The sequence below is a fragment of the Episyrphus balteatus genome, chromosome 1 (genome assembly GCF_945859705.1).
Source record: "Episyrphus balteatus chromosome 1, idEpiBalt1.1, whole genome shotgun sequence".
NCBI lineage: Eukaryota > Metazoa > Arthropoda > Insecta > Diptera > Syrphidae > Episyrphus > Episyrphus balteatus.
The window spans coordinates 61624629-61696717 of NC_079134.1; the positions used below are offsets into that span (position 1 = coordinate 61624629).

At 32.8% G+C, this 72089-nt stretch overlaps 4 protein-coding genes across 10 annotated transcripts; 3 read left to right on the top strand and 1 right to left on the bottom strand.

Moving 5' to 3' along the window:
- Positions 1 to 8447: 8447 nt before the first annotated feature.
- Positions 8448 to 11841, top strand: LOC129907131 (uncharacterized). Of its 2 annotated transcripts, none has more exons than XM_055983202.1 (2): positions 8448 to 9142; positions 9194 to 11841. In XM_055983202.1, the coding sequence occupies exon 2, from the start codon at positions 10090 to 10092 to the stop codon at positions 11821 to 11823; it is 1734 nt and encodes a 577-aa protein (XP_055839177.1). In that variant the 5' UTR covers positions 8448 to 9142; positions 9194 to 10089; the 3' UTR covers positions 11824 to 11841. Both variants share the same exon structure in this region, with proteins under 2 accessions (XP_055839177.1, XP_055839178.1).
- A 2575-nt stretch (positions 11842 to 14416) lies between these two features.
- LOC129905201 (putative uncharacterized protein DDB_G0271606) lies at positions 14417 to 15722 on the top strand. The gene is made up of 4 exons (XM_055980632.1): positions 14417 to 14627; positions 14750 to 15042; positions 15100 to 15294; positions 15459 to 15722. The coding sequence occupies exons 1-4, from the start codon at positions 14417 to 14419 to the stop codon at positions 15720 to 15722; spliced, it is 963 nt and encodes a 320-aa protein (XP_055836607.1).
- A 12130-nt stretch (positions 15723 to 27852) lies between these two features.
- LOC129907142 (histone-lysine N-methyltransferase 2B-like) lies at positions 27853 to 29209 on the top strand. Its single transcript, XM_055983216.1, has 2 exons — positions 27853 to 28783; positions 28845 to 29209. Exons 1-2 carry the CDS (start codon positions 28368 to 28370, stop codon positions 29041 to 29043), a joined length of 615 nt encoding a protein of 204 aa, XP_055839191.1. The 5' UTR covers positions 27853 to 28367; the 3' UTR covers positions 29044 to 29209.
- A 289-nt stretch (positions 29210 to 29498) lies between these two features.
- Positions 29499 to 41432, bottom strand: LOC129907140 (putative nuclease HARBI1). 6 transcript variants are annotated; one of them, XR_008770975.1, is made up of 6 exons: positions 39555 to 39649; positions 39470 to 39485; positions 30817 to 30935; positions 30512 to 30751; positions 29906 to 30293; positions 29502 to 29839 (listed from the first exon to the last, which is right to left on the bottom strand). XR_008770975.1 is itself a non-coding variant. In XM_055983214.1 (5 exons), exons 3-5 carry the CDS (start codon positions 30730 to 30732, stop codon positions 29610 to 29612), a joined length of 738 nt encoding a protein of 245 aa, XP_055839189.1. In that variant the 5' UTR covers positions 30733 to 30751; positions 30817 to 30935; positions 39555 to 39677; the 3' UTR covers positions 29499 to 29609. The 6 variants fall into 6 exon arrangements, 1 of the variants encoding a protein (XP_055839189.1); XM_055983214.1 differs by lacking the exon at positions 39470 to 39485 and having other exon boundaries at positions 29499 to 29839; positions 30613 to 30751; positions 39555 to 39677; XR_008770976.1 differs by lacking the exons at positions 39470 to 39485; positions 39555 to 39649 and adding an exon at positions 39810 to 41430 and having other exon boundaries at positions 30681 to 30751.
- Positions 41433 to 72089: the final 30657 nt, after the last annotated feature.

Below are 72089 nucleotides of genomic sequence, written 5' to 3' on the forward strand. Positions count from 1 at the left end.
GTTTTTGATTTTAATATTAAGAAAATGTACCTAGATAGATAATATGTACATACATTTCGCATGCGCTTGATGTTCTTAATTTTGTAAAGCTTAAAGTTTTGAAAAGCTCCTTTGTTTTGGTTTGTTACTTATTTGAATATAAGAGAAATTATGTGCGTTGTTTTGTGCACCAGTGTTAGAAACACACAGTTCACTTTCATCGTTCCTTAATGAAGAAATAAGTTGAAGAATGTAACTATAGCAACATAGTTCCTAAATGAATGTTCAGCTGGCATAATTTTAAATTTCTCTATTCATTTTCTAGATTCTAGAACATTGTTTTATGGCAGGTACCTACCGTTAATAAGGCTTTGTGTGCATTGGGTTAAACATTTCGCCGTGGATAGATTTTTGACATTTAAATGTGTGTTGAATATAAAATTTATCTTTGGTGAAATTTAACCGTGCTAATTGACTGACAGAGGTGCACTTTGAGCTGCCGGGTACCCTGAGCAAGATTGAAGTTGGGTGTTGGGGGGCCCTTGTTAGATTTGTTCATCTGCATTTTTAGTTTAGATTCTTTAGAGTTTAGAGTATATACAATATGGAGTGCTTGTTCCTATATCTAATACATTGTAACGCCATATGCATTGATAGGAGGTGCTGCCAACACTAATTTATCTTTCATTTCTTTCTTTCTTCATCTTTCAATTAGAAGTCCGGTTCAGCAGCTGTCAAGTGTCAGTCGTGATTCGTGGTTTTTTTCTATATTTTTTTTTAATTTGCTTCTTTAATTATTTTAAATATTCAATTTTGTGAAATTATAATAATAGTTAGGCGGCTTAGCCTTTTGAATAGAATTTGCGTTTTGGAATAAGAGCTACTATTTTCAGTCGTAGTTCTTTCCCAACTACACCGAAGCCTCCGGAGTTCGACGAACACAAAAAAAGAGTGTGTACACATGGTACACGCGACTGAAGTTATACTTCTGAAATATAGGAATTTTGTGGTGACCTCTTCAAATAGTGTATATATGAAAATTTTTAATGCAGGCTCCATGACCTGGAGCCTGCATTAAAGTTGTTATATGTTATACTTCTCACTCAGTATATTAAATGATATTCATTTGATATTTTTATTGTTTCTGTTTTATATTATTATTAAAATAATCAAACAGCGTAATTTTTTAACAATCTCAGCTTATGGTATTCTTAGGAAATTTGTTGATGCTATCCCCGTACCTTAACCCAAGACAATCTGACTTCCCTGAATAAAGTTATGTATGAAAAAATCTTTATAATTGGAAATTAAGAATCTTCATACCCATTTCCGAGGCTAAATTTTTGATGGCCTTTATAACAATACAAGTTTAGTTTTATTCTATGTTGTTTTCTTACTAAATGCCACATGCCTCGTGCTACTTGCCACTTGCCACATGCATTTGCACTGTTAAGTAAACATTTTAAGTAACATTTTAAGAAACCATATGACCAATAGTATTATCACATTGCATTGTTGCTGACACGATGGGAAATGATTTCTTACCAGTTCCCACTGAGTGTTCTTTTTAAGTATAATTATGTATACCTACTTATTTTTTTGTATTCTATCACCCATTTTTACCTTCCTACCATATCATATTCCACCCAACTCCTACTTCTGCGTGAGACCAGATGAAATAAGATCATTTAATAAAAGTTCAATGTTTGGTCTCACGCGCTGAGTGTTCATTATGCTGACTTGTCATTTTTGGCAAAGTACCTTTGAATGATCGGCATAATGGGCACTCGCTGTCCAACCACATTCAAGTACACATCTTATTCAAATAAAATTATAATTAATTTCAATAAGAAAATATAAGTGTTTGTATTTCATTAACATAAAAGGTTCTAAAGTTTAAGGAACATGCACCATGACTACGGTGACCATCCGTCTCGGTTTACTCGGGACTGTCCCGTATTTCTACAGCTTGTCCCGGGTTTATATTTAGGGAACCCGGGATGTATAAATGTCCCGTATTTTGTTATTTGTCCCGTGATTGTCCCGTATTTGCAAATTTTCTGATTTTTATATTCAAAATCTTAAATACTTTGTACGGAAATCAAGAAAACAGTGGTTGAAAATTAAAAGTTTTTCTAATTTTTCGGATAAAAGCATAAAGCCTAGTACGCTGTTAAAGCAAAACGAAAATTTTTCTAAGTCTCCAAAGTCAAAAAACTCTGTAAGAGCATGAAAAATTACCAGGACAATTAAATGTGAGTGACAAACGATTGAAAACTCTCCAAATATTCTAGTAGGTATGGGTAAGAATTTCCATGGTTAAGCTGCGTTATGTGCGACGAAAAGCAAAATTTTTGTTAGGTTGGTTTTGTATGAACATTTTCCTTTCGCCTCTAGACTAGGCTTTATTATTTTTTAAAATTGTCCGCAAATTATTTAGTTCCAGCTTGTGTTTGTCAGGTTAAAAAGCTACAACTGGAAATTTTTTTTTAAAAAATAAGCAACATATGGAAGGGTAAAAAACCCAGCTAAATTTCAAAACTTTTAACATAAGTGGAATTGAAGATTATACAATTTCAAATCATTTAAAATAAATGTAAGAAAATGGCTCTCACGATTTTGATTAAAATATATTTTTTTAGAAGTTATTAACAATACCTATTATTAAACCGCTTTCTTTATTTCTGAGAAAAATTATGAAAAATCATTTTTAAAAAATTATTTTTTTTTTAATTTTTAAAAATCATTATTTTTAAAACGATCAAACGAATTTTTTATCTTTCCCGGGTTTCTCTTCTAAAAATATGGTCACCGTAACCATGACTCATGTCACATGGTACTTGCCACATGCAACTTCCGACATGAAACTTGCCACGTATTGTGTGTTTTTTTACCGTACTGCGGCGTACTGCAATTTTTAATACTAAAGTACTAAGAACTCTAAAGATGAAACGACAGCCCTGCTGCCCAATTGTCTCAGAGATGGCTATCGCGTCATAATCCTTTTGACATTCTTGTCAAAAAAACAAATTTTCATACCCACCGTCCCATAAGAAGTATAACTTCAAAAAGGAAGTAAAGGGAAAAGTCGAACAAAGTAAAGGTGGAAAAGAAAAAAGTTAAAACATGGAGAAGTGAGATAAGCAACACTGGACCGAAAGACAGATATGGTTACTGCGGCAGCCCTGCAACTAATTTTACCTCAAGAGAAACCAACATCTGCGTAACCACAAGCTAGTGATTTAACTGCTGGTTCTTCTATTTTGATAAAGAAGGACCGACCTAAACTTACGGAATATGCTAGTCCAAGCACTAGAAAACTAGTGCCCTCATATGCGTCTGATTCAGATGATTACGAAGATCATTTGCATCATAATCAAAAGTAACAAGCGCAACCACCAGATGGAAAGTGAAAAGCATTATTTTGATTTCCCGAAGCACACTTGTACCCGTATAAACTTAGCATGACAACTTTTGAAAAGTTAATTTTTTTTGGCTCAGTAATTGCCGCATAATTGCCGTGTTTATGTCGTGAAGTCAAAAAAATTGCCGCGCGCTTAGTTTGGTCAGAATCGGTCCACAAAGGCTTGTCATGCTAACTTTATATAAAGTTAGCATGACAACTTTTAATTTTTGATCAATTTCAATTTTTTTTTCGCCAATTATTTAAAGTTTTATTGCCGTAATTATGCCGTGAAATCGCAAATAATATATCTCTTTTGGTTTTCTCAAAAAAAAAAAATAAAATCTATTTTTTGTTAACCCTATTCCACATAAAGTTAGCATGACACACCCTGTATTTCTTAAATTCTTGGTCAATTTTAAAATTTTTTTGGCCAATTAATTGCCGTATTGGGTTAATATAAAAACTGCAAGCTCAAAAAAATTGCCGCGCTTTTGGTTTTTTCAAAAAAAAATTAAAACTTTTTTTGACCTCATATCGTATAAAGTTAGCATGACAAACCATCTATTTCTTATGTCGTTTTCTATTGACGAATCTCAGAATGAGATTTGTGAATTTGACAACTGAAAGGGGGGTGAAGAGGGGAAATAGTGGACAAATCTAAGATTTCATGATCTATTTGTGTCCTGAGATTCAAAAAAATGACAAAAAAATGAATCTGAGATTCAAGAATCTGATTCTGAATTTTTAAAAAGGTTTACGCATACAAACACACGCACTTTCACACACACTCCTCTGTTTGACATTTGTCTGAACATTTGTTGTTGTTTTATTTTTTTTTATACGCACAGATTTCGGTAACAGTTACAAAACTAGATTTCATATTCTATTTGCAGTGGAAAATCTGAGAATTTTACACAAAAATCTCAAAAGTCAATAGAAAACGACATTAAATCCTTGGTCAATTTTAAATTTTTTTTGGCCAATTAATTGCCGAATTCTGTTAATATAAAAAATGCAAACTCAAAAAAATTGCCACGCTTTTGGTTTTTTCAAAAAAAAATTAAAAACTGTTTTTGACCTCATATAGTATAAAGTTAGCATGACAAACCATCTATTTCTTAAATCCTTGGTCAATTTTAAAAAATTTTTTGACCAATTAATTGCCGCATTGGGTTAATATAAAAACTGCAAGCTCAAAAAAATTGCCGCGCTTTTGGTTTTTTCAAAAAAAAAAAAATTAAACTGTTTTTGGCCTCATATCGTATAAAGTTAGCATGATAAACCATCTATTTCTTAAATCCTTGGTCAATTTTAAAATTTTTTTGGCCAATTAATTGCCGCATTGGGTTAATATAAAAACTGCAAGCTCAAAAAAATTGCCGCGCTTTTGGTTTTTTTCAAAAAAAAAATTAAAACTGTTTTTGGCCTCATATCGTATAAAGTTAGCATGACAAACCATCTATTTTTTAAATCCTTGGTCAATTTTAAAAAATTTTTTGGCCAATTAATTGCCGCATTGGGTTAATATAAAAACTGCAAGCTCAAAAAAATTGCAGCGCTTTTGGTTTTTTTCAAAAAAAAAATTAAAACTGTTTTTGACCTCATATCGTATAAAGTTAGCATGACAAACCATCTATTTCTTATGTCGTTTTCTATTGACGAATCTCAGAATGAGATTTGTGAATTTGACAACTGAATAGGGGGGGTGAAGAGGGGAAATAGTGGACAAATCTAAGATTTCATGATCTATTTGTGTCCTGAGATTCAAAAAAATGACAAAAAAATGAATCTGAGATTCAAGAATCTGATTCTGGATTTTTATCAAGATTCACGCATACAAACACACGCACTTTCACACACACTCCTCTGTTTGACATTTGTCTGAACATTTGTTGTTGTTTTATTTTTTTTTATACGCACAGATTTCGGGAACAGTTACAAAACTAGATTTCATATTCTATTTGCAGTGGAAAATCTGAGAATTTTACACAAAAATCTCAAAAGTCAATAGAAAACGACATTAAATCCTTGGTCAATTTTAAATTTTTTTTGGCCAATTAATTGCCGAATTCTGTTAATATAAAAACTGCAAACTCAAAAAAATTGCCACGCTTTTGGTTTTTTCAAAAAAAAATTAAAAACTGTTTTTGACCTCATATAGTATAAAGTTAGCATGACAAACCATCTATTTCTTAAATCCTTGGTCAATTTTAAAATTTTTTTGGCCAATTAATTGCCGCATTCTGTTAATATAAAAATTGCAAGCTCAAAAAAATTGCCGCGCTTTTGGTTTTTTCAAAAAAAAAACTAAAACTGTTTTTGACCTCATATCAGTAGTATAGACTAGAGGGTTCTGGGCCACCGGTATCACCGGTATCACCGGTATCAGCGGTATCACCGGTATGGGTTTTGACATATGCTATACCGCTATACCGGTATGGATTCTAATCTATGCTATACCGGTATGGGTTTTGATCTGTGCTATACCGGTATGGATTTTGATATATGCTATACCGGTATGGATTCTGATGTGTGCTATACCGGTATGAGTTCTGATTTATGCTATACCGATATTATTTTGGGTTCTAGACCATGCTTAGCAAACGGTAGAACGCAAAAAAAAACGTAAAATTCACGTTGACGTTAAAACGCAAAAACGTAAAATTCACGTTAAAACGTAAAATTCGCGTTCACATTAAAACGCAAAAAACGTAAAATTCACGTTAAAACGTAAAATTCACGTTCACGTTAAAAACGCAAAAACGTGAAATTCACGTTTGGATTTCTAACACCATATCTATTTTTTTTTCATTTCAACATTAGTTGTGGGATTGGATTTTCAGTGATAAATTGGTTGTGGGATATACTTTCATAGTTGGATTTTTTGAATAGCACAACATTAGCACCTGCACGGCATGCAATATAAAATTGATGTGTGCATTGGATAAACATATTCTCAATAGGATGTCCATATGCTTAAGATCAAATAAGAACTAGCATTCCAAAATACTTACCTCTGTTGGTTGTGCTGCTTAGAATTATATACAATGCAAGAGAATTTCAGAAGAGTTTGATTAAAAGACATATTTTTTTTTTTTTTTTTTTTGTTTTTAATATTTATTTTTATTTAGATCAGTTTTATATGTCATTTTCAAGTTCTATTCGAAAATGACCCCAAGCTAGTGTATTTACATTATTGCTACATATAAATCTTTTGTTATCAGAAGAACTTAAACTTAATTTGTTTATACATTCAGTGTATATAGTATGATGTTTAGATCTAAAGTTCAACATTTTACTATAGAAGTTTTGTTTGTGTAGCAAACAGTCTCTGTAATTTTGTAAAGACATTTTTTTTACAGCTGATGATTTAACACCCTTAGCCTTTTTTATTAGAGCTGCATCTTCTATGTCTATACTATACATTTTAGCTCTTAATCCTATAAATTCCTTCATTATTAGACCATTATTTTCATCCTTCATAAATCCTAACTTTTTAACATTGAGCTGGGCAATACCATAGCGGTTTTGGTGTGGATAGTCTGAAGTATCAAATTTATCTATTATATCATTTCTTATATCATTATAGAAATCATCTGTTCTTATTTTATAAATAAATGAATCGGTATCCATGTAGGCCAGATTTAGGTTGTCATTAAATTTAGGTTTCATGTATGCATAATGAAAGTCGTACATTTTATACTTTGAAATCTCCAAAACACAAAAACCTAAGTATATAGGCTTATTATATACACTGTGAATTCGTTTTAACTGAATAGCAGCCATGGTTTCCGAAAATTCTAATATGCTATGAAAATTAGGTTTAGCTATAAGAGCGCGACTACCGAGATGGGTACCTTTGCTTTCTATAGAATCGACAATTCGAACATCTTTTCGTTTGTCTACATTTTCCATAGTTTTTCCGAATACAGCATTATTGCAAAGTTTACGTTGATCCTTTTCAAACTTTGTGGTGGCTTTTTTTCTTAGTTCATTGTTTAAATCAATATATTTTTTAAGCCATTGAGATTGTTTGAATTGCATCACTCTATGAATTTTCTTAAGCACCAAACCATTATCAAGGCATTGAATTAATGTTTTGTAATGAATTATATAATTAACTTTATTATTCAAATCAGCAATTAATTTTTTATCGGATTTACCAGACAATGAAATGTTTGAAGGACAGAATGGAAGATCATTATGATTATCATGTATTTCTAGGGGGTACTCGAGATCCACTTCTAAAACATAACCAATGTTTATATTTGAAATTAACCAGCCTTTAATATCATCTAAATTAGTTGGAGGTTCAACCCATTTAAAGTTTGAATGTGGGAGGTAATCAGACATGGCCCAACCGTATAGGTTATTAGCATCTAAGTACATTAAGTAATCAGATGGTTTACTTGAATCATAATCAACCATATATTTATTATTTGCTTTACAATGTCGCAAGCTACATTGTGTTAAACCTCCTCTTATACCCTTAGCGAAAAAGTTATACATGTTGATGTCTGTCAAAAGTTCAAGCTTAACACCTGTTTCTTTCAACATAGCATCCCACGAAAAACCTGGCAATGTATAATAGTGACAGGGATCTAGACCATAAATTGTTCTAGAATCAATTCTAAATTTTTCAAAAATGTCTGCTAAAATTAAGACGTCTGTAATTAAATAGTGTTCAAGATATTCTCTTAAATTACTACATTTAAAATGTGACCAAACTTTCTCAGCATGATTATAATCATCTTGGTTACAATCCTCTTCAACCAAAGAATTTCTAAATGATTCTATTGGAGGAAGCTCCGTCTCACTTAATTTTTCTATAGAATCTAAATAATCATAGCATAAAACACCCTTACGAGTCATAAGTTGAATAGATTCATCATCTTTGAAAAATGTTGATAAAATTTTAAAATCTTTTTTTTCATTAAGAGTTTTTGCTATCTTATCTATACTTGAAGGTAAAAATCAGTTGTAAGACTGATATTATACAACTAATTGGAAAATCGTTTGAAACAAAAGGAAGTGTAAAGTTCAGCATTGAGCTGTTTGCAGAGTTTATAAAATATATAACAGTGCATGAAGAATCAGAAAAAACTGAGATAAGTATTAAATCTTTTAAATGTCCAATGCAGATAGCTCTTCAAAATGATAACTTGGAAGATATACTTGAAAATATGTGTAAGATCATTGAGACTAAAAGTATAGAGTTTGAGGATAGAGATTCTGGATGGACGCTATTTTGTATAAAACATATTGAAGTCAATATTAACGAATATAAACCCTTAAGGGGTTCAAGTTACTTAAAACTACCGAAAAGTATTGAGTTGAAAAAAGCCTGTGTTAATGTGCAAAATAATGATAAATTCTGTTTCAAATGGGCAGTTATATCAGCTCTTTCCCCCATAGATAACCATTCGCATAGAGCTAGTAAATATCGGATTGAAAACATTCAAAACGAAGTGATAAGTTTAATGAATGGAACTATAGTTAACTTTACAAATTTAGTTTTCCCTTTGAAACTTAAAGACATTTTGATTTTTGAAACTCTAAACCCTGCAATAAGTGTAAATGTGTTCGGAGTAGAAAAAAATGGAACTGGAGAAAACTATAGAGTTGTAGGTCCATATTATAATTCCAACCATAAGAGAGACCTACACATAAACTTGTTACTTATACAAGAAGGCGAATACAATCACTATGTGTGGATACAAAATATGTCCAGATTAATAGGAGCTCAAATAAATCATGGTAAACGATCAATTAGAATGTGTAATTCATGCCTGCTAATATTCAACACAGATAAAGGATTTGAGAAGCATGAAACTGAATGTAACAAAATTGTGACAGCCCTACCAAATGAGACAAATAATATACTACAGTTTGAGCATCAATCGAGGTCACTCGAAGTACCATTTGCCATCTATGCAGATTTTGAATGTATGCTGGTGAATATTGATAGCTGCCAACCTGATCCCTCAAAATCATCGACTACATCGATTAAAAAACATGTGCCGATTGCTGTTTCATACTTTATCAAATGCTCATTTGATCCATCTCTAAATAAATTGTTTAAATACACCGGTAAGTAAATTTGTTTTAAAGGATTTATCTCTTATGCTATATGAAAATTATGATCGCTCTCTCTAGGTGAAGACTGTGCACGAGTTTTTGTTACGAACTTAATTGAAGACTCCAAACATATTCATCGACATCATTTGAGTAAGAAGATTAAAATTAATATAACACCCCAGGATGAAATCAAATTTCAGCAGACAACAAGATGTCATATTTGTAAGAAGTCAGTATGGGGCGATGTAAAGGTACGAGATCATGATCACTTGACTGGTAAATTCAGAGGAGCAGCGCATTCAAAATGTAACTTAAACTATAAGATACCTAAATTCATTCCAATTTTTTTCCATAATTTAACCGGTTATGATTCTCATTTATTTATAAAAGAGCTGGGTAATATCAAAGGGTTTATCAATATTATTCCTCTCAATAAAGAGAAATATATATCCATATCAGCAAAACTATTAATAAATAGTGAGCAGAGCGAGTTTCTAGAATTACGGTTCTTAGACTCATTTAGATTTTTACCTTCAAGTATAGATAAGATAGCAAAATCTCTTAATGAAAAAAAAGATTTTAAAATTTTATCAACATTTTTCAAAGATGATGAATCTATTCAACTTATGACTCGTAAGGGTGTTTTATGCTATGATTATTTAGATTCTATAGAAAAATTAAGTGAGACGGAGCTTCCTCCAATAGAATCATTTAGAAATTCTTTGGTTGAAGAGGATTGTAACCAAGATGATTATAATCATGCTGAGAAAGTTTGGTCACATTTTAAATGTAGTAATTTAAGAGAATATCTTGAACACTATTTAATTACAGACGTCTTAATTTTAGCAGACATTTTTGAAAAATTTAGAATTGATTCTAGAACAATTTATGGTCTAGATCCCTGTCACTATTATACATTGCCAGGTTTTTCGTGGGATGCTATGTTGAAAGAAACAGGTGTTAAGCTTGAACTTTTGACAGACATCAACATGTATAACTTTTTCGCTAAGGGTATAAGAGGAGGTTTAACACAATGTAGCTTGCGACATTGTAAAGCAAATAATAAATATATGGTTGATTATGATTCAAGTAAACCATCTGATTACTTAATGTACTTGGATGCTAATAACCTATACGGTTGGGCCATGTCTGATTACCTCCCACATTCAAACTTTAAATGGGTTGAACCTCCAACTAATTTAGATGATATTAAAGGCTGGTTAATTTCAAATATAAACATTGGTTATGTTTTAGAAGTGGATCTCGAGTACCCCCTAGAAATACATGATAATCATAATGATCTTCCATTCTGTCCTTCAAACATTTCATTGTCTGGTAAATCCGATAAAAAATTAATTGCTGATTTGAATAATAAAGTTAATTATATAATTCATTACAAAACATTAATTCAATGCCTTGATAATGGTTTGGTGCTTAAGAAAATTCATAGAGTGATGCAATTCAAACAATCTCAATGGCTTAAAAAATATATTGATTTAAACAATGAACTAAGAAAAAAAGCCACCACAAAGTTTGAAAAGGATCAACGTAAACTTTGCAATAATGCTGTATTCGGAAAAACTATGGAAAATGTAGACAAACGAAAAGATGTTCGAATTGTCGATTCTATAGAAAGCAAAGGTACCCATCTCGGTAGTCGCGCTCTTATAGCTAAACCTAATTTTCATAGCATATTAGAATTTTCGGAAACCATGGCTGCTATTCAGTTAAAACGAATTCACAGTGTATATAATAAGCCTATATACTTAGGTTTTTGTGTTTTGGAGATTTCAAAGTATAAAATGTACGACTTTCATTATGCATACATGAAACCTAAATTTAATGACAACCTAAATCTGGCCTACATGGATACCGATTCATTTATTTATAAAATAAGAACAGATGATTTCTATAATGATATAAGAAATGATATAATAGATAAATTTGATACTTCAGACTATCCACACCAAAACCGCTATGGTATTGCCCAGCTCAATGTTAAAAAGTTAGGATTTATGAAGGATGAAAATAATGGTCTAATAATGAAGGAATTTATAGGATTAAGAGCTAAAATGTATAGTATAGACATAGAAGATGCAGCTCTAATAAAAAAGGCTAAGGGTGTTAAATCATCAGCTGTAAAAAAAATGTCTTTACAAAATTACAGAGACTGTTTGCTACACAAACAAAACTTCTATAGTAAAATGTTGAACTTTAGATCTAAACATCATACTATATACACTGAATGTATAAACAAATTAAGTTTAAGTTCTTCTGATAACAAAAGATTTATATGTAGCAATAATGTAAATACACTAGCTTGGGGTCATTTTCGAATAGAACTTGAAAATGACATATAAAACTGATCTAAATAAAAATAAATATTAAAAAAAAAAAAAAAAAAAAAAAAAAATATGTCTTTTAATCAAACTCTTCTGAAATTCTCTTGCATTGTATATAATTCTAAGCAGCACAACCAACAGAGGTAAGTATTTTGGAATGCTAGTTCTTATTTGATCTTAAGCATATGGACATCCTATTGAGAATATGTTTATCCAATGCACACATCAATTTTATATTGCATGCCGTGCAGGTGCTAATGTTGTGCTATTCAAAAAATCCAACTATGAAAGTATATCCCACAACCAATTTATCACTGAAAATCCAATCCCACAACTAATGTTGAAATGAAAAAAAAAATAGATATGGTGTAAGAAATCCAAACGTGAATTTTACGTTTTTGCGTTTTTAACGTGAACGTGAATTTTACGTTTTAACGTGAATTTTACGTTTTTTGCGTTTTAACGTGAACGCGAATTTTACGTTTTAACGTGAATTTTACGTTTTTGCGTTTTAACGTCAACGTGAATTTTACGTTTTTTTTTGCGTTCTACCGTTTGCTAAGCATGGTCTAGAACCCAAAATAATATCGGTATAGCATAAATCAGAACTCATACCGGTATAGCACACATCAGAATCCATACCGGTATAGCATATATCAAAATCCATACCGGTATAGCACAGATCAAAACCCATACTGGTATAGCATAGATTAGAATCCATACCGGTATAGCGGTATAGCATATGTCAAAACCCATACCGGTGATACCGCTGATACCGGTGGCCCAGAACCCTCTAGTGTATACTACTCATATCGTATAAAGTTAGCATGACAAACCATCTATTTCTTAAATCCTTGGTCAATTTAAAAAATTTTTTGGCAAATTAATTGCCAATTAATTTCCGCATTGGGCTAATATAAAAACTGCAAACTCAAAAAAATTGCCGCGCTCTTGGTTTTTTGCAAAAAAGTTAAAGAACTTTTTGACCCAATATCGTATAAAGTTAGTATGACAAACCATCTATTTCTTAAATCCTTTGTCAATTTTAAAATTTTTTTGGCCAATTAATTGCCGCATTTGGTTAATTTAAAAACTGCAAGCTCAAAAAAATTGCCGCGCTTTTGGTTTTTTTTAAAAAGAAATTAAAACTGTTTTTGGCTTCATATCGTATAAAGTTAGCATGACAAACCATTTATTTCTTAAATCCTTGGTCAATTTTAAATTTTTTTTGGCCAATTAATTGCCGCATTGGGTTAAAATAAAAACTGCAAACTCAAAAAAATTGCCGCGCTCTTGGTTTTTTGCAAAAAAATTAAAGAACTTATTTTTTGAGACACTTTCCATATAAAGTTATCAGAACATACCCTCTGTTTGTTAAATCGCTGATTAAAATTAAATTTTGCGAAACAATTGCCATACTTGGTTTTTTTGTAAAATGCAAACTTGAAATTATTTTTGGCCAGTTTTTTTCAAAGTAAAGGAAAAAAAATACTATATTATTTATGTAACTACATAAAGTCATAAAAAAACATTTTAGTTGGCAAGGTAAGATGTTCTTGAATTTTGTAGGTCAATCGCATGTACCATTTATTTTTGTACTATTTTACATTCTAGGACTTAGATTTTATAAGTGAGTGATAGTATGATAGACAGGATGTCGGCCTCTGACATGATGTAGGTACATGAGTTCGAGTACGGTGATGGGAACGATTTTTTTTTTTTTTTTTTTTAACTAATTTTTTTATTTTTTTTTTATTTTAATTTAACATAATTTGTATTCCGATAACTATTTTTATTGTTAGGGCGATATTCCAATGACTTGAGTTCAATAACAAGTATTGGAAGGATGGGTTTTTTTAAGTGGCAACAACAACGTACTGCTCATAAAGCAAAGTATCTAAGTATTAATATTTTAAGCATTTCTAAAATTGATTTGAATTGAATTAAATAATCAAAATATGTTCCGTCATCAGTCGATCGTGTACTGTGAAAGAGTGTGGACGTAATCGACTTTCATAGTGAATCTTAAATCGGTATCGGATCTAATAAGTATTTAGCTAGCCAGTAAGGCTTTCAAGTGATCGGTAGCTCAGTGGTAGTAACGTCGTTGTAAGTTTTTAAAATAAGAAAAAAAAAAATGATAAGATTCCAAGTTTTTTTAAAATTATTTCTTGGTGAAAAATAAAAACCATTGAAATATTAGTATAAAAATAGTTATAAGGCCGAAAGGCATTAGTATTAAGAAAATTGAATTATAACTTAGAGTGCCCGTATAGGGCCAGTAAGTTAGTTGTAAGTAATTGATAAGTAGACTAGTTTTTATAAATTTTTGTCTAGCTTTAAGATAGTTTTAAGTTGATGAAAAATAAAAATGAATTGAATTGAAAAAAAAAAAAAAACGTCGGACCGGAGAGCTGAAGGAACGGCGTTCGATTCCCAGCTGGGCCAAAATTTATTTGGAGGTTTTTTTAAAAACCAATAAATTGCAAATTAAATTTGCTTGACTTAAAGCGTATGCAATCGGATGACATAGCGGGGACATCGAAAGGTGCCTCCAGCTACAACGGCAATCAAGCCAACGAAGAGCGAGCCAACGGCAATAACAGCCGATATGGGAGGAGTAAAGAAGAGGAGGAGACGGATCTTCGCGCCGAATCTGCCGCCGAACGCGTCGAAGCGTCGTTCCAAAGACCCGTCAGCTGAGCTGCCAGCTGAAGGGGAGGAGACGGCGCGAACATCTACAGCAAGTCTAGCAGCTATACGTGAACAACAACAAAATGCCCTGCCAACAGACGAGGAATTTGGTTATGAATCTGAAGGAGGTGAGGGGCACTATACTGGCGGCAGTAACTCATTTGCGGATCTTGCATCAGAGCCGCCACAAGAAAACGAAGATTTTGAGGAGGAGATTATTCTCCAAAAGAAAATCTCAGAGTTTGAGGAGCAAATGGAGCGCCTGAAAGCACAAGTAGCACCCATTGTTCAGATGCTGAAGGCAAAGCAGGAGACGCGCCGAGCGATAAAGAAGCTGCTAATGCAGCCAAAACAGCGGAGCAACAACAACAATTGGCTAAAAAATTAGAGTTGCAAAACCAGCAACAACAAAAGCAACAGCCAAAACAGCAAACCAAACAACAGCGGCAACGACAACAACAATTGCCAGCACAAGATGCACAACAACAACAACAGCTGCCTGTCCAAGTGCCAGGGCAGCAAATTCAAAAATCGCCAGCACAGGCGCAGCAAAAACAAAATGCACAGCCACAGCAGCAACAGCAACAGCAAAAAACACAGCAGCAACAACAACAACAAGCACCAGATGCTACCAAGCCCAGTGGAAGTAAGCGGCAGGAGCGGACTGATCAGCAGCAGGCCCAGGAGCAGCAGCAGCAGATAGGACACCAGCAGCAGCCACAGACAAACAACCCAAAAAAAGAGAATGTGCCACCCATCAATGTTTACAAAATGGAGCTAGAGGACACCATTAATGTAAGTCGGCCATTGGCGAAAAATTTTATATTAAAAGATTAAATATTAACAAACATGCGATCCACTGCAGTACAGTGTACGATCATAAAAAAATTATAATGAAGCCACCACTGAGTACTTCAGTTATGCCCCTAAGTTGGAGAAAATCCAAACGGTCTCTAAAGGGCATAGATTCCTGCACGGAACCCCAGATGCTCTATGATGAGCTTTGCCGCAAAGCGAGTGGTGATATCGAGATCATCAGCGTCAAGCCATTCCAAATGGCTTTGTCCAGACGGGAGAAGAGGAAACTGCCGATATTTTTAGTGCAGCTCTCGCCCAACAGCAAACTGGATAGTTTGAGGAATATTACCATCCTCAACTACCAGGTTGTCACTTGGAATAAATTAAAAAGGCGCGGTGACATGCTTCAATGCGTGCGATGCTAAAGGTTCGGCCATGCCGCAGCCAACTGCGAAATGCAGTCGCGCTGTGTAAAATGTGGAGAGAACCACAATAAGGGGGAGTGCAAACTCGGGGAGGAACGGGTCGAAAATAAGGCCCAGCTTAAATGCGCAGTCTGCGGAAGCGTCGGGCACCCTGCTAATTATCGGGGCTGTCCGAGGTTTCAGCAAATGAAGCAGCAAAAAACGGCGAAGCAGGCTGTCGTAGAAAAACGTCCAGAAGGGCGTGCTCCTATCGTCAACCCAAGCATCTCTTTCGCCCAAATGGCGCAAAGAGCAATGCCAAAGGCGACTCAAAACCCACCAAAGGTTGCCCAACAGGCCTCCGTGCCTAAAGCACTGGCGGCAGAATCAGAGGTTTTGACCTTGTTACTGAGCATTCAAGCACAGTTAACAGGGCTTCAAAGCCAGATAAGGGAGCAGACAGTGAGGGTAGATCATATCTACACTCAACTGCCTAGCTTAACGCAACCTAGATCGTAATGGGCGCGCTGTCAGACAGGCCCCTTAGGATCCTAGCTGTGAATGTAAATTCACTGATTAGGGTCGAACGTAGAGCTAACCTTTTCCAATTGTTGAAAGATCTAAGTCCCGATGTGTTTATGGCTAGCGAAACTAAGCTAAACCAGAAACATAAACTGACTAATATTAATTACAATATCGTAAGAAGAGACCGGCCCGACTCCACTCAAGGGGGCGGTGTTGCAGTCTTCATACGTTAAGGCATTAGTTATAAGGTAATATACAATAGTGAAGTGCGAAAATTTCGATCGCTTGAGGTGTGCATAGTATGCATCCCTCTCCAACATGGAAAGCGGGTGTATGCAGTCGCAGCTTATGCGCCAGAAGCACCTCAACCAACTGACTTTACGGCAGAACTCGAAAAACTTTTTCAAGTCCTACGACTGAATTTGGAGGAAAACTATATCCTCATGGCCGGTGATCTGAACGCCAAACACCAAGATTGGGGAAATCAAATACAGAATCAGCGAGGTAATCATCTGTATAATTGGATGAGTCTGAACAATATTGAATATAGGGTTGATCTGCTGGCTACTGAAAGGCCATCGTTTCCAAGAAGCGGCTCTTTTCTGGATTTATTGCTTCTAGACTCAAGACTGACAATAACAGACTCTGTGGGCCAACACCCAAGAAACTGCCCTCGTACAATTGAGTACGACAGCGACCACTGCGGACTCGCCGCCGCAATACAGCTTCCGAACGAACTTGTGGAATTGGAGGAGTATGTACCGGAGCATTCTTATAACTACGGTAAGATGCGCTGGCCACGCTTCACCAATGCCTTAGCAAGTGAACTGCGTTCGAATAACATAGCCCCTCCAAACGACAGAAATCTGTCGAACAGTGAGATTGATGGTTATCTCCAACAAATGGACGATACCAGCCTACAAACGTTGAACAGAACGATATCTAAATACAAACAACGTGACCAAAATAACGTTTACCGAAACGCGACTATTGAAGCACTCCACACACAAAAAAGCGGACTATTGACAAGACTTAAACGTTTATAAAGGCGATTTACCGACCCACACGATCTGGAGATTAGAACACTGAAGTCATCGATCACAAACATCAACCAGTTGATAAAAGAAAATTATAGGTTGTCTATTAATCTGTATTGGGACAAAAAAATTCAGACTTAATTCTAGCGACCCGAGTATGTTTCCGCAGATTAATAACATTTTTAGACGGAATGATCAAAACGAGCTTCCGTGTCTTAAACTCCAGAGAACTGTGGAAAACAGAGACGTACTTCTGACCGCAGGCATAAATCCAGGGGAAGCCATCTTGGACGACGACCTCTTTATAATCGAAGATCCGCAAGAGAAAGTGGAGGCGGTGAGTGCTGCCTTCCAGCAAGTGTACAAGGTAAATGCTAGCATTAACCCGAACCATGACCTGAAAACAGGGCCCTCCTTCATCACTTCTATCTACGTAATGATATTACGCAATGGCGATCTGAGAATCGCGGTTTTACCGGGTTTAATGAAGAGAACTTGGCAAACGCCATCATCGCCGAGCATGCTGGGGCTAACACCCTGTTAGTTACGAAGGTAGAGCTCTTTGTCATGGTCCAATTCAATTTAACTGATTGGGCAGATCTTCTTAATACAGAAATAATTTTTGGTGATCTTTTTGTACAATAGTACTTATGTTTTTTTCGATTTGCCTAAACACAAAAGTCCGTAATAAATAACAAAAGTTTACTAAAATACTTTTTTTTCTTTATTACTTACGTTTTCCTCCAGGTCGCCTACTTACTGGCCTTCCGATACTAACAAAACACCAGACATTATTGACTTTTTTGTAGCTAAAGGAATCAAACGAAATCACATTAGTGTCGTAGGTAATTATGACTTGTCATCAGATCATACTCCAGTGATTCTATCACTAAGTGAATCGGAAGTAATAGAAAAAAGTAATCCAAAGCTTGTAAATAAGAAAACAAACTGGAGTGATTTTAGAGAAAGGCTTTTAAGTTTTATAAATTTAAGATCTCCCATGGATACAATCGAGCAAATTGACCATGAAGTGGAACAATTTATTGCTGATATGCAACAGGCCGCTGAAGAAAGTACTCCAACATTTTCTAATAGAAGACAAAATGAAATAAAATATCCTTTAGAGATAAGAGAGTTGATAATAGAGAAAAGAAGAGCTCGAAGAAAATGGCAAAATACTAAAATTCCAGACGATAAAACAACGTTTAACCATATAAGCAACAATCTTAAAAAACAAATTTATAAATTCAAAAATGATTCACTCAGTACATTCCTAAAGAATTTAACGACTGATGCTTCAACCGATTTTTCACTATGGAAAGCAGCCAAGCACCTGAAAAGACCGCAGTTACTAAACTCTCCCTTAAAATCTCAAGATGGGAAATGGATCGGTAACCCAAAAGAAAAAGCTTACCTTTTCGCGGAGCATCTTGCGAATGTTTTTAAGCCATACCCAACAAACGCGGCTGAAAATAGCTTACAGTTTGTTGATAAGATAGATGAAAGTGAAATACCAATTGTAAGATTAAAAGAAATAAAAAGTATATGTTTACATCAACTATCAAATAAAAAATCACCAGGTTACGATCTTATTACTGCTCAGATTATGAAAGAAATGCCTTTGAAAGCCTTCATAAAACTCCAATATATAATAAATGCATGCCTTAAGCAACGGTATGTCCCACACCATTGGAAAATTGCTGAAGTTATTGTCATACCCAAGCAAGGTAAGCCACCTACAGAATTATACCAATTATGGCAAAAGTTTTTGAAAAACTGCTTCTGAAGAGACTTAGCAAAATTATAGAAGAAAGAAGGTTAATCCCAAATCATCAGTTTGGCTTTAGAAATAAACATTCCACGATAGAGTAAGTTCATAGAATAACGGATGTAATAGAAAAAGCATTAGAAGAAAAACAAGTATGTTCAGCTATTTTCTTAGATGTTGCTCAAGCCTTTGACAAGTTTTGGCATGAGGGACTTGAGTACAAACTGCAAAGGGATCTTCCCAGACAGTACTATGAAATATTAAAATCGTACATCTCAGACCGATTGTTTAGAGTAAGGTACGATCAAGAATATTCGGAATTGAAGAAAATAGAAGCCGGTGTACCACAAGGAAGTGTCCTAGGTCCTACCCTGTATTTACTATGCACAAGGGATATCCCAGTTGGGAATCACACCATAATGGCTACTTTTGCAGATGATATTTTGGTACCCGACAAATGTGTCTCTAGGGGAGCAGTTAAGCTGCAATATGCCGTCGATACAGTCAGAGATTGGAACGAAAAATGGCGTATCAAACTCAATGAAACAAAATCTTCACATATAAACTTTACAAATAAAAAGATAAACAATATTCCAATATTCATTAATAATCAAGCTGTACCTTACGCCAATACGGCCAAATACCTTGGAATGACTTTGAATGCAAAGCTAAAGTGGAAAGAGCACATCAAAAAGAAAAGAGAAGAACTAAACTTGAAATATCGAAAAATGTACTGGTTACTTGGTAACAACTCCTCTTGCGGGGCTGTACACCTTGTCGCGGTGCGGAGGCTTAGTAGAGGTCAATGACTCTTGGGACTAAAACATTCCCTATGAGGAGATTCGAAGCTAAGATGCAGCCATCCCCTCCCCTCCTCTCCCCCTCCCCCCTTCTTTCCTATTTCCCTACTCAACTTACCTTCCCTTACCCTCCTACAAACAAAAATTCCCAAGTCAAGGTAGTTGGAATACGTGCCGAGGACTGAATGGTGCAGGGAACAAAACATGTGCATCGCGAACGTACTGTCCCTATGCGACACCGGGCGACCTCGCATAGTAACTAGCCTTACGTCTACATGGGAGCTCTGTAGATAGTTGACCTTATATTTCTCGCCATACTCGTGAGATTCAAATGGAAAAAAAAAAAACAAAAAACACAAACAAAAACAAAACCAATAACAAAAATCATTTACTGATTGACAACATAATAACTTAGTCAGATGAAGAAGCTCTACTCCGCTCACCAGGGACTGATATGGACGTGGATTTCGTCGAACCACCCCCATATACAGGAGCCGTGCCCGTTCCCAATGTAAAGGGCAATCTAGATGCTCAGGCACCACAAGGTCCAAGCTCTATGATTGAGGGTAACGAACACGTCAACAAGCCCCAGCAGAAAGATTATTTCACTGGGGCTCAGAAGCGACGTATAGCTGCGCAGATCAGAGACGGCATTGAGCCCGAAGAAGCCAGGCGCAGAGAAAAGGCTAGATACGCTAAAATACTAGCAGACAAGAAGGCAGGCGCATCAGTGCAGCCAACAAACAAGGGCAAAAGGGAACGGTCAGCTGAAAACTCCCCTGCAGGAGCAGCCTCGAAGAAGCATCGTGCTCACGAGAAGACCAGATTCAGCCCAAATACCAGCAAAGACAAGCCCAGCAGTGCCGCCAAAACTGGATCCAACCATGGAAAAGAAGGTAATCAATCACGACCAAGCACATCAGGGGGCTCCTATCGGGATGCCACAGCCCAATGTAAGGTCGCGATTATGCACTTTCTCCATCCATTACAAACACTTACGGAGCGCGAAACCAAACTGGTCAGAAAAAGTGTTCTGGAAGAAATGGACAAAGCAGACAAAAACTGTCCAGCAATTAAGTTTGTAACCGTCTCGGACAGAGACGGATGGCTCTCGTTTACCTGTCACGACACAGAGACCAAAAAATGGCTCATGTCTACGGCAGAAAAAATAAAGCCATGGAAGGACGCAAAACTACGTGTCACTCAGGGCAACGATATACCCAAGCAACACGTTTGCGTTACTTATGTCCCGGAAGATGAAAATCTCACCAAAGACATTTTTCTAAATCGGCTTGGAAAACAAAACACCGATTTAAATACCAAAGGATGGAGAGTCCTCAGGATCATCAAAGAAAAAAGTGGCGGTTATCACGTCACTTTCTCTGTCGATGAGAAATCCAAGGACTCCATTCTGAAGTCAAAGTGTAAACTGTTCTTGAACTTCTCTCAGATCCAAATTAGGATCAAGGCAAACTCAAGACAGGAAGGCACTGGCACGCAAGGAAACAACAAGGGCGATAGCTCTAAGGACCTTGCAACAACAGAGGAAGCAAACACAGATGCTCCTACAATCAGTGGGTCAACGGTAGAAGTTGCCAACCCCAGGAAGTCTAAGACGTCTGAAGACTTGTCTCGGACCGATGAGACCCCTGGGGATAACTCTATCGCGGCACCTGGAACTGATACTGGCGCTCCTGCCAGTAAACCCGCTCAACAATAACCATGGGATTGAGGTGTATCCAAATTAATCTGCAGCATGCGAAGGCTGCCTCGGCAGTACTAAGCCACAGATTCAATAAGGAACACCTTGATATAGCCTTTATCCAGGAACCTTACATAGTGAAAGACCAGATAAAAGGCCTATCAGGTGAGCTAATTTATGATTCTAGTAGTGAAGGTAGACCTAGAGCTTGCATTATGATAAATAAATCTATAATAACCATTCCTATTCCACAGTACACCAACAAGGACATGGTAGCAGCTATCATCCAGCTGCACACCTCGGAGGGTAGGTCAGAAGCTGTCATCTGCTCAGCCTACCTGGCAGGGGATTCTGCCGACCTAAGTTTCACACCACTGCAGGATCTTATAGACTACTGTGGCAGAACAGGCCGGCAAATCATCATTAGTTGTGATGCTAACGCCCACCACACTGTATGGGGCAGCTCCAACACAAACAAAAGGGGTGAGTACCTTCTAGAATTTATTTTCAAAAATAATCTTGAAATCTTAAACTATGGGAATAGCCCCACTTTCATGAACAGAATCAGGGAAGAAGTCCTTGATCTCACTCTATCCACTTCATTCATAGGTAATGCTATACAAAACTGGCATGTTTCGACTAAAACATCAATGTCAGATCACCGGCAAATTTGTTTTGATATATGTACAGAATCAAAACTCCCCTTAACGTACAGACAACCGAGAGCGACGAACTGGGACGACTACTGCCTAGAAATCTCGCAAACGATCAGAAACTGTCCAAACAGCATCAGAGACATTGACAGCCTCGAAATAAGCTGCAACAGTCTTAATGCAACAATCACCACTGCCTACCATAACGCATGCCCAGAGAAAACGAAATCAGGCACACGAAAAACACCATGGTGGAATGCCAAGCTCTCAAAGCTAAGAACGCTGACCAGAAAACTATTCAACAAAGCCAAGCGCAATGGAGACTGGACCTCATACCGCACTTCTCTAACCAACTGCAATACTGAGATTAGAAGAGCCAAAAGAGAATCATGGAAAAAGTTCTGCAATGATCTATCTGATATACAAAGCAGCGCTCGCATCCACAGAATTCTCGCTAAAGAGCACACTAATCATATTGGTCTCTTAAAAAAACACGGATGGCACGCGTGCGGAAAATGGTCCAGATACGTTACAAATCCTTACGGACACTCACTTTCCAAACTCTGTAGTCATACCCTCAGATCTATCTAGTCCTTCTCCTCAGTTCAGGCTTACCAGACCAAACAGAGAGGACTGGAAAAGAGCAAGGGATATGCTCTATGAGGGAAATATAAAATGGGCAATAAATTCCTTCGACCCATATAAATCTCCCGGAGAAGATGGAATCTTCCAGCACTCCTTCAGAAAGGAAATGAGTTAATTACACCTATGCTAATAAACATATTTAGAACAAGCTACGCATGGGGTTACTTACCAACAAGCTGGAAAGTAGTAACGGTCACATTCATTCCTAAATCAGGACGAAGACCAACTGACCAAGCTAAATCCTTCAGACCAATTAGTCTTACCTCATTCTTCCTGAAAACAATGGAAAAGATACTAGACGGGACGGGCCATTGAAAACAACACCTCTTCACAACAACCAATATGCCTACCAGCCAGGAAAATCAACCACGCTTCCTCTTCAGGAATTAACAATGCGGATTGATAAATCCCTTAACGACAAAGGGACTGCAATAGGTTGCTTCTTAGACATTGAGGGTGCTTTCGATAACACTGATTATGCTCAAATACAACGCTGCATCCTCAGCACAGGGGTAGATCCTACCACATGCAGATGGATTCAACATATGCTTAGTCACAGGAAAATTAATGCCACACTGGGCAATGACAAAATCAGAATCACAGCTGCAAAAGGATGCCCTCAAGGCGGGGTTCTCTCCCCACTTCTGTGGTCCATTGTAGTTAATGAACTGATTGTCATACTTAGCAATGCTGGATTTTATGTTCAGGGCTATGCTGACGACATTGTGATCCTCATTAAAGGTAAATTCGAAGACACGATCTCGAATCTTCTACAAAGAGCACTCAATCTAGTCGCAAACTGGTGCCTTAAAGTTGGACTTACCGTCAACCCTAAAAAAAGTACCATAGTCGCCTTCACCAGAAAAAGAAATAAACACAAACTTATAAAGCCTACTCTATTCGGTGAAGCGATAGAATTCTCAAAGGAAGTTGAATATCTAGGGGTTACCCTAGACGAAAAACTCAACTGGAACTCTCATATACAGAAAACCATTGACAAAGCCAGGACTGCCTTATGGACCAGCAAATGTCTAACTGGTAAAAACTGGGGTGCCAACCCCAAAATCTCTCGCTGGCTCTATACAGCCATTGCCAGACCAATTATAACATACGCTGCACCGGTCTGGTGGCATAAAACAAAACAAAAAACAGTACCAAGCTCAATAAACTACAAAGACTAGCTTGTATAAATATTACAGGAGCAATGAGAACAGCCCCCACAGCAGCGTTAGAAGTTATCACAGATCTACCACCACTCCATCTCCTACTAAAGAAAGAAGCCATGGTCAACGGCTACAGGCTCATCGCAGAAGATAACTCTAATTCCAAGATAATTCACTCTGATATTCTCACTGAATTAAATAGGGAAGAATTACTTAAAATATCTCTAGTAGACAATTGTCTCCCAAGATATAACTTCACCCAAAACTATAAGGTCACATTCCCCTCACGACATGAGTGGGAACAGAACAGACCCATCTTCAATAGCGAGTCTCATGTATGGTACACAGATGGCTCCAAAACAAATGAAGGTGTTGGGGCCGGAGTATTCGGAATGAACACCAAAACTTATCTGCACCAGAGCATGGACAGCTTCAATTCCGTATTCCAAGCAGAGATATTCGCAATTGAACTCTGCCTCAGAGAAAACTTAAACAGAGCTGTAATAAACAAAAAAATTTATATTCTCTCTGACAGCAAGTCGCACTCCAAGCTCTTAGGAGCAATGAAGTCACCTCAAAGCTGGTATGGGACTGTATACAACTTCTACACCAGCTTGCCAGTACAAACAGAGTTCAACTCATTTGGATACCTGGTCATAGCGGTCACGTTGGGAATGAAATAGCAGACACACTAGCCAGAAAAGGTTCCGCATCTACATTCATGATGACAAGACCATTCTGTGGCATACCCACAAGCACTGCAAAACATTACATTAATAAATGGCTAAGAGATATGGCTAATCATTACTGGACGCATACGAAAGGTAACAGACAAGCCAAAAAAATTATATCAAACATCTCCCACGCCAGAACGAAACAACTCCTCACACTCCCCAGGAGTCAGATTCGCATAACCACAGGCTTTCTTACTGGATACTGCTCAGTAAAAAAAACACCTCAAGACCATGGGCATTACACAAGACGATACCTGCAGAATGTGTAACGAAGACGAAGAAACAGCAGAACACATATTGTGTCACTGTAATTGCTTAATCAATACACGTCGACGTCACCTCGGAGGGTATTATCTCGAAGCGGAAAACATTGCCGCTAGTTCACCCAAAAACATACTAAGTTTTCTAAACTCAGGATTTCTACGTGAACTCTAAAAAGAGGACATCACAATAGGCCCATCAGAGGCCGCAGTGATAAGGCGAATTATTCCCACCTCTCACCCTAATCTTAATCTGGTAACAACTCTGATTTATCAACCCAAAACAAAATAATGCTGTATAATCAAGTACTAAAGCCTGTTTGGACCTATGGTATCCAATTATGGGGCTGTACAAAGAAAACAAATACCGAAATCATCCAAAAATTCCAAAACAAAGTCCTTCGTGGAATAGTTAATGCACCTTGGTACATAAGAAATAGCGATCTACATCGTGACTTACAAATAGAAACGGTTACAGAAGTTGTTAAAAAATACTCTGTATCCCATAATCAGAGACTGCAATGTCATACCAATTCTGAAATGGTGTCCGTCTTGAATACCAGAAACCATGTTCGGAGATTAAGAAGAACCAAGCCTCATGAGCTTATGGTCTAAAAAAACATGGGAAAGTGTTTAAAGTTTAAACTTCCCCCAAAGTGATTTTACAAAGTTAAGAAAGAAAAATCTGATGTCGATCTCTCAAGATAGGTCCTGATAAAGAGGTGGTTTTAGTGGTTAAGAGTCCCACACTACTTGGTGTCGTGCCAAGTGTCTTTTGAAGATTTCCTCCCGTCAAAAAAAAAAATTACTTACGTTTTAATTATACATTCCGCATCAAAAACTTGTAGGAGGGCTTCGCACAAAAAATGATTTGTATCTGTCAAGAATACAACCATTAGAAGTACTGAGGAAACCAAACTTCAACTAGAGCGGACGTGTTACTTAAAGTGTCGTGGGGTGCACCCTTTTTTGTAATTTCTCCAAAGTTAAACAGTATTTTAATAAATTTTACTTCCTATCATCAATCATTGTTTAATTTGCGAAAAGAAAATTGATTGGAATGAAATTCATAAAATAACTTGTGTTGATTGCGAGTGCATATTTCATTGTGCGTGCATTAATGTTAACCCTAATGACATTGAATATATGAACACGAATAATATCAAATATAGATGCGACAAATGTAATCATCTTCGCCGAAAAACATTATATTCTGTAGCACCAGTGTCATCACATTCAACAACAGCAACCGATGTAAATCCAGATAAACAACAACAACAATCTTCTGGATATCAAAAACAATCAAAAAATGGAACAGCTATGAATGCATTGCATGATCAGCAACAAGTAACAACAACTCCAACACAGCGATTGTCAACTGAGGATAACAAAGTACAAACAGGTAGCAATGAAATCACACTTCAACGGCTATATGAGGAAATATTAAGTCTGAAACAAATAAACAGTAACTTGGATTTACAGATCAGAAATTTGGATTTACTCCTTCTAAGCACCGTGCAGCAATTGAGTGAAGAAAATGTCTATCTGAAATCAAAGGTCAACGAACTAGAATGCAAATTGAATTGGTGGGAGCAGAAACAATTTGATAACTTCGTCGAAATTGTTGGTGTACCAAATGTAAGCAATGATAATGCAGAAAAGTGCGCTCAAAAGATTTTTTGCGATGCTTTACATGTCTCTGTACCTCCGATAGACATTAAGAAATGCTATGTGAAAAGTTTCGCTAAGAATAATGGAGCGACAAAAATTCTTTGCATTCAACTTGCATCAACTGATGTGAAGCGTAAAATTATGAAGAGCAAAAGAAATGGAAGAAAAAACCTAAACACTACCTTATTTGGTGACTCAAGCAAAGACAGTTCCAGCATTAATATCAACGATTGCTTTACGAAATATACTCGTTCTCTATTTATGGCAGCTAAAAAATTGAAAGTAGATAACAATTATAGGCATTTATGGTATAGTTATTCTCAAATTTTATTAAGAAAAGTGGAAAACGGAAAGGTTGTTGTTGTAAGATCTTTTGATGATCTAGCTTTGCTTCAAAATTGTAAAAAAAAAAAAATATAAATCTAAAATATGAACCAAGAAGATCTCCTAAACAACAACCTTACCTTAAGTACCATAAGTAATTGTAACTTTAAAGTTTTTCATGACAGTTTTAAATATAATAAAACTTTGTTTGTAATACATTAAAATGTAAGAAGTCTTCGGCAAAATTTCGATTTATTAGTTAGCTGGAAGCCTTTGAAAATTTACCGGAAATTATTTCTGTATCCGAAATTTGGATTTACTCTTTCGAAGTTAATGATTATAGTATTTCTGGATATAATTTTTATTCACATACAAACGATTCGTATTCAGCTGGAGGGGTAGGTGTTTTTGTAAGGGATATATATATGATGTATGTGATTTAAAATACTATAGTTTGACGAGTGCAGATGTAATAAAAATTTCTTGTTGGCTATGCAATGAGCTATTTACTTTTGTTTGTGTATATAGATTTAATGCATACTCGGTTAATGTATTTTTGGATGAATTTTCTGTTCTTTGCGGAATTTGAGAGTTGGTAATCTTGTTATTTTGGGTGACTTTAACTTAGACTTGCTAAAATCTAGCCCTTCTTTAGATTCCTACTTTGCGCTTATTTCTGAGCATGGTTTAACTAAATTTGTTAATGAAATAACAAGACCGATATCGGGTACCTATCTTGACCACGTTTTAGGACGATTCATTAATATTCAGCCCATACAATGTTATGGTATTAATTGTGATATTCAAATTTCAGACCACTGTATGACCGGTATTTTGTTTTCCAGCCTGAAAAGTAAAAATAAAAGTAAACATAATTCTCTACCTTACCAGGCGAGAATTAACTTTACTCAGCTGAATAATACGTTGCGTTTCTTCAATTGGGAGGTTATTTAAGAAGAAGTTAATGTCTCTAATACTACGTTTCCACCTACCCTAAATCCGAGATTTAGCTATGTAAGTAGATTTAGCATAAATCTCGAGTCTTAGGGCCTTACCAATAATCAAATTTAAAGCTCAGTTAAATATTTAACTGAGCGTTAAATATTTCCCCATACCAATAACCAATTTAATAGTCAGGTTAAGTGTTAACGCCACGTTAAATTTATAGTTGGGAAACTGAACTATAAACGCACCATTAAATATAAACGCACGGTTTGCACTGTCATTTTGACAGCAAAAAAAAAAAAACATTTGTCAAGTCAACAAGTTGTTGTAAAGTTATAATATTGGCGGCAAATTATTCAAAGTAAGTGGACAAATTTATTTGTTTAAATATTCATTTGTGTTTATCTTTTTATTTATAAATATTCATTTATTTTCAGATATGGCTGAAAAGGAAAACCAAAAACGAAAACGGTCAGCAAATTGGACCACTTCAATGAAGGAGCTGCTTATCGAAGCGGTGAGACCAGTGGCCGATATCATTGATTCAAAAATGAATGATGGAAAAAATTTGAAACTTAAAACAGAAGCCTGGGAAGGCATTGCAGCTTCTTTTCGGGCCAGTGGATTTTATTTACAACCGAAGCAAATAAGGGACAGGTGGAGCCGCTACAAGCAAGAAGCCAGAACCAATATTAGCCATTATAAAAGATCTCAGAAGGAGACTGGTGGTGGAAAGCCTCCTGAGGAGCCGGCGGAGGCGGACTACGAAATTGCTGAGATATCAGCTATAGATTTTGTAGAAGACATTGCAGAATTTGACAGCGACGCAATATACGCCGCTGAATACAATGAAAGGTAAAATATTTTCTTGGTTAAATTATTTGTAATTAATTTTCAAAAAAATTTTGTATTCCAGAGAAATACCGATGTCTTCACCACCACCACCACCATCACCACCAGCATCACCATCACCACCAATATCACCACCATCACCACCACCATTACCACACCAACCCGAAAAAAGCCCCACTCCTCCGCCCAAAATAACTAGCGGCAAAAATAAAAAAAAAGAGCCCGGAAATGCCCTTCCTTGCCTACCTCGGAGGAGCTTCTAAATAAAAGAATAAAGCAGGTAGACACGGAAAGCAAAAAAAGAGAAAAAATTCTTGCTCTTGAAGAAGCCGTTTTAAAAAAAAATTAGAAGTGCAAGAAAGAAAACTTTTTTTGACAAATTTAAAAATTAAGAATCAAGAAGAAAAAGATCATTAGAAGTTTTAATAGTTTTCGGTATGAACCAGCTAGATTTTCTCGACAGTTAATCTACTAACGGACGAGGAATCACTCGAAGTGATTCTTCGTCTGTTAGTAGATTAACTGTCGGAAAAATCTAACTGGTTCATACCGAAAACTATTAAAACTACAAAAACTAAAAGCAATAATTGACCATCAAGTCAATTTTTTTTTTAACAGACTGAACTGTTTTTTTTATTTTGTGATTTAACATACGTGTACAACGACGATACGATGTTGACCTTAGTTTGTAAGCGTTATTTTTTTTTACCAAATTGAATTATTATACTTTTTTGTTACTTTAGCATTTTTATTAGGATAAGAGTTAAGTTCTTTTTTATTTCTTTTTCTTATTTATCCTTTATATGTTAATTGTTGTTCCTAATATTAGCTATTGAAAAAAATAAAAAAAAAAATGATGAAATTCGTATAAAATATGGTGTTTCGTTTTATTATCAAGCAAAATATTTTTGGATAAACTGGTTTCTGTAATAACCCCAGTTAGTCTTCGCCCTGGTAATACAACCAAGGGGTCATCGTCACCGTCATCATCATTCTGATCATCGTCATTCTGATCATCATCATCAGGCATATTTATATCAGAATCATCTAAGAAGCCCACTGTTGAGAAAAAAGTCATATTATAAAACTATTTTTTTTTATATTTCCTCGTACTACATTACATACCATTCAAAGAATCCTTTGAAATGTTATGAAGAATGCAGATAGCAACTATCGAAGCCTTTGCAGTTCCATAGTTCAGTTGTATCCCGTTAAAATAACATCGAAATTTATTTTTTATCTGTCCAAACAAACGTTCTATGTGATTCCTAGTACGTATATGGCTTCTATTATAACGCCGTTCTGGCTCCGAGAGGGTGGCAGAAATTCTAAATGGTGTCAATAATATTTTAGATCCCGGGTAACCACCATCACCAAGAATAACACCTCCTTGCAAATCCATACTTTGCAAACGACGATATATGGACGATTCTCGCCATATTCTGGAATCGTGTGATGAACCTCTCCAACGAGCAACAACATCAGTAACGCGCTGATTTGCATCACATACAACCTAGGGGAAAAAGGAATATTATTTTAAAAAAATGTAAAACTCAATTTACTTCTTTTAAACATAAGTTCTGTTAAATTTTTAATTAAAAAATCAACATTCTATCAACACATTTCTACTTTTTTCAAAAAAAAAAAAAAAAAAAACATGTCAAAAGAATGAAATTTGGAGATATGAACAGCTTGCAATCCAGAAGCAATTATTTCATTAAAATAATTTACACTCTTCTCAATTGCAAATTCCAAACTAAGAAAAAGCTTTTAGCTTAAGGAGCTATTTAAGATTTCCGACCGAAGAAAGTGTTTTTAGTACAAAACTGAACTTCCGATTTCATGCGAATCGTGCTTCGAGGTGCTTCGAACAGGTATACAATACAGCTATACAGCATACTTTGCCAACAATCATCACATCGGTGATCGGTGCCACACTTCATAGGTACCATACGAATTGTCCAATTTGCTCTAAAATTATAATTGAAATCTAATCAATAGAAATCATAATAATAATAGATGTCTTATGAATTTACCTTTTTACTGAATCATTCACATTTTTATGACAGGCACATCCAAACGACCTTCTTCGAACATTTTCTACAGGTTGTCATGGATTTGTTGTCTTTTGCACATTATTTTTTGTTCAATACATCTGAAAATTGAAATAAAAAAATTATGACTGTTTTTTCTCGGTTTGAAGTTTTTGTTTTTTTTTTTTAATTTTCATACGAGTACCTACTAGAAATGAATTCATAAATAATTTATGTACCTACTAGCATAAATCTCGAGTTTTATTCTAAATCTCGGATTGAAAGTATGATAAAATCTTAGATTTAGGGTAGCTGAACCCAAATCTTAGATTTAGCGAAGTAGATTTAAAATAAATCTTGAGATTTATTCTAAATCTACTTAGCTAAGGGTTATGATTTATTTTTCGAAATTTTGAAAAATGTCATTGCTGCTTCGAGTTACCTAGTTGTGGTGAGAAAGTCTGAACAAAGACATAAACCTTGGATGAACAACGTACTTCTGAAGAAAATAAAACAAAAACATAGATTACGCGTTAAATGCAATAAGCACCCAAATAATATTTGTTTAAAAAACCGTCAAAATCGTATGAGTCGTAAAATTAATGAGGAAATCAAAATATGTAGGGATAATTATTATCACAATCAAATAAGAATGTCACGAGGGAACCTTAAAAAGGAATGGAAGATTGTTAATAGCATTATTAATAGAAATATGAGTGATAATATCAATTCGATAATATTAAATAACAGTGGCGAACTTATCTCAGATCCTTCAGCTGTAGCTAATGCATTTAATAAATTCTTTGTTTCAGTTGGGCAGGATTCATTTCCGAGAGACTCTTCAAATCAGTGCCATTGTTGCGTTAGCCCATATTCTGGGATAAATGTTTTTCACAGAGATAGTTTTTATTTCCAATCAATTTCTGGTTTCGAGTTATTAAAAACCATAAGTTTATACTGTTTCTGTTGCAAAACATACTTTTTGCGAAAAACTTTTGTCAAACGCATTTTTAAAAGAAATTTCGGTATTTTCTATAAAATTATTCGGAGTTTACACTGTAACTCTTGCAAAACATACTTTTTGCAAAAAATCATGGGTCAAACACAACTTTGAAAGAAATTTCGGTATTTTCTATAAAATTAATCGGAGCTTACACTGTAACTCTTGCAAAACATACTTTTTGCAAAAAATCATGTGTCAAACACAACTTTGAAAGAAATTTCGGTATTTTCTATAAAATTTATCGGAGTTTACACTGTATCTCTTGCAAAACATACTTTTTGCAAAAATTCATGTGTCAAACACAACTTTGAAAGAAATTTCGGTATTTTCTATAAAATTAATCGGATTTTACACTGTGTCTGTTGCAAAACATACTTTTTGCAAAAAACATTTGTCAAAGTGCCTGGCTACACGATGATTTTTCAATCGCTTAAGCAGTGAGTTTGTAGGCAAGAGGGATGAGGAGTGAAGGGGAAAGATGCTCACGAAGGGAACTGAATTTTCTGAGGGAAGTACAGTTCCATTGCTAAATTTTTCCTCTTTTTGACGTTTGTTCCCAGAAAATGTAAAAGTGGAACGTGATTGGGCACAACAGCGTGTAGCCACCGCATGTGATTTTTCAATCGAGTGAAAAATCACTGTGTATGTGTAGCCAGGCACAAACGCATTTTTTAAAGAAATTTCGGTATTTTCTATAAAATTAATCGGAGCTTACACTGTTTCTGTTGCAAAACATACTTTTTGCAAAAAACATTTGTCAAACACATTTTTTAAAGAAATTTCGGTATTTTCTATAAAATAAACCGGAGTTTACACTGTAACTCTCGCAAAACATACTTTTAGCAAAAAATCATGTGTCAAACACAACTTTGAATGAAATTTCGGAATTTTCTATAAAATTAATCGGAGTTTACACTGTTTCTGTTGCAAAACATACTTTTTGCAAAAAACATTTGTCAAACGCATTTTTTAAAGAAACGGTATTTTCTATAAAATTATTCGGAGTTTACACTGTAACTCTTGCAAAACATACTTTTTGCAAAAAATCATGGGTCAAACACAACTTTGAAAGAAATTTCGGTATTTTCTATAAAATTAATCGGAGCTTACACTGTAACTCTTGCAAAACATACTTTTTGCAAAAAATCATGTGTCAAACACAACTTTGAAAGAAATTTCGGTATTTTCTATAAAATTTATCGGAGTTTATACTGTTTCTGTTGCAAAACATACTTTTTGCTAAAAACTTTTGTCAAACGCATTTTTAAAAGAAACTTCGGTATTTTCTATTAAATTAATCGGAGTTTACACTGTAACTCTTGCAAAACATACTTTTTGCAAAAAAATCATGTGTCAAACACAACTTTGAAAGAAATTTCGGTATTTTCTATAAAATTAATCGGAGTTTACACTGTAACTCTTGCAAAACATACTTTTTGCAAAAAATCATGTGTCAAACACAACTTTGAATGAAATTTCGGTATTTTCTATAAAATTAATCGGAGCTTACACTGTTTCTGTTGCAAAATATACTTTTTGCAAAAAATCATGTGTCAAACACAACTTTGAAAGAAATTTCGGTATTTTCTATAAAATTTATCGGAGTTTATACTGTTTCTGTTGCAAAACATACTTTTTGCTAAAAACTTTTGTCAAACGCATTTTTAAAAGAAACTTCGGTATTTTCTATTAAATTAATCGGAGTTTACACTGTAACTCTTGCAAAACATACTTTTTGCAAAAAAATCATGTGTCAAACACAACTTTGAAAGAAATTTCGGTATTTTCTATAAAATTAATCGGAGTTTACACTGTAACTCTTGCAAAACATACTTTTTGCAAAAAATCATGTGTCAAACACAACTTTGAATGAAATTTCGGTATTTTCTATAAAATTAATCGGAGCTTACACTGTTTCTGTTGCAAAACATACTTTTTGCGAAAAACTTTTGTTAAACGCATTTTTAAAAGAAATTTCGGTATTTTCTATAAAATTAATCGGAGTTTACACTGTAACTCTTGCAAAACATACTTTTTGCAAAAAATCATGTGTCAAACACAGCTTTGAATGAAATCTCGAAATTTTCTATAAAATTAATCGGAGTTTACACTCTAACTGTTGCAAAACATACTTTTTGCTAAAAATTAGTGTTAAAGCCATTTTGAACTTATACTCGCCACTTCTTATGGAATTTACCTATAGAATTTGAATCTGTACGGGTGCTAAACAATTTTTTTTACAAATTTTCTGACGAGAACAATTTTTGATGTATTTTCCCTGATTTTATATTTTCCTGTAATAGGTAAAAGAGATATGGAAAAAGAAAATATTTTTCGGTAGGTGCATTTGTACTTTTCGATTGACTAATTTGCGTTTCACCGAGTTTCAAATTTACTCGTATTATAAGGCCCATTTTTTTCGATAAAGCAGATTATTTCCATCCGAATAACAGGTACCTATTACATACAGGGTGTCCCAAAAGTAAACGTCGAAACGAAAACGGTGGATAGGGCAGGTGGTGACAGTTATCAGAAAAATAATAAAAAAAATCGCAGCCATATATTTTGGGAGTTATGGGCATTTGAAAAAAAAAATGGTCACCCTGTGACGGTTTTTTATGTGCCGTGACTACAAATCTTAATTTTTCTCATTTTTTTCTTTTGTTACGGAACCTTGCTATCAAATGCATTCAAAAATTTCTGTGTTGTTACACCTGTAGTTGCGTCTGCCGTTCTTGTGCTCAACATTTTTTCAATCCATTTTGTAATGGTGGGCGGAACACTTTTTCTTACATGAGCCTTAGATTCATGAGAGGTGTTATCGAAGGCCCCCTCTATATCTAGGAAGGCACATAGTGCAGTTTCTTTAACATTTAATGCTTTTTGTACGGTGTTCGTTAATTCGTATAGAGCAGTTTCAGTTGACTTACCTGCCCTGCACAGAGAAAGATATGACCCGCTAAAAATTAATAGATTGCCATATTGTTTTACCGTCCATACATTTCATAAGGAAATCTAATTAAAATCAACGATTAATAAGGTTTTTTTAAGGAGATTTCTTATTATTTTTATAGAGAAAATCTTATTAAAATTTGACTGAAAAGTTGATTTTTTTTTGCAACTTAGCACTAGAACAAAAATCGCGATCAATATTTTCATGGCAGGTTGGTTCAGGTGGTAGGGTGGGCTACTAATGATTTGAAGTCTCCAGTTCGATTCCCAGCCTGGTCATCTTTTTTTTTATTTTTTTGCAGATTTAAAACAATAAGGAAAACCCGATTGTTGTAATAAGGTTTCCTTCTTGGATGAAAACCATAGAGAAATCTTATTGTTTTTGTTCTATTTTATGTGGTCTATTTTTTTCTGTTTGTAGGCATGTTGGCGACTATTCAGAGGCATTTTTATGAGTACCTCTGATCTCATGAAGTTGTCAATTAATTTTTCCAATGTTTTCAGTAGGAAAGATGTTAAGTTTATTGGCCTGAATGACTTTGGATGGGTTGTATCCTTCCTCCCTATTTTGGGAATGAAGATTACTTTAGCGCTTCTCCACAGACTTCCCAACTAACAATTTTACTTCCACAAGGTTAGGATCTTTAATTTCATGCAGCTATTATCTCTACAGGGCTTTTATTTAGTTTGTGAATCGAAAATTCAAACTTCCGAGGCTTAACTTTCGTTAACCGCTTCCTAGAAACCTAGTGCAAGTGGAATTTATAAAATTTCTACAAGCATTAATGAAAACATTTCGTTTAAATTTCAATATGGCCACATGAAATTCCATTGTAGAAGCACAAGAAATAAAAGCCAATAACTGACTTCTTTAATATCACTTTCAAATATAACGACTTACATAATTGTATGTTTTTCATCTCTGTGTGAGAAAAAAAGAAGTTCAATTTCCGTCGCATGCGCGAAAAGCTTTTAGTTTTATATGTTTGCCTTAGCGAAGTTAGGGGATATATATTTATATTTGTAGAAGTCCTTTAAGTACAAGCAAAACATTGTAAAAAGCATTTAATTTTATAAGTTTGCCTAAGCGAACTAATTTTATTTCTAGAAGCCCTGTGAAAGTGAGTACAAGCTAAATTTTTTAAACTGTCAAGCAAACTCATGAGAATAAGAAATATTTGGATAAGTGCCATTATGGTGACCATTTTTGGTTTTTTTATTCATTGTTATAAAGAAATAAATAAAAAAGTGAATCTTTTCATATCGGTAATTGGTTTAAAATAGTGATATTAAAAATGGTTTACTGACCAATTTGGAGTTCATATTCGAGTAAGTAGAGAAGAAAGGAAAACAAGATTTTAATCTTCTCCACTTATTTAAATATAAAATAGTGATGGACATTTTAGATTTTTTATCTAAGTTCAAAACAAAGTTAATTCTCTAATTTTTAAGAAGAAGCCAAAAGCCCAAAAAAATTAAAGATTTTTTTTCTGCTTCGGAAAAATGGGGTTTGACGGCATCCGGGTGAAACCTCTAAAGTCTAAAAAAAACCGAATTTTTCAGATATTCCAGAAAAAATTGTTCTTGAGTAACAAGTTATTCTCTTTCATCTTCTCAATAATGACATGGTTTGACAATCAGTATATAATATTATTTAGTCTTTATTAAATAATTTTTTACAAGATAAAAAAAAAACAGAAAATAACCAAAAATAATAACTTTGAAAAAAAAAAAAACACAAATGGTCACCATATTCTTTAAGATAGTGCAACTCATCAGGAAGTTAAATCGAAGCCTTTAGGAAGCTCTGGTTTCAACTAGTCCAAATTTGAAACTCTTTTATTATATACCTGAGTAGCTCGATGGGTAAGGTACCGGACTATCAATCAGGATGTACGAGGTTCAAATCCAGCAAAATGCGTCAAGTAAGTAAGAAGTTTTTTTCTCAATACATATAATTGTGTTTGGAAATTTTATTTCAGAAGCAAAACTTGTCTGGATCAAAAACAAAGAAGAAAATGAAAAAATAAAATGTAATAGGTACACAAAAAAAAAAAAATAAAATGAAAAAAAAATATTTTTTTTTCTTTATTCTATTTGGGATATACCTCGTTTAGACTTTCACAATCCTTCGACAAGTCTACTCAGAGCTTCTAAATAAAAATAAAAGCCTGCAACAATAATACACACTTTCAAATTTCAAATGTTGGTTGTTTCTATAAGGCATTAAAGACATGTTATGAGTCTCTCCAATCAACTTGCATATGACTCTTCTAAGGCCTATCAAGCTTCTCGGGTGGGCCAGATGGGCCTCTCTATGGTCGTATACAAGCAATATTTCTAAAATCGAAACATCTTCGTTAGACCCTTGTGGAAGTGAAATTGTTAGTTGGGTTGGTATGTACCCAAGTGCTACGCTGCACATAGGAGTATTTGCAGTAAAAACCTGGTCATAAGTCGATTTTCTGAAAATCAAAATTGACACCAAAAAGTTTGGCAAAGTGGGTGCAAAATAAACCTGTGTCAATATGCTGCACTCATTTTTTTGTTTTTCGATCGTGTCTTGTTAAAAAATGAGTTCAAAATTAACTACATCTACCTCATTTTTATTTGAATTCGAAGTATTTTGGTAAGTGTTATTCTATATGCGATATCGAAGTGTTGTGATAGAAATCTAAAAAAATTTAAATGGAGAATTCTTCTTCAGTTATTTATTAACGATATTAATAAAGTTTTGAAAATGTTAGATGGTTTTTTCTATTTTAATTCGGGCTTAGAACTAGTATCTAAAAACTTGATATTTTTGTTAAGTTATTATTAGAACTTTAATGATTTTGTTTTAGTATACCCCGTTATTCTGCGATGAGTTGAAACTTATGAGTTAGTTTATATATTCTTTTACACGATGCAAAAAAAATTGGGTGCTCTTAGGTGCTCTTTAGAGAATCGAGGGTCAATTAGTTTTTCACTTTCTGATAGAAAATACTATTTACTTTATGCAACGTTTTTTATTTTTAAATTAAATTTACTGATGTTATTAGTGTATTTTATTTTGGGTGATCTTAATTAAGGTTTGGGAAGAGAGAAAAGAAACTGAAAATTGCGTATTAGGGATGAGGAAAAAATTTTGGGAAAAATAATGTCGACAGGCGGAGTACAGGCCATTATTCAATTTTTTTAGTTTTTCGTAAAAAAATAAAAATAACAAAAACTAGGTTTATATTGTATTTTCTTGTAGGAATACTCATTTTAAACAGAAATAATAACAAAAACCACGAAAAATAATTATGGCCAGGTTTTTGATGACAATACTCCTATGTGCGCTGCTTCGAAGAATGCTATTTAGCTGCCTATTTTGCCTTTTTTTGTTATGTATTAATATACTTAATTAAACTAAACAAACACCAAAAGAAAATAATATTTCTTCTTTATTTTATACGCTGGTGTTATTACCCTACATTTTGTATTGAGGCCGTGTGTGCATTGCGTTAAATAGTTAAATCTGTGTAAAATTTTTGACACTATTGAGGTTATTAAAAAAATTTCAGCTATATGGATTATTATTTATAATTTGTCTGCCTTTTTTCTGCTATGATACTCCTTTTTAATAAAAAAAAAAAAAAACATCTGCAAAAAAATTTAACTCAAATTTAACCAGGTCCCAGAGCCCAATAAATTTTTAACAGCTAAAAATTTTTTATTCACCTCAATAGTGCCAAAAATTTAACACGAATTTAACACGAACAAAAAAATTTCAGCTGTATGGCTTATTGTTTAATATTTTTCTCTGCCTCTTTACTGCCATCAATATCAAACTCCTTTTTAATAAAAAAAAAAAAAAAAAAAACAAAAACAAAACCATCTGCAAAAAAAATGTAACTCAAATTTTACCGGGTCCCAGAGCCCAATAAATTTTTAACAGCTGAACATTTTGTATTCACCTCAATAGTGTCAAAAATTTTACACGGTGGTAACTATTTAACGCAATTCACACACGGCCTAACTAAAAAATTTAATATTTGTCATGTATTAAATTTCAATACATTTTTGGTGTAGACCTACAACATATATATGTAGCCCAAAACGTATTAAAAAATGTTCCAGAATTTTTAACCGTGTATGTTAGTTTACTTGTAGATTTTAAGAGCTCGCTCTATACATATGTATATTATAAGATGGTAATTTTTCGTTTGAGCAATTAACATTTCACTGGCTAACAGAATAACGTTAAAGATGTCCATCCCAATAACAGCTTTTTCAGACTATTGTTATTTTTATTATAATAGAAGCAATAATATATAACGTCCTCGCAGAGATTTTGTTCTCCTTTATTAATGATTTCGTTTAATGTCCGGTATAAAACATATTATTTTAACGGAACATATTTTGATTATTTAATTCAATTCAAATCAATTTTAGAAATGCCTAAAATATTAATACTTAGATACTTTGCTTTATGAGCAGTACGTTGTTGTTGCCACTTAAAAACCCATCCTTCCAATACTTGTTATTGAATACAAGTCATTGGAATATAGCCCTAACAATAAAAATAGTTATCGGAATACAAATTATGTTAAATTAAAATAAAAAAAAAATAAAAAAAAATAAATTAAAAAAAAAAAAATTCGTTCCCATCACCGTACTCGAACTCATGTACATCATGTCAGAGGCCGACATCCTGTCTATCATACTATCACTCACTTATAAAATCTTAGTCCTAGAATGTAAAATAGTACAAAAATAAATGGTACATGCGATTGACCTACAAAATTCAAGAACATCTTACATTGCCAACTAAAATGTTTTTTTATGACCTTATAGGAACCACTTAACAAAGAATGTAGTTACATAAATAATATTAATAAATAAAATTGAACACGTAAAAACCGACAAATAATTTAGACAAATTTAACACCTTAATGTTTTTACACTTTTTGGTTTAAATTAATTAAACGACACGAATTAAAATGTTCACGAACAACATATATACATATACGCACGTAAACATTAAACGAGACGAGAAAATAATCAAAACACGAACCTTGAATGCATTTCGGACTGCTTGCAGTCCATCATCAGCATCACGACTGGTCCAGGTTGTGCAAATATATTGTTATTAGATGAGAGAAAATAGTACGATGTAATGTTGCCGTTATCAGCATTGATAGCATTGTTATCGTTATGGATGTAGTAGCTTTCATATGCATCCAATTTTCTCTCATCTGATATTTGTTTCTTTACACTCAAGTTGTTTACATTTAAATTTGAATGTTTATGCTTTATTGCATGTTCTGCAATCGCTGAACATTGTGGTTTATTTTGTTTAATATAAGAGTTATGCTCTTTGAATCTTTTTTCAATCGTTCGTTTTGTTTGACCATAATAAACTCCATCACAGTCTTCACATTTTATTGCATAAATGCCGGATTTTTTGAACTTGTCTATTTTGTCTTTGGTTGAACCCAGTAGATTTTTAAGCTTATTTTGGTTCGAAAAAACAAGGTCAACATTGTGATCGCGAAATTTTTTAGAGATTTTGTTTGTTATTTCCGGCACATAGCACATCGAAGCACGTTTCATTTCACTTTTTTCGCTGTTTTGCGAAAATAAAGTTGACAAATTCGATTTTTTGATTTTGTTTGAGTGTTTTAAAAATAAGTTTGTCAACTAATTTATCAGAATAACCGTTCATATCTGCTACTTTTTTGATGTATTCATATTCTGATTTGTAACTTGAAGCAGATAGAGGAAGTTTGCATAATCGATATGTCAGGGAATGGAAGGCTGCGAGTTTATGTTGGATGGGACAGTGCGAATCGATTGTTATGAAGTGGAGGGTACTCGTTGGTTTGTGGTAAACCGACACATCTATTTTATTTTGTGAATTAATTTTTATTTTTTAATTCAAGATCTAGAAAACATATTTTTCTATTTTGTTCTCTTTCGAGTGTAAATTTTATGGACCCGAATTGCTCGTTCAAAACTTTCAATGTATTATCTACTTTATCTTTCTTCACTATTGAAAATACATCATCAACATAACGGCACCAAAAGCGTGGTAAAAGTTGTTGATTTTGTAAATTTATTTCAAAAGCTGACATAAAAAGTTCGGACACTAAAGGACTTAATGGATTTCCCATATTTGTGCCTTTCTCAACTTTATAAAACTTTTCTCTGAATTGGAAAAAGTTTTGTTCCATACAAATTTTCGCGACATTTAAAAAACACACTTTTTTCTCGTATGGGATGTCAATCAAATTTAGATACTTCTCAAATTCTACCAATGCAATTTGAACCGGAATGCTGGGGAAAAGAGACACGACATCGAACGACACTAGCATTTCATCTTCTAATATGATTTCATTTTGCACTTTTTCAACGAAGTCGAAAGAATTTTTCACCGACAGACTTTTTATTGGGGGCAGTTGTCTCATTTCGTTGACTAACCACTTTGCTAATAAATAAGAAGGAGAAGAAATGCTGCTTACAATAGGTCTATCACCCGTTTTATGTATCTTTGGAAGACAATAAATTAGAGGCACTTGGGGATTCGGCACTGATAATTTTCGTGTTTTGATTATTTTCTCGTCTCGTTTAATGTTTACGTGCGTATATGTATATATGTTGTTCGTGAACATTTTAATTCGTGTCGTTTAATTAATTTAAACCAAAAAGTGTAAAAACATTAAGGTGTTAAATTTGTCTAAATTATAAATAATATATATTTTTTTTTTTTTACTTAAAAAAAAAAAAACTGGCCAAAAATAATTTAGAGTTTGCATATAAGTTCTTTAACTTTTTTGCAAGAAACCAAGAGCGCCACAATTTTTTTGAGTTTGTGGTTTTTATATTAACCCAATGCGGCAATTAATTGGCCAAAAAAATTTTAAAATTGACCAAGGATTTAAGAAATAGATGGTTTGTCATGCTAACTTTATACGATGTAAGGCCAAAAACAGTTTTATTTTTTGAAAAAAACCAAAAGTACGGCAATTTTTTTTTTTTTTTTTTTTTTTTTTATAATGAGCGCGCACTAAAGGGGTTTTGGGTACCCTTATTATGTATATATACACAGTACGAGCTTTAGGAAAAGAGGGAAAAGAGGAAGGGATGTAAAAGGAGATACCGATGCACATTGGTTTTAAAGTTCTGAACATTAAAATGGGAGGGAAAAACAGAGGCGGGTAATACATTCCACATTCTAGTACTACGACTAAAGAAAGAATCTCTGTATTTGACGGTACGTCCGAAGTTGGGCTCAAGTGTAAACTGATGGGCATTCCTTGAAGTACGAGTATTACGGTTGAATTGTTTAAGGGGAGGAATGCAGCTAGCTATTTCATTAGAACATTTTTTAAAAAAGTACCTATAAAATAAGGACAGGCATGATACATTCCGGCGGTGCTCAAGAGGTGGGATTGTATCAGTAATGGACCTATCACCTATCATTTTAAAAGCTCTGTTTTGAATTCTATCCAAATAACTCAAGTGGGTCTTAGGAGCACCTGCCCAGATATGGGAATTATACTCGAGCTTTGGACGAATATATGCTTTATAGATTATAGCCAGATCAGAAGGGTTGAAATATTTCTTACATCTTCGGAGGAAACCTAAGCATTTCGCAGAGTTTTTGGCTACATCGAATATGTGCTCATTCCACAAAAGGTGGTTTGTAATGGACATACCTAGAATCGAAAGCTGATCAGTTTCCTCGATGCAAGTACCACTCATGGATAGTGGCAAAGGGGGAAGGTTTCGTTTTAAAGATAGTAAGCAGCATTGTGTTTTAGAAGCATTAAATTCTATCGCGGTTTCTTATTCCCCATTGGACAATGCATTCGAGATCAGAATTTAATGAGCTTATCATATTTTGCCGTTGGAGTTCCACATCCGAAGGACATGGGTGTGAATCTACAAACGAATATGAAAAGCTGAGTGTACTATCATCTGCGAAACAATTTAATGGATTAAAAGTTTCAGAGAGCAAATCATTAATGAAAATGAGAAAGAGAGTCGGAGACAAAACGGAGCCCTGGGGCACACCAGCGTTTATATTATGGGTTTCAGACTTGAATCCATCCAAAACGACTTGAATTGAACGGTTCGAAAGGTAATTTCTAATCCAACGAAGAAGAGATTCATCAATACCGAATGCAAGCATTTTCGATAAGAGAGCTTGATGCCAAACTCTATCAAATGCCTTTGAAATATCAAGCGCAACAATCTTACTTTCTCCAAAACGATGTAAAGATTTGTTCCACTGATCGGTGAGATAAACCATCAAATCACCAGTGGATCTATTGCTACGAAAGCCATACTGCCGGTCATTAAGAAGCTTCCGTTCTTCAAGATATTTCTTAAGCTGGAAATTAATCAGCGTTGCCATGACCTTAGAAAGAAGGGACGTAAGTGCAATCGGACGATAGTTAGAGGGTGAAGAAGATTCGCCTTTTTTAGGGACAGGCTGGACAAATGCTGTTCTCCATCCACTCGGAAAGAGACCTGTAGAGTAGGACAGATGGAAAAGCTTACACCTCTTCAGAACTATGGGAGGGATACTATCCGGGCCAGCGGATTTGTGTATGTCAAGGTCTTTAAGAACTCTTGCCACTGCACGAGTACGAAAAAAGATAGGTCCCATAAAACTATTTACTCGCTCAAGTGAAGGGGGAGTCATGACACTTTCTGTTAACGTTGAATTGGCAGCGAACTGCCTGACGAGAAGGTTGGCTTTCTCAAGAGAACTAACAAAAGGAGTGTCATTGTAAACGAGCGTTGGAACCGAAGATGTTGTAGAGTTTCGAATATTTTTCACAAATGACCAAAAATTTTTACTACCTGTGGGACACTGTAGTATTTTTTGTCTTAATTTTTGCTCATGCAAAAATTTGATTCGTCGAATATGGGCGTTGCTGGCCTTTCTAGCTTGTTTAAATCTTATCCGATTTTCCTCAGTGGGGTTGGCTTTATAATAACGGAACATTACCTCTTTTTCCCTGATAACCTCTTTACAGCTCGAATCAAACCACGAATTCTCTTTTGGTTTGATTGTTTTAGCCCTATTCGGGATAAAATTTCTCATTCCGGAGAGAATTAAGTTTGTGATCATATCTGTACTGGAATCAACGTCACTGTCGAGGAAACATACCTACCAGTTAAAGTTTTTGAAAAAAGCGTTGAAACCCTCCCAGTTGGCTTTCTCATATTGCCAAACAGTTCTCTTAGGAGTTTTTTCTTTAACTGGATTTTTTTGACAAGAGAAATTCGCAGATATGTATTTATGAAGGTCAGAGGTAAGAAACAAGTCTAGAGTATTTTCAGCCCGACCAGCAACGTCCGAAATTCGAGTCGGCTCGTTAACTAGTTGAGTTAAGTGGTTTAACTCAGCAAAAATCTCAACATACCTTCCTTCGGGTGTTGTCTGGCCCGAAAAGCGAAGCCAAGAAGAACTGTGTACATTGAAATCGCCCGTAATGACGATTTCAGTGCGAGGGTGAAGGGTAACAATCCTTTGAATGGAGTCGGATAGAGCATCAAATTCATTAGAAGTTGAATTACTATCCAGATTTGGACTTCGATAAATGAAACATGTATGGATGATGCGCTTGTTAATTGTAAATTTGAACCACATGAAGTTAAAATTAGTGTTAATGCACTGACCGTATTGTGGTTGAAGTTGATAGGCAACATCATTTCGAATATGAATGGCGAGACAGTGGTAAGAAAAGAATAATGGCACCAAGCAATACCCATTAAGATTGAATTCAGAACATTCTGAATTTTCACTTATCTGGGTCTCACCTAGTGCCAAAACAGCTGGCCTGTTTTGCACAGTATAAATGTACACATCGCAAAAATTCGATCTAAGCCCACGAATGTTGGCATAGTCGACCCTGAAATTACCTACCATTTAGATATACTAAAACTTCAAAAAACCTTATCCGACAATTACCTATATTGAATGTCTTACATAAATTCCAATTTGAACTTCAACAAAACAAATTGTCACTAGTGTTATGCCTTAGTGACAATTTGTATCGATCCGCCCCTGGTTATTTATTAACACATACAATAATCTGTCTGGAGACGAACTGATAACGATTGCGGCATTATGAGAAGAAGCTCCACTCACAATACCACAATCATTAAGCTAATTCGACTGCGAGAATGATGGGGGGAAGGAAAAGAAGGAAAACTCGTTATGCACATGCACTGAAGACTATTATTTAGAGGCGCGAGACTTTTTTTTTTGTGATTTGGCGATGCTACGGTTGTTGTTGTTATTGTATTTGCATTTTGTTTGGTATTATATTATTTGGTTAGGAACAGTGAACTATTGTTTGTTTGTTTTTTTTTTTTTTCTTATTGCGGGAGAGGTACTGAGTGTTGTTGTTGTTTGTTATTGCACTTTTTATGAATTTATTTTATATGCACGCCGCGAGGTTATTTTTTTTTTGGTTTAATTTGTGGGTTTAATGTATTTATATTTTTGATTCAAATGGGCTATTGTTTCTTTTTTTTATAATTATTTGTTGTAAACAGAAATAAAAACAAAAATGACAGGAACTATGTAAAAAATAATAAAAAACACAACGAGAACACTCTTTTCCGACGGGACGAGACTTTCACACGTGCGTTGCCGATGGGAGGCAAATCGACACTTGCAGTTTTTATATTAACCCAATGCGGAAATTAATTGGCCAAAAAAATTTTAAAATTGACCAACTATTTAAGAAATAGATGGTTTGTCATGCTAACTTTATACGATATGAGGCCAAAAACAGTTTTAATGTTTTTTGAAAAAACCAAAAGCGCGGCAATTTTTTTGAGCTTGCAGTTTTTATATTAACCCAATGCGGAAATTAATTGGCCAAAAAAATTTTAAAATTGACCAAGGATTTAAGAAATAGATGGTTTGTCATGCTAACTTTATACGATATGAGGCCAAAAACAGTTTTTAATTTTTTTTGAAAAAACCAAAAGCGCGGCAATTTTTTTGAGCTTGCAGTTTTTATATTAACCCAATGCGCCAATTAATTGGCCACACAAATTTTAAAATTGACCAAGGATTTAAGAAATAGATGGTTTGTCATGCTAACTTTATACGATATGAGGCCAAAAACAGTTTTAATGTTTTTTGAAAAAACCAAAAGCGCGGCAATTTTTTTGAGCTTGCAGTTTTTATATTAACCCAATGCGGCAATTATTTGGCCAAAAATTTTTTTAAATTGACCAAGGATTTAAGAAATAGATGGTTTGTCATGCTAACTTTATACGATATGAGGTCAAAAACAGTTTTAATTTTTTTTGAAAAAACCAAAAGCGCGGCAATTTTTTTGAGCTTGCAGTTTTTATATTAACCCAATGCGGCAATTAATTGGCCAAAAAAATTTTAAAATTGACCAAGGATTTAAGAAATAGATGGTTTGTCATGCTAACTTTATACGATATGAGGCCAAAAACAGTTTTAATTTTTTTTGAAAAAACCAAAAGCGCGGCAATTTTTTTGAGCTTGCAGTTTTTATATTAACCCAATGCGGCAATTAATTGGCCAAAAAATTTTTTAAATTGACCATGGATTTAAGAAATAGATGGTTTGTCATGCTAACTTTATATGATATAAGGCCAAAAACAGTTTTATTTTTTGAAAAGAACCAAAATTGCGGCAATTTTTTTGAGCTTGCAGTTTTTATATTAACCCAATGCGGCAATTAATTGGCCAAAAAAATTTTAAAATTGACCAAGGATTTAAGAAATAGATGGTTTGTCATGCTAACTTTATACGATATGAGGTCAAAAACAGCTTTTAATTTATTTTGAAAAAGCCAAAAGCGCGGCAATTTTTTTGGGTTTGCAGTTTTTATATTAACCCAATGCGGCAATTAATTGGAAAAAAATTTTAAAATTGACCAAGGATTTAAGAAATAGATGGTTTGTCATGCTAACCTTATACGATATTAGGTCAAAAACAGTTTTTAATTTTTTTTTTGAAAAAACCAAAAGCGCGGCAATTTTTTTGAGTTTGCAGTTTTTATATTAACCCAATGCGGCAATTAATTGGCCAAAAAAAATTTTAAAATTGACCAAGGATTTAAGAAATAGATGGTTTGTCATGCTAACTTTATACGATATGAGGTCAAAAACAGTTTTAATTTTTTGTTTTGAAAAAACAAAAAGCGCGGCAGTTTTTTTGAATTTGCAGTTTTTATATTAACCCAATGCGGCAATTAATTGGCCAAAAAATTTTAAAATTGACCAAGAATTTAAGAAATAGATGGTTTGTCATGCTAACTTTATACGATATGAGGCCAAAAACAGTTTAATTTTTTTTTTGAAAAAAACCAAAACCGCGGCAATTTTTTTGAGCTTGCAGTTTTTATATTAACCCAATGCGGCAATTATTTGGCCAAAAAAATTTTAAAATTGACCAAGGATTTAAGAAATAGATGGTTTGTCATGCTAACTTTATACGATATGAGGTCAAAAACAGCTTTTAATTTTTTTTGAAAAAACCAAAAGCGCGGCAATTTTTTTGAGCTTGCAGTTTTTATACTTACCCAATGCGGCAATTAATTGGCCAAACAAATTTTAAAATTGACCAAGGATTTAAGAAATAGATGGTTTGTCATGCTAACTTTATACGATGTAAGGCCAAAAACAGTTTTATTTTTTGAGTTTGCAGTTTTTATATTAACCCAATGCGGCAGTTTATTGGCCAAAAAAATTTTAAAACTGACCAAGGATTTAAGAAATAGATGGTTTGTCATGCTAACTTTATACGATATGAGGCCAAAAACAGTTTTAATTTTTTTTCTGAAAAAACCAAAAGCTAGGCAATTTTTTTGAGTTTGCAGTTATTATATTAACCCAATGCGGCAATTAATTGGCCAAAAAAATTTAAAATTGACCAAGGATTTAAGAAATAGATGGTTTGTCATGCTAACTTTATACGATATGAGGCCAAAAATACTGTTAATTTTTTTTTTTGAAAAAACCAAAAGCGAGGCAATTTTTTTGAGTTTGCAGTTTTTATAATAACCCAATGCGGCAATTAACTGGCCCAAAAAAATTTAAAATTGACCAAGGATTTAAGAAATAGATGGTTTGTCATGCTAACTTTATACGATCTGAGGCCACAAACAGTTTTAATTTTTTTTTCGAAAAAACCAAAAGCGCGGCAATTTTTTTGAGCTTGCAGTTTTTATATTAACCCAATACGGCAATTTATTGGTGAAACAAATTTTAAAATTGATCAAGGATTTAAGAAATAGATGGTTTGTCATGCTAACTTTATACGATATGGGGTCAAAAACAGTTTTTAGTTTTTTTTTTTGAAAAAAACAAAAGTGCGGCAATTTTTTTGAGTTTGCAGTTTTTATATTAACCCAATGCGGCAATTAATTGGCCAAACAAATTTTAAAATTGACACAGGATTTAAGAAATAGATGGTTTGTCAGGCTAACTTTATACGATATGAGGCAAAAAACAGTTCTTAATTTTTTCTGAAAAAACCAAAAGCGGCAATTAATTGTCCAAAAAAATTTTAAAACTAACCAAGGATTTAAGAAATAGATGGTTTGTCATGCTAACTTTATACGATATGGGGTCAAAAACAGTTTCTAATTTTTTTTTTGAAAAAACCAAAAGCGCGGCAATTTTTTTGAGCTTGCAGTTTTTATTTTAACCCAATGCGGCAATCAGTTGGCCAAAATTTTTTTTAAATTGACCAAGGATTTAAGAAATAGATGGTTTATCATGCTAACTTTATACGATATGAGGCCAAAAACAGTTTTTAATTTTTTTTGAAAAAACCAAAAGCGCGGCAATTTTTTTGAGCTTGCAGTTTTTATATCAACCCAATGCAGCAATTAATTGGCCAAAAAATTTTCAAAATTGACCAAGGATTTAAGAAATAAGATGGTTTGTCATGCTAACTTTATACGATAAGAGGTCAAAATCAGTTTTAATTTTTTTTTGAAAAAACCAAAAGCGCGGCAATTTTTTTGAGTTTGCAGTTTTTATATTTACCCAATGCGGCAATTAATTGGCCAAAAAAATTTTTAAATTGACCAAGGATTTAAGAGATAGATGGTTTGTCATGCTAACTTTAAAAGATATGAGGCCAAAAACCGTTTTTAATTTTTTTTTTGAAAAAACCAAAAGCGCGGCAATTTTTTTGAGCTTGCAATTTTTATTTTAACACAATGCGGCAATTAATTGGCCAAAAAATTTTTTAGATTGAACAGGGATTTAAGAAATAGATGGTTTCTCATTCTAACTTTATACGATATGAGGCCAAAAACAGTTTTTAATTTTTTTTGAAAAAGCCAAAAGCGCGGCAATTTTTTTGAGCTTGCAGTTTTTATATCAACCCAATGCGGCAATTAATTGGCCAAAAAAATTTCAAAATTGACCAAGGATTTAAGAAATAGATGGTTTGTCATGCTAACTTTATACGATATGAGGCCAAAAACAGTTTTTAATTTTTTTTTGAAAAAACCAAAAGCGCGGCAATTTTTTTGAGCTTGCAGTTTTTATATTAACCCAATGCGGCAATTAATTGGCCAAAAAAATTTTAAAATTGACCATGGATTTAAGAGATAGTTGGTTTGTCATGCTAACTTTATACGATATGAGGCCTAAAACCGTTTTTAATTTTTTCTGAAAAAAACCAAAAGCGCGGCAATTTTTTTGAGCTTGCAGGTTTTATATTAACCCAATGCGGCAATTAATTGGCCAACAAAATTTAAAATTGACCAAGGTTCTAAGAAATAGATGGTTTGTTATGCTAACTTTATACGATATGAGGCCAAAAACAGTTTTAATTTTTTTTTTTTTTGAAAAAACCAAAAGCGCGGCAATTTTTTTGAGTTTGCAGTTTTTATATTTACCCAATGCGGCAATTTATTGGCCAAAAAAATTTTAAAATTGACAAAGGATTTAAGAAATAGATGGTTTGTCATGCTAACTTTATACGATATGAGGCCAAAAACAGTTTTAATTTTTTTTGAAAAAACTAAAAGCGCGGCAATGTTTTTGAGCTTGCAGTTTTTATATTAAGCCAATGCGGCAATTAATTGGCCAAAAAAATTTTAAAATTGACCAAGGATTTAAGAAAAAGATGGTTTGTCATGCTAACTTTATACGATCTGAGGCCAAAAACAGTTTATTTTTTTTTTGAAAAAAACCAAAACCGTGGCAATTTTTATGAGCTTTCAGTTTTTATATTAACCCAATGCGGCAATTATTTGGAAAAAAAAAATTTAAAATTAACCAAGGATTTAAGAAATAGATGGTTTCTCATGCTAACTTTATACGATATGGGGTCAAAAACAATTTTTAATTTTTTTTGAAAAAAAAAAGCGCGGCAATTTTTTTGGGTTTGCAGTTTTTATATTAACCCAATGCGGCAATTAATTGGCCAAAAAAATTTTAAAATTGACCAAGGATTTAAGAAAAAGATGGTTTGTCATGCTAACTTTATACGATCTGAGGCCAAAAACAATTTTTTTTTTTTTTTGAAAAAAACCAAAACCGCGGCAATTTTTATGAGCTTTCAGTTTTTATATTAACCCAATGCGGCAATTATTTGGAAAAAAAAAATTTTTAAATTGACCAAGGATTTAAGAAATAGATGGTTTGTCATGCTAACTTTATACGATATGGGGTCAAAAACAGTTTTTAATTTTTTCTGAAAAAAACCAAAAGCGGCAATTAACTGGCCAAAAAAAATTTTAAAATTGACCAAGGATTTAAGAAATAGATGGTTTGTCATGCTAACTTTATACGATATGGGGTCAAAAACAGTTTTTAATTTATTTTGAAAAAAACCAAAAGCGTGGCAATTTTTTTGGGTTTGCAGTTTTTATAGTAACCCAATGCGGCAATTAATTGGCCAAACAAATTTTAAAATTGACAAATGATTTAAGAAATAGATGGTTTGTCATGCTAACTTTATACGATATGAGGCCAAAAACAGTTTTTAATTTTTTCTGAAAAAACCAAAAGCGGCAATTAATTGGCCAAAAAAAATTTTAAAATTGACCAAGGATTTAAGAAATAGATGGTTTGTCATGCTAACTTTATACGATATGGGGTCAAAAACAAATTTTAAAATTGACCAAGGATTTAAGAAATAGATGGTTTGTCATGCTAACCTTATACGATATGAGGTCAAAAACAGTTTTAATTTTTTTTTTTTTGAAAAAACCAAAGCGCGGCATTTTTTTGAGTTTGCAGTTTTTATATTTACCCAATGCGGCAATTTATTGGCCAAAAAAATTTTTAAATTGACCAAGGATTTAAGAAATAGACGGTTTGTCATGCTAACCTTATACGATATGAGGTCAAAAACAGTTTTAATTTTTTTTTGAAAAAACCAAAAGCGCGCCAATTTTTTTGAGTTTGCAGTTTTTATATTAACCCAATGTGGCAATTAATATGCCAAAAAAATTTTAAAATTGACCAAGGATTTAAGAAATAGATGGTTTGTCATGCTAACTTTATACGATATGAGGCCAAAAACAGTTTAATTTTTTTTTTTGAAAAAAACCAAAACCGCGGCAATTTTTTTGAGCTTGCAGTTTTAATATTAACCCAATGCGGCAATTATTTGGAAAAAAAAAATTTTTAAATTGACCAAGGATTTAAGAAATAGATGGTTTGTCATGCTAACTTTATACGATATGAGGTCAAAAACAGCTTTTAATTTTTTTTGAAAAAACCAAAAGCGCGGCAATTTTTTTGAGTTTGCAGTTTTATATTAACAGAATGCGGCAATTAATTGGCCAAAAAAATTTTTAAATTGACCAAGGATTTAAGAACTAGATGGTTGGCCAAAAACAGTTTTAATTTTTTTTGAAAAAACCAAAAGCGTGGCAATTTTTTTGAGCTTGCAGTTTTTATACTTACCCAATGCGGCAATTAATTGGCCAAAAAAATTTTAAAATTGACCAAGGATTTAAGAAATAGATGGTTTGTCATGCTAACTTTATACGATATGAGGCCAAAAACAGTTTTAATTTTTTTTCGAAAAAACCAAAAGCTCGGCAATTTTTTTGAGCTTGCAGTTTTTATATTAACCCAATGCGGCAATTAATTGGCCAAAAAAAATTTAAAATTGACCAAGGATTTAAGAAATAGATGGTTTGTCATGCTAACTTTATACGATCTGAGGCCACAAACAGTTTTAATTTTTTTTGAAAAAAACCAAAAGCGCGGCAATTTTTGAGCTTGCAGTTTTTATATTAACTCAATACGGCAATTAATTGGTCAAACAAATTTTAAAATTGACCAAGGATTTAAGAAATAGATGGTTTTGTCATGCTAACTTTATACGATATGGGGTCAAAAAAAGTTTTAAGTTTTTTTTTTGAAAAAAATCAAAAGCGCGGCAATTTTTTTGAGTTTGCAGTTTTTATATTAACCCAATGCGGCAATTAATTGGCGAAACAAATTTTAAAATTGACACAGGATTTAAGAAATAGATGGTTTGTCATGCTAACTTTATACGATATGAGGCCAAAAACAGTTCTTAATTTTTTCTGAAAAAACCAAAAGCGGCAATTCATTGTCCAAAAAAAAATTTAAAACTAACCAAGGATTTAAGAAATAGATGGTTTGTCATGCTAACTTTATACGATATGGGGTCAAAAACAGTTTCTAATTTTTTTTTTGAAAAAACAAAAAGCGCGGCAGTTTTTTTGAGCTTGCAGTTTTTATTTTAACCCAATGCGGCAATTAATTGGCCAAAAAATTTTTTAAATTGACCAAGGATTTAAGAAATAGATGGTTTGTCATGCTAACTTTATATGATATGAGGCCAAAAACAGTTTTTAATTTTTTTTGAAAAAACCAAAAGCGCGGCAATTTTTTTGAGCTTGCAGTTTTTATATCAACCCAATGCAGCAATTAATTGGCCAAAAAGTTTTCAAAATTGACCAAGGATTTAAGAAATAGATGGTTTGTCATAATAACTTTATACGATAAGAGGTCAAAATCAGTTTTAATTTTTTTTTTGAAAAAACCAAAAGCTCGGCAGTTTTTTTGAGTTTGCAGTTTTTATATTAACCCAATGCGGCAATTAATTGGCCAAAAAAAATTTAAAATTGACCAAGGATTTAAGAAATAGATGGTTTGTCATGCTAACTTTATACGATCTGAGGCCACAAACAGTTTTAATTTTTTTTTGAAAAAACCAAAAGCGCGGCAATTTTTTTGAGCTTGCAGTTTTATATTAACTCAATACGGCAATTAATTGGTCAAACAAATTTTAAAATTGATCAAGGATTTAAGAAATAGATGGTTTGTCATGCTAACTTTATACGATATGGGGTCAAAAAAAGTTTTTAGTTTTTTTTTTGAAAAAAATCAAAAGCGCGGCAATTTTTTTGAGTTTGCAGTTTTTATATTAACCCAATGCGGCAATTAATTGGCCAAACAAATTTTAAAATTGACACAGGATTTAAGAAATAGATGGTTTGTCATGCTAACTTTATACGATATGAGGCCAAAAACAGTTCTTAATTTTTTTTGAAAAAACCAAAAGCGGCAATTAATTGTCCAAAAACAAATTTAAAACTAACCAAGGATTTAAGAAATAGATGGTTTGTCATGCTAACTTTATACGATATGGGGTCAAAAACAGTTTCCAAATTTTTTTTTTGAAAAAACCAAAAGCGCGGCAATTTTTTTGAGTTTAGAGTTTTTATATTGACCCAAAGCGGCAATTAATTGGCCAAAAAAATTTCAAAATTGACCAAGGATTTAAGAAATGGATGGTGTGTCATGCTAACTTTATACGATAAGAGGTCAAAAACAGTTTTAATTTTTTTTTTTGAAAAAACCAAAATCGCGGCAATTTTTTTGAGTTTGCAGTTTTTATATTAACCCAATGCGGCAATTAATTGGCCAAAAAAATTTTAAAATTGACCAAGGATTTAAGAGATAGATGGTTTGTCATGCTAACTTTATACGATATGAGGCCAAAAACCGTTTTTAATTTTTTTTTGAAAAAACCAAAAGCGCGGCAATTTTTATGAGCTTGCAGTTTTTATTTTAACCCAATGCGGCAATTAATTGGCCAAAAAATTTTTTAAATTGGCCAAGGATTTAAGAAATAGATGGTTTGTCATGCTAACTTTATACGATATGAGGCCAAAAACAGTTTTTAATTTTTTTTGAAAAAACCAAAAGCGCGGCAATTTTTTTGAGCTTGCAGTTTTTATTTTAACCCAATGCGGCAATTAATTGGCCAAAAAAATTTTAAAATTGACCTAGGATTCAAGAAATAGATGGTTTGTGAAATCGTGTCCCATATAAAGTATCTTGGTGTAATGTTAGATGAAAAATTATCGTGGAACGAACACACAGATTACCTATGCAAAAAAGTATCCAAAAAGTTAGGAGTGCTACGAAAAATAAGAAATAGCTTATCAAAAAACAGTGCAATAAAAGTATATAACGTCATAATAAAACCCCATTTCGAGTATTGTCCAAGTGTTTTGTACTTCTTTAATATGTCCCAAAAAAGTCGAATGCAGATTTTGCAAAATAAAGCAATGCGAATTATATAAAAACGTGATAACTATGCACATATAAGAGAAATGCACGATTCATTAAACTGGTTCAATATAAACCAAAGACTCTATATTTTGACAATGACGTTTATCTACAAAATTAAAAATAATATGTGTCCTGAATACTTAAGTGCACCAACTAATATAAATGTGATATACCCCCTACGTAATAGAGATGACATTGTAGTGCGAAGAATGAGAACAACAAGAGGTCAACAATCAACATTTTATTCCGGTTTTCAATCATTCAACCAGCTTCCACAACATATAAAAAATGCAACCAACATCAACATGTTTAAAAGAATGATTGCAACTCATGCTAAAGATTTTATAATTTGAACAAAATAACTTAAACATAAAAATTTCAATTTGAATCCTTATTTTATTTTTTGTATAATTAACAAATCCCTATAATCTATTTATTGAGGAAAATATATAATTGTAAAACATTGTAATTTACTTAAATGGCTCTCGTATGCCAAATAAACTAAACTAAACTAAGTTTGTCATGCTAACTTAATACGATATGAGGCCAAAAACAGTTTTTAATTTTTTTTTTGAAAAAACCAAAAGCGCGGCAATTTTTTTGAGTTTAGAGTTTTTATATTGACCCAATGCGGCAATTAATTGGCCAAAAAAATTTCAAAATTGACCAAGGATTTAAGAAATAGAGGGTGTGTCATGCTAACTTTATACGATAAGAGGTCAAAAACAGTTTTAATTTTTTTTTTGAAAAAACCAAAAGCGCGGCAATTTTTTTGAGCTTGCAGTTTTTATATTAACCCAATACGGCAATTTATTGGCCAAAAAAATTTTAAAATTGACAAAGGATTTAAGAAATAGATGGTTTGCCATGCTAACTTTATACGATATTAGGCCAAAAACAGTTTTTAATTTTTTCTGAAAAAACCAAAAGCGGCAATTAATTGGCCAAAAAAAATATTTAAAATTAACCAAGGATTTAAGAAATAGATGGTTTGTCATGCTAACTTTATACGATATTGGTTCAAAAACAGTTTTTAATTTTTTTTGAAAAAACCAAAAGCGCGGCAATTTTTTTGGGTTTGCAGTTTTTATATTAACCCAATGCGGCCAAAAAAATTTTAAAATTGACCAAGGATTTAAGAAATAGATGGTTTGTCATGCTAACTTTATACGATATGGGGTCAAAAACAAATTTTAAAATTGACCAAGGATTTAAGAAATAGATGGTTTGTCATGCTAACCTTATACGATATGAGGTCAAAAACAGTTTTTAATTTTTTTTTGAAAAAACCAAAAGCGCGGCAATTTTTTTGAGCTTGCAGTTTTTATATTAACCCAATGCGGCAATTAATTGGCCAAAAAAATTTTAAAATTGACCAAGGATTTAAGAAATAGATGGTTTGTCATGCTAACTTTATACGATATGAGGCCAAAAACAGTTTAATTTTTTTTTTGAAAAAAACCAAAACCGCGGCAATTTTTTTGAGCTTGCAGTTTTAATATTAACCCAATGCGGCAATTATTTGGAAAAAAAAAATTTTTAAATTGACCAAGGATTTAAGAAATAGATGGTTTGTCATGCTAACTTTATACGATATGAGGTCAAAAACAGCTTTTAATTTTTTTTGAAAAAACCAAAAGCGCGGCAATTTTTTTGAGTTTGCAGTTTTATATTAACAGAATGCGGCAATTAATTGGCCAAAAAATTTTTTAAATTGACCAAGGATTTAAGAACTAGATGGTTGGCCAAAAACAGTTTTTAATTTTTTTTGAAAAAACCAAAAGCGTGGCAATTTTTTTGAGCTTGCAGTTTTTATACTTACCCAATGCGGCAATTAATTGGCCAAAAAAATTTTAAAATTGACCAAGGATTTAAGAAATAGATGGTTTGTCATGCTAACTTTATACGATATGAGGCCAAAAACAGTTTTAATTTTTTTTTCGAAAAAACCAAAAGCTCGGCAATTTTTTTGAGCTTGCAGTTTTTATATTAACCCAATGCGGCAATTAATTGGCCAAAAAAAATTTTAAATTGACCAAGGATTTAAGAAATAGATGGTTTGTCATGCTAACTTTATACGATCTGAGGCCACAAACAGTTTTAATTTTTTTTGAAAAAAACCAAAAGCGCGGCAATTTTTTTGAGCTTGCAGTTTTTATACTAACTCAATACGGCAATTAATTGGTCAAACAAATTTTAAAATTGATCAAGGATTTAAGAAATAGATGGTTTGTCATGCTAACTTTATACGATATGGGGTCAAAAAAAGTTTTAAGTTTTTTTTTTGAAAAAAATCAAAAGCGCGGCAATTTTTTTGAGTTTGCAGTTTTTATATTAACCCAATGCAGCAATTAATTGGCCAAACAAATTTTAAAATTGACACAGGATTTAAGAAATAGATGGTTTGTCATGCTAACTTTATACGATATGAGGCCAAAAACAGTTCTTAATTTTTTCTGAAAAAACCAAAAGCGGCAATTAATTGTCCAAAAAAAAATTTAAAACTAACCAAGGATTTAAGAAATAGATGGTTTGTCATGCTAACTTTATACGATATGGGGTCAAAAACAGTTTCTAATTTTTTTTTTGAAAAAAAACAAAAAGCGCGGCAGTTTTTTTGAGCTTGCAGTTTTTATTTTAACCCAATGCGGCAATTAATCGGCCAAAAAATTTTTTAAATTGACCAAGGATTTAAGAAATAGATGGTTTGTCATGCTAACTTTATATGATATGAGGCCAAAAACAGTTTTTAATTTTTTTTGAAAAAACCAAAAGCGCGGCAATTTTTTTGAGCTTGCAGTTTTTATATCAACCCAATGCAGCAATTAATTGGCCAAAAAGTTTTCAAAATTGACCAAGGATTTAAGAAATAGATGGTTTGTCATAATAACTTTATACGATAAGAGGTCAAAATCAGTTTTAATTTTTTTTTTGAAAAAACCAAAAGCTCGGCAATTTTTTTGAGTTTGCAGTTTTTATATTAACCCAATGCGGCAATTAATTGGCCAAAAAAAATTTAAAATTGACCAAGGATTTAAGAAATAGATGGTTTGTCATGCTAACTTTATACGATCTGAGGTCACAAACAGTTTTAATTTTTTTTTTGAAAAAACCAAAAGCGCGGCAATTTTTTTGAGCTTGCAGTTTTATATTAACTCAATACGGCAATTAATTGGTCAAACAAATTTTAAAATTGATCAAGGATTTAAGAAATAGATGGTTTGTCATGCTAATTTTATACGATATGGGGTCAAAAAAAGTTTTTAGTTTTTTTTTTGAAAAAAATCAAAAGCGCGGCAATTTTTTTGAGTTTGCAGTTTTTATATTAACCCAATGCGGCAATTAATTGGCCAAACAAATTTTTAAATTGACCAAGGATTTAAGAAATAGATGGTTTGTCATGCTAACTTTATACGATATGAGGTCAAAAACAGCTTTTAATTTTTTTTGAAAAAACCAAAAGCGCGGCAATTTTTTTGAGCTTGCAGTTTTTATTTTAACCCAATGCGGCAATTAATTGGCCAAAAAAATTTTTAAATTGGCCAAGGATTTAAGAAATAGATGGTTTGTCATGCTAACTTTATACGATATGAGGCCAAAAACAGTTTTTAATTTTTTTTGAAAAAACCAAAAGCGCGGCAATTTTTTTGAGCTTGCAGTTTTTATTTTAACCCAATGCGGCAATTAATTGGCCAAAAAATTTTTTAAATTGACCAAGGATTTAAGAAATAGATGGTTTGTCATGCTAATTTTATACGATATGAGGCCAAAAACAGTTTTTAATTTTTTTTGAAAAAACCAAAAGCGCGGCAATTTTTTTGAGCTTGCAGTTTTTATTTTAACCCAATGCGGCAATTAATTGGCCAAAAAATTTTTTAAATTGACCAAGGATTTAAGAAATAGATGGTTTGTCATGCTAACTTTATACGATAAGAGGCCAAAAACAGTTTTTAATTTTTTTTTTGAAAAAACCAAAAGCGCGGCAATTTTTTTGAGCTTGCAGTTTTTATTTTAACCCAATGCGGCAATTAATTGGCCAAAAAAATTTTAAAATTGACCAAGGATTTAAGAAATAGATGGTTTGTGAAATCGTGTCCCATATAAAGTATCTTGGTGTAATGTTAGATGAAAAATTATCGTGGAACGAACACACAGATTACCTATGCAAAAAAGTATCCAAAAAGTTAGGAGTGCTACGAAAAATAAGAAATAGCTTATCAAAAAACAGTGCAATAAAAGTATATAACGTCATAATAAAACCCCATTTCGAGTATTGTCCAAGTGTTTTGTACTTCTTTAATATGTCCCAAAAAAGTCGAATGCAGATTTTGCAAAATAAAGCAATGCGAATTATATTAAAACGTGATAACTATGCACATATAAGAGAAATGCACGATTCATTAAACTGGTTCAATATAAACCAAAGACTCTATATTTTGACAATGACGTTTATCTACAAAATTAAAAATAATATGTGTCCTGAATACTTAAGTGCACCAACTAATATAAATGTGATATACCCCCTACGTAATAGAGATGACATTGTAGTGCGAAGAATGAGAACAACAAGAGGTCAACAATCAACATTTTATTCCGGTTTTCAATCATTCAACCAGCTTCCACAACATATAAAAAATGCAACCAACATCAACATGTTTAAAAGAATGATTGCAACTCATGCTAAAGATTTAATAATTTGAACAAAATAACTTAAACATAAAAATTTCAATTTGAATCCTTATTTTATTTTTTGTATAATTAACAAATCCCTATAATCTATTTATTGAGGAAAATATATAATTGTAAAACATTGTAATTTACTTAAATGGCTCTCGTATGCCAAATAAACTAAACTAAACTAAACTAAGTTTGTCATGCTAACTTAATACGATATGAGGCCAAAAACAGTTTTTAATTTTTTTTTTGAAAAAAACCAAAAGCGCGGCAATTTTTTTGAGTTTAGAGTTTTTATATTGACCCAATGCGGCAATTAATTGGCCAAAAAAATTTCAAAATTGACCAAGGATTTAAGAAATAGATGGTTTGCCATGCTAACTTTATACGATATTAGGCCAAAAACAGTTTTTAATTTTTTCTGAAAAAACCAAAAGCGGCAATTAATTGGCCAAAAAAAATATTTAAAATTAACCAAGGATTTAAGAAATAGATGGTTTGTCATGCTAACTTCATACGATATTGGGTCAAAAAGAGTTTTTAATTTCTTTTGAAAAAACCAAAAGCGCGGCAATTTTTTTGGGTTTGCAGTTAACCCAATGCGGCCAAAAAAATTTTAAAATTGACCAAGGATTTAAGAAATAGATGGTTTGTCATGCTAACTTTATACGATATGAGGCCAAAAACAGTTTTTAATTTTTTTTTTGAAAAAACCAAAAGCGCGGCAATTTTTTTGAGTTTAGAGTTTTTATATTGACCCAATGCGGCAATTAACTGGCCAAAAAAATTTCAAAATTGACCAAGGATTTAAGAAATAGATGGTGTGTCATGCTAACTTTATACGATAAGAGGTCAAAAACAGTTTTAATTTTTTTTTTTGAAAAAACCAAAAGCGCGGCAATTTTTTTGAGCTTGCAGTTTTTATATTAACCCAATGCGGCAATTAATTGGCCAAAAAAATTTAAAATTGACCAAGGATTTAAGAGATAGATGGTTTGTCATGCTAACTTTATACGATATGAGGCCAAAAACCGTTTTTAATTTTTTTTTTGAAAAAACCAAAACCGCGGCAATTTTTTTGAGCTTGCAGTTTTTATTTTAACCCAATGCGGCAATTAATTGGCCAAAAAATTTTTTAAATTGACCAAGAATTTAAGAAATAGATGGTTTGTCATCTTAACTTTATACGATAAGAGGCCAAAAACAGTTTTTAATTTTTTTTTTGAAAAAACCAAAAGCGCGGCAATTTTTTTGAGCTTGCAGTTTTTATTTTAACCCAATGCGGCAATTAATTGGCCAAAAAAATTTTAAAATTGACCAAGGATTTAAGAAATAGATGGTTTGTCATGCTAAATTTATACGATATGGGGTCAAAAACTGTTTTTAGTTTTTTTTTTTGAAAAAAACCAAAAGCGTGGCAATTTTTTTGAGTTTGCAGTTCTTATATTAACAGAATGCGGCAATTAATTGGCCAAACAAATTTTAAAATTGACCAAAGATTTAAGAAAAAGATGGTTTGTCATGCTAACTTTATACGATCTGAGGCCAAAAACAGTTTATTTTTTTTTTTTGAAAAAAACCAAAACCGCGGCAATTTTTATGAGCTTTCAGTTTTTATATTAACCCAATGCGGCAATTATTTGGAAAAAAAAATTTTTAAATTGACCAAGGATTTAAGAAATAGATGGTTTGTCATGCTAACTTTATACGATATGAGGCCAAAAACAGTTTTTAATTTTTTCTGAAAAAACCAAAAGCGGCAATTAATTGGCTAAAAAAAAATTTTAAAATTGACCAAGGATTTAAGAAATAGATGGTTTGTCATGCTAACTTTATACGATATGGGGTCAAAAACAGTTTTTAATTTATTTTGAAAAAAAACCAAAAGCGTGGCAATTTTTTTGGGTTTGCAGTTTTTATAGTAACCCAATGCGGCAATTAATTGGCCAAACAAATTTTAAAATTGACAAATGATTTAAGAAATAGATGGTTTGTCATGCTAACTTTATACGATATGGGGTCAAAAACAAATTTTAAAATTGACCAAGGATTTAAGAAATAGATGGTTTGTCATGCTAACCTTATACGATATGAGGTCAAAAACAGTTTTTAATTTTTTTTTGAAAAAAACCAAAAGCGCGGCAATTTTTTTGAGTTTGCAGTTTTTATATTAACCCAATGCGGCAATTAATTGGCCAAAAAAAAATTTTAAAATTGACTAAGGATTTAAGAAATAGATGGTTTGTCATGCTAACTTTATACGATATGGGGTCAAAAACAAATTTTAAAATTGACCAAGGATTTAAGAAATAGATGGTTTGTCATGCTAACCTTATACGATATGAGGTCAAAAACAGTTTTTAATTTTTTTTTGAAAAAACCAAAAGCTCGGCAATTTTTTTGAGTTTGCAGTTTTTATATTAACCCAATGCGGCAATTAATTGGCCAAAAAAAATTTAAAATTGACCAAGGATTTAAGAAATAGATGGTTTGTCATGCTAACTTTATACGATATAAGGTCAAAAACAGTTTTAATTTATTTTTGAAAAAACCAAAAGCGCGGCAATTTTTTTGAGTTTGCAGTTTTTATATTAACCCAATGTGGCAATTAATATGCCAAAAAAATTTTAAAATTGACCAAGGATTTAAGAAATAGATGGTTTGTCATGCTAACTTTATACGATATGAGGCCAAAAACAGTTTAATTTTTTTTTTGAAAAAAACCCAAACCGCGGCAATTTTTTTGAGCTTGCAGTTTTTATATTAACCCAATGCGGCAATTATTTGGAAAAAAAAAATTTTAAATTGACCAAGGATTTAAGAAATAGATGGTTTGTCATGCTAACTTTATACGATATGAGGTCAAAAACAGCTTTTAATTTTTTTTGAAAAAACCAAAAGCGCGGCAATTTTTTTGAGTTTGCAGTTTTATATTAACAGAATGCGGCAATTAATTTGCCAAAAAAATTTTTAAATTGACCAAGGATTTAAGAACTAGATGGTTGGCCAAAAACAGTTTTAATTTTTTTTGAAAAAACCAAAAGCGTGGCAATTTTTTTGAGCTTGCAGTTTTTATACTTACCCAATGCGGCAATTAATTGGCCAAAAAAATTTTAAAATTGACCAAGGACTTAAGAAATAGATGGTTTGTCATGCTAACTTTATGCGATGTAAGGCCAAAAACAGTTTAATTTTTGAGTTTGCAGTTTTTATATTAACCCAATGCGGCAATTTATTGGCCAAAAAAATTTTTAAACTGACCAAGGATTTAAGAAAAAGATGGTTTGTCATGCTAACTTTATACGATATGAGGCCACAAACAGTTTTAATTTTTTTTCGAACAAACCAAAAGCTCGGCAATTTTTTTGAGTTTGCAGTTTTTATATTAACCCAATGCGGCAATTAATTGGCCAAAAAAAATTTAAAATTGACCAAGGATTTAAGAAATAGATGGTTTGTCATGCTAACTTTATACGATATGAGGCCAAAAACAGTTTTTAATTTTTTTTTGAAAAAAACCAAAAGCGCGGCAATTTTTTTGAGCTTGCAGTTTTTATATTAACTCAATACGGCAATTAATTGGTCAAACAAATTTTAAAATTGATCAAGGATTTAAGAAATAGATGGTTTGTCATGCTAACTTTATACGATATGGGGTCAAAAAAAGTTTTTAGTTTTTTTTTTGAAAAAAATCAAAAGCGCGGCAATTTTTTTGAGTTTGCAGTTTTTATATTAACCCAATGCGGCAGTTAATTGGCCAAACAAATTTTAAAATTGACACAGGATTTAAGAAATAGATGGTTTGTCATGCTAACTTTATACGATATGAGGCCAAAAACAGTTCTTAATTTTTTTTGAAAAAACCAAAAGCGGCAATTAATTGTCCAAAAAAAAATTTAAAACTAACCAAGGATTTAAGAAATAGATGGTTTGTCATGCTAACTTTATACGATATGGGGTCAAAAACAGTTTCTAATTTTTTTTTTTGAAAAAAAACAAAAAGCGCGGCAGTTTTTTTGAGCTTGCAGTTTTTATTTTAACCCAAGCGGCAATTAATTGGCCAAAAAATTTTTTAAATTGACCAAGGATTTAAGAAATAGATGGTTTGTCATGCTAACTTTATATGATACTAGCTGACCCGGCGGACTTCGTTCCGCATTTTTCTTGTATTTATTTTCAATTTTTGGCTTTGTAATGTGTTAACCTTTTCCAATACAAAAAAATCGGGCCACAACTTGATATATGGAACACAAACATAAAATTGTATAAAAATTTAAAAAAAGCAAACCATTTGTCTGATAGCTATCGCTACTAAAATTTGATAATCCAGCCAAATAAGGGTTTCACCTCGGAATGAATGCTAATAGAATTTTTTTTTGCTCAATACCTTCGTTTTGGCATTCTATAACATACCTCAAAAGTCTAGAAAGTCGCGATTTTCAAGCTAAAATCGCGAAATGGAGATTTTCAAAATTAGAATTTCAAGAATTACATAACTTCGAGGCATTTTTTAATGCTGATTACAATTTTTTTTTTTTTGATTTTTGACATAAGTTATAGAATATCCAAACAAAGATACAAACAAAAAAATTAGCCTATCAGCACTAATTATAAGATTGTACCAGGATGTTTTTTAGTGCATATCCCAAAATTGTCCCTTTTCTCAAAAAATACCAATTTTTCATAGGTATGAATGTTTTTTTCATTGTATTGTTTTGATTCTTAATGATAATGAATATGAAAACCTTCATGAAAAATTTTGTCCCTCTACCATAACTTTTAAGGGTTTTTCGGTAGTAAGTTTGCAACTGTTATAATAATATGGGTTGACAATTAAAAAACAGGCATAACTTTTTTTAGAGACGTCAGATTGTCTTGATCTTGTCTAGATTTTTTGGCATCAGCATTAAAAAATACCTCGAAGTATTGTATCATATGTTAATATAATACCATTGTCTTTTATTGCTTATTTTGAAAATCTCCATTTCACGCTTTGACCTTGAAAATCGCGACTTGCGGACATGGGATTTTTCTATACTTTTGAGGTATGTTATATAATGCCAAACCGAAGGTATTGAACAAAAAAAAATTTCTATTAGCATTCATTCCGAGGTTTACTCCTTTTTTTCACCTTATTTGACTATTATTTGATATTTTTTGGCTATTTAAGAAATTCAAAAAGTAGCAATCTTTTTTTGTAAATTGTAAAGAAACCGACTTAAAATGAAAAGATTCCGTCTTAAGGGGGGGTTTCCATAGCATTTTAATGGAAGATGGTTGACTAATTGTTGTATTACTTTTGCAGTTTATAAGATAATCTTATGAAACTTACTTTTTTGAAAAGGTAATAAGCGTACGAATATTTTTGCATCATTTAAATTTTAGAAACATTTCTTGTGCGATTTTTATAAGGGTCAAAAATGATTTTTTTCCTGCAAAGTTAGATTGAATCAGAATTTTGGTTGGGGCACCGTTGTTTATAAACTTTTTATTTATTTTTTTTTTGTTTTATAATGATCAAATGTGTTTTCATGCAGTACGCGAAACAGATTTTTTTTTTTTTTATTTTTATTAGGAAAAAGCTTCGTTAATTTGTTGTAATTTCATGTTTTTTTACTCACTCTTCTTAGAATAACTTTACCGTTTATTAGTGTTTTTAGATGAAACAAAAAGAAAACAATAAAGGGAAATTAGGAGAATCCAATAAAATTTCTAAAATTTAATTTGAAGTTAGTTTGAAGGGTTAATTTGAAGGAAAGGTGTCAAAATGCACTTTTTTAGCATTTTAGTCGTGGGGCAAAGCGTGATTATTTTTTAAAATGTTTTTGTATATTTTAATGAGAAGTTAATAAAGTTGTTCATGCAACCCGTTTGCCAAAAAAAAATATTTTTTTTATTTACACACTAAAAATTTGATTTTAATAAACCAATATTTGCATTCTGTTTCTGAGGAAGGGGCAGTCAAAGCATCCACAATTTATTTTTATTATTTTTTTTCATTATATTTCAAATCAGTTTCAAAAAAAAAATATATATTTTTGCTCACAGTATTTTTAATATAAATTGTTGAAAAAGTGTCTATTTTAGCTTTTTTTACTTTGAAAATTCCATTGATCACGCACACATGCAAATTTAGTTCAAAAGAATGCCACGCATAAGCGGGCGCTGATGAACTCTTTTTTTCTGTTCTTTTCTATTTATTGAAAAAAAACTTGCTCTTGCGCTCTCATTTTCTCGTTATATTTTGTTTTTGTTTTTTGTGTTTACATAATACTTTTTTTTTTGTTTCCTATTTCCTCACTCAGGCAGGCAGAAATCATTCATGAAATTATGAAGATGCTGCAGAGAGTAGGTAGATAGTAGATATTTTTTGCAAGATCATTATCTTTTGTTTTCAAAAAGGGTTGTTTTGTTCTTGTTGACTCTTGGGTTTTTTCTAACAATTCATTTCGTGTTTATAATATCGCACCCGCCGCGGTTGCGAGTTGACACTTTTGGTTTTTTTTTTTGGTGTCAGCGAAATTCTTTGCATTGTGTAATCTTCACATCGCTCGTGCGGGGATATAGGTAAAGGATTAGATATGTGGTATGCATTTGTTTGTGTGTAAAAATGTGTATTGACATTTGACATGTGCTTGTGCACAATGATTGATTTCTATATATAGGTTGATTTCTGGGTTGTATTGTTTATTATACTACACTCGCGCGTGCATGCGGGGTTATATAATATAAATATGTCGTTTTGTTTTTCATTGTCTTTGTTTATATGTTGCGGATTCGGTTTTTTTTTGTAGGTTTGTAGGTATAATATGTAGTTATATTTTCGCGGGGGAATGGGTAAAGGGTTATATAAGTGTATTTGTGGTTAGAATGTACTTGATGGTATTTATAGAAGTAGTTTTGAATAGGTGAAGATGCTCAGTACCTATGTTTCCTTAGCAAAAAAAAAAAGTTTTTAAAATTACACCTACTGAGGAAACAAGCAAAAAAGTAGCTAATGCCTATCTGAATTTATAAATAAAATATCAGTTTGAAAAAATAGATCATTTTTTTTCAAAGTGTTGAGCTTGAAAATTATTTTTGAAAACTTCCCTAAACTTTGATTACATAATTGAAAAATTAATTTCAAGATTTAAAAAAAAGTAACTTACAAGTTATGAATGCTGCCTTATTTTTGTTTCCTAATAATGTAGGTATAGGTAAATAAAAAACAAAATCGATTCAGTTACGAACTGAGTTCATTGCATTGGTGACTCTTAAAAAATCTTTATTAAAAAGGTGTTGAAAGTAAATTGGATTGATATCGAGTCCATCCTCAAACAACATACACATAAGCACCTAAACATTCTATATATTGTAAGTAAATACATTTCCATGTCAGCCGGCACGCGCGTGTGCGAGACAAAATATTTCTCAACGAAGAACAACTCAAAAGTGAGCAAGAACCTGAAAATCAATCCTTCTGCGCATCTACTCATATTTTTATACAAACTACACAAAGGATACTGTCAAGTATATTATATCAATGCACCCATATAACACATCCTCTACCTGCTTCTCCGCTGAACAACTATAATTATTATTATAATGCAAAAAATTTCTCTGATACACAAAAAACTCAAATGCCATCCACAACAGCAACATGGAAACAAGTTTCTTTTTCATTTCAAAAATAAATAGGTATACACTCCAGAAATCTTTCATGAAAATATTGAATTTCAAACCAGTTTTCGTCCACAAACCATATCCATATAAAGATCTATGTAGTATACCTACATCCATTTGCATGTCACCCCGCACGCGTGAGTGCGATGGCGATCTCACAAAGAGACAATGAATGAAAACCATAACCAACATCCTGAGAGTAAAAAACCAGAGAATTCGATGGCGAGAGAGCGAAACACATTCACTAATACACACAAATGCTTTTACATGAGATTTGACTTTGCTGAAAAAGGGAACCCAGTCTTAATTCTATACATACGTCTAAATATTAAAATATTTTCTTAAAAAGATTAAATCATTTTAAATTAATGCGGAAATTGTATTAATAAATTGGTAGCTGAAACAACTTAAACAAATTTTAGGTTTCAGTTTATCATACCAATTTTCAACTGTGAGATATAGCTTAGTGGTAAACAATTTTAATTGAGGAAATAACATTTTAAAGAGTTAAATCGTGTTTGTTTTTATTAGCCTTGAATATGAGCTCTTTGAACTCCAAATATTGCATTTGGTCATAACTTGACAGCAGCGCCAGGTCCAACAGGGGCGTACACACCATTGGGGCAAGTGGGGTGGTGCCCCGGGGCCCCCAACACGCCAGGGCCCCGTAAGGAGACAATTTAGAGAAGGCAACTGGTTATAAAAGTATCGAAGCAAAAAGATAAGATACTTGACATGAATCACTTCGGACACAAGAGAGACACATTATATTTTTCAGTGAATTGGTAGCCAGTCACATAATATTTCATCTAAAAAAAAAGTATTACCTTAGGGGTCCCAAAAAAAATTGCTTTTTTGAAAGAAAAATTACATATTATCTTGGGGCCCCAAAAAATATTACTTACATAATTTTAGCGCCCAACAAATGATAGGTACATCAGGGGCCCCAAAAAAAATAAGTGGGCGTATACGTCCTTTTTTATTTGTTCTTATTTTCTATATCAAAGGGGCCCCAAAAATGTAGTCTTGCCCCGGGGCCCCGACAACTCAACGTATGCCCCTCGGTCCAACTATGAAACAAAGCCTGTCTCGAATGAACCTTATCAAACGCAAAAAAATTCATAAAAGTCTATACAGCCGTTCGGACTCCAAATATGGAATTGAACTATAACTTGACAACAGCGTCAAGTCTTTCTATATATAATTTGACAACAGCACCACCTACCGAATACAGTTATAATTTACAAAACATGGATGGAACTTATCACACAAACGAACTTTCACAAAAATCTGTCAAGTCTTTCGGACTCCAAATATGGAATTTGTCTATAACTACTTCGGCAAAAGCGCTACCTACCGGGTCCAATTTATGAAACAAAACAGGTTTCGATTAAATTATATCAGACACAAAAAGTTTCACAAAAATCAAAATATGCAATTTTCCTAAAACTTGAGAACAGTGCCAACTACTGGGTCCAATCATGAAACAAAACTTGTCTCGAATGAACCTTGTCATAACACAAAATTTCACAAAAATCTGTCCAGTCATTCGACCCCACCTATGGAATTTGCCTATAACTTGAAAACAGCGCCACCTATTGGATCAAATTATAAAACAAAACCTGTAACGGATAGACCTTATCAAATAAACAAAATTTCACAAAAATCTGTTCAGTTATTCGACTCCAAATATGGAATTCGCCTATAACTTGACAGCAGCGTTTCGGATGGACCTTTTCACATATATTTCACACAAAATTTCAGAAAAATCTGTCTAGTCGTTTAGGAGTAGGGTCACAAACAAACGCACAGGAGAAATATTATAATATGTAGATACAAACCATAACTCTGATTGATGTGCCAATGCTTTACTTATTTGTCCTCAATGAAAATCAGAGATATACATTTTATTTGTGCACAAGACGAATAATTATTTGTTTCACTCAAAATCAGACTTTTTTAATTATTTTGAAAGCTTTACAAATTAAGCTTAGTTAAAATTTTTAAAAAGCGAGAGTGGTTTTTTACTCGTACATATTGACAGCTATGTAAAGATGCGAGAAAAGGTATTATTTTTTTTGATACAAACCATCTACATATTAATACCTTTCAAACAAAAAAAAATTTACCAAAATCGGACCAGCCAAACGCGAGTTTATCGGCCACACACACTAAACGAACTCATTTTTATATATAAGAAGAGGCCAAAAACAGTTTTTAATTTTTTTTGAAAAAACCAAAAGCGCGGCAATTTTTTTGAGCTTGCAGTTTTTATATCAACCAAATGCAGCAATTAATTGGCCAAAAAGTTTTCAAAATTGACCAAGGATTTAAGAAATAGATGGTTTGTCATAATAACTTTATACGATAAGAGGTCAAAATCAGTTTTAATTTTTTTTTTTGAAAAAACCAAAAGCTCGGCAATTTTTTTGAGTTTGCAGTTTTTATATTAACCCAATACGGCACTTAATTGGCCAAAAAAAATTTAAAATTGACCAAGGATTTAAGAAATAGATGGTTTGTCATGCTAACTTTATACGATCTGAGGCCACAAACAGTTTTAATTTTTTTTTGAAAAAACCAAAAGCGCGGCAATTTTTTTGAGCTTGCAGTTTTTATATTAACTAAATACGGCAATTAATTGGTCAAACAAATTTTAAAATTGATCAAGGATTTAAGAAATAGATGGTTTGTCATGCTAACTTTATACGATATGGGGTCAAAAAAAGTTTTTAGTTTTTTTTTTGAAAAAAATCAAAAGCGCGGCAATTTTTTTGAGTTTGCAGTTTTTATATTAACCCAATGCGGCAATTAATTGGCCAAACAAATTTTAAAATTGACACAGGATTTAAGAAATAGATGGTTTGTCATGCTAACTTTATACGATATGAGGCCAAAAACAGTTCTTAATTTTTTTTGAAAAAACCAAAAGCGGCAATTTTTTGTCCAAAAACAAATTTAAAACTAACCAAGGATTTAAGAAATAGATGGTTTGTCATGCTAACTTTATACGATATGGGGTCAAAAACAGTTTCTAATTTTTTTTTTGAAAAAACCAAAAGCGCGGCAATTTTTTTGAGTTTAGAGTTTTTATATTGACCCAATGCGGCAATTAATTGGCCAAAAAAATTTCAAAATTGACCAAGGATTTAAGAAATAGATGGTGTGTCATGCTAACTTTATACGATAAGAGGTCAAAAACAGTTTTAATTTTTTTTTTGAAAAAACCAAAAGCGCGGCAATTTTTTTGAGCTTGCAGTTTTTATATTAACCCAATGCGGCAATTAATTGGCCAAAAAAATTTTAAAATTGACCAAGGATTTAAGAGATAGATGGTTTGTCATGCTAACTTTATACGATATGAGGCCAAAAACCGTTTTTAATTTTTTTTTGAAAAAACCAAAAGCGCGGCAATTTTTTTGAGCTTGCAGTTTTTATTTTAACCCAATGCGGCAATTAATTGGCCAAAAAATTTCTTAAATTGACCAAGGATTTAAGAAATAGATGGTTTGTCATGCTAATTTTATACGATATGAGGCCAAAAACAGTTTTTAATTTTTTTTTTTTGAAAAAACCAAAAGCGCGGCAATTTTTTTGAGCTTGCAGTTTTTATTTTAACCCAATGCGGCAATTAATTGGCCAAAAAAATTTTTAAATTTACCAAGGATTTAAGAAATAAATGGTTTGTCATGCTAACTTTATACGATAAGAGGCCAAAAACAGTTTTTAATTTTTTTTTTTTAATAAACCAAAAGCGCGGCAATTTTTTTGAGCTTGCAGTTTTTATTTTAACCCAATGCGGCAATTAATTGGCCAAAAAAATTTTAAAATTGACCAAGGATTTAAGAAATAGATGGTTTGTGAAATCGTGTCCCATATAAAGTATCTTGGTGTAATGTTGGATGAAAAATTATCGTGGAACGAACACACAGATTACCTATGCAAAAAAGTATCCAAAAAGTTAGGAGTTCTACGAAAAATAAGAAATAGCTTATCAAAAAACAGTGCAATAAAAGTATATAACGTCATAATAAAACCCCATTTCGAGTATTGTCCAAGTGTTTTGTACTTCTTTAATATGTCCCAAAAAAGTCGAATGCAGATTTTGCAAAATAAAGCAATGCGAATTATATTAAAACGTGATAACTATGCACATATAAGAGAAATGCACGATTCATTAAACTGGTTCAATATAAACCAAAGACTCTATATTTTGACAATGACGTTTATCTACAAAATTAAAAATAATATGTGTCCTGAATACTTAAGTGCACCAACTAATATAAATGTGATATACCCCTACGTAATAGAGATGACATTGTAGTGCGAAGAATGAGAACAACAAGAGGTCAACAATCAACATTTTATTCCGGTTTTCAATCATTCAACCAGCTTCCACAACATATAAAAAATGCAACCAACATCAACATGTTTAAAAGAATGATTGCAACTCATGCTAAAGATTTTATAATTTGAACAAAATAACTTCAACATAAAAATTTCAATTTGAATCCTTATTTTATTTTTTGTATAATTAACAAATCCCTATAATCTATTTATTGAGGAAAATATATAATTGTAAAACATTGTAATTTACTTAAATGGCTCTCGTATGCCAAATAAACTAAACTAAACTAAACTAAGTTTGTCATGCTAACTTTATACGATATGAGGCCAAAAACAGTTTTTAATTTTTTTTTTTGAAAAAACCAAAAGCACGGCAATTTTTTTGAGTTTAGAGTTTTTATATTGACCCAATGCGGCAATTTATTGGCCAAAAAAAATTCAAAATTGACCAAGGATTTAAGAAATAGATGGTGTGTCATGCTAACCTTATACGATAAGAGGTCAAAAACAGTTTTAATTTTTTTTTTTGAAAAAACCAAAAGCGCGGCAATTTTTTTGAGTTTGCAGTTTTTATATTAACCCAATGCGGCAATTAATTGGCCAAAAAAATTTTAAAATTGACCAAGGATATAAGAGATAGATGGTTTGTCATGCTAACTTTATACGATATGAGGCCAAAAACCGTTTTTAATTTTTTTTTGAAAAAACCAAAAGCGCGGCAATTTTTTTGAGCTTGCAGTTTTTATTTTAACCCAATGCGGCAATTAATTGGCCAAAAAAATTTTAAAATTGACCAAGGATTTAAGAAATAGATGGTTTGTCATGCTAACTTTATACGATATGAGGCCAAAAACAGTTTTTATTGTTTTTTTTGAAAAAACCAAAGGGGCGGCAATTTTTTTGAGTTTAGAGTTTTTATATTGACCCAATGCGGCAATTAATTGGCCAAAAAAATTTCAAAATTGACCAAGGATTTAAGAAATAGATGGTTTGTCATGCTAACTTTATACGATATGGGGTCAAAAAAAGTTTTAAGTTTTTTTTTTGAAAAAAATCAAAAGCGCGGCAATTT

What these genes read in the sequence shown, in the direction of transcription:
- LOC129907142 (XM_055983216.1), top strand. Translation starts at nt 28,368, where the DNA reads ATGGCTGAAAAGGAAAACCAAAAACGAAAACGGTCAGCAAATTGGACC. An exon ending in GCCGCTGAATACAATGAAAG is followed by an intron (nt 28,784 to 28,844) that starts GTAAAATATTTT and finishes TTTGTATTCCAG; the next exon opens with AGAAATACCGATGTCTTCAC.
- LOC129905201 (XM_055980632.1), top strand. Translation starts at nt 14,417, where the DNA reads ATGGGAGGAGTAAAGAAGAGGAGGAGACGGATCTTCGCGCCGAATCTG. An exon ending in TGGTTATGAATCTGAAGGAG is followed by an intron (nt 14,628 to 14,749) that starts GTGAGGGGCACT and finishes GAGTTTGAGGAG; the next exon opens with CAAATGGAGCGCCTGAAAGC. An exon ending in TTCAAAAATCGCCAGCACAG is followed by an intron (nt 15,043 to 15,099) that starts GCGCAGCAAAAA and finishes CAAAAAACACAG; the next exon opens with CAGCAACAACAACAACAAGC.
- LOC129907131 (XM_055983202.1), top strand. Translation starts at nt 10,090, where the DNA reads ATGACTCGTAAGGGTGTTTTATGCTATGATTATTTAGATTCTATAGAA.
- LOC129907140 (XM_055983214.1), bottom strand. Translation starts at nt 30,732, where the DNA reads ATGGTACCTATGAAGTGTGGCACCGATCACCGATGTGATGATTGTTGG. An exon ending in CGATTCGCATGAAATCGGAA is followed by an intron (nt 30,294 to 30,612) that starts GTTCAGTTTTGT and finishes TTTTTCCCCTAG; the next exon opens with GTTGTATGTGATGCAAATCA. An exon ending in TTCAAAGGATTCTTTGAATG is followed by an intron (nt 29,840 to 29,905) that starts GTATGTAATGTA and finishes TTTTCTCAACAG; the next exon opens with TGGGCTTCTTAGATGATTCT.